General features: G+C 41.8%; 1 long non-coding RNA gene across 1 annotated transcript; it reads left to right on the top strand.

Annotated features, from left to right (window-relative positions):
• The first annotated feature begins 17,439 nt into the window (after positions 1-17,439).
• On the top strand, positions 17,440-57,757 carry LOC122565102 (uncharacterized). The gene is made up of 4 exons (XR_015751900.1): positions 17,440-17,551; positions 22,009-22,131; positions 40,470-40,543; positions 57,378-57,757. It is a non-coding gene; the product is annotated as an uncharacterized LOC122565102 (long non-coding RNA).
• The last annotated feature ends 14,332 nt before the right edge of the window (positions 57,758-72,089 follow it).

The raw sequence follows: 72,089 nt of genomic DNA, 5'->3' as shown, positions 1-72,089 counted from the left end.
ACAAGAGTGTAGAAGTGACAATATTCTCATGTACCTGCTGCCCTCATCCTCAATTCCAGGTGGTAGAGACTGGGGGTTTGGAAGTTGTTGTTGAAGAAGCCTGGGTGAGTTGATACAGTCATGTCGCTGGAGAAGGAGGTAAATATTGGAGGTGGTGGATGGGTAACAGACTGGGAAGCTATTAAGTGACATATTTATATTGCAATTCTTAAGTTCTCCTTACTTGGTCTTTTCATCCAGACTCCTTTGAGATGGCACCAGATACAGTGCAGCCAGAACTGACTGTTAGTTTTCCAGGGAAAGCAGAAATCTCTGGCAAGATTTTCATTGATCCTTAGCCATCCTTGAATGAGTCCTTTGAATGAGTAAACCAAAGATCCTGTAGTCTCCCTGGTGATTCATGCATCTTTACATCCTAGAAAATAAAAATCTCAAGGTGCTCCTGTCCAGCTATTACAATCAAATGGTGAAATACCTTATCTGTCCTTCACTGATGTACTTTCACCTTTCAATAGTTTTTCATTATCAGATTGTCTCTTCACTAGATGATATCCTGAAAGTAACTGGCGTCAAGTGAGAATGGTACCTTCCTGATGAGCATCTGCCTGTCTTCATCCTGAAGCAGCAGCCCACTGACTACCAACCCTTTCAGCGCTGTCCCCTGCGGGATATTGTTACTAATCTTATTCTTTTTGCTGCAGCTCCCCAAAGTGCAGTCACAGTTCAGCCTTCCTGTCATTGTCCTCCTGCACCATTTTGAATGACCATGTCAGAGACAATTGTTAGATCTTCCCAGCATTTGAATCTGTGAAAAATGGACTTTGAATGGAGATGGTGGAGTTGAAAACATGTCTACTCTTAATGAGAATGTCTTTAGTTAAATGATACAAATAATAATGTTAAGAAAATACTTCTGATTGGAAAGTGGAAAAGTACTTATAGGGAAATATAGCAATACGATTTGGTGATTACATAAATGGGCCTCTGTGGTGTCACAAGGCCCCCAGTGGCTGTGTGTTAAAAGTTCCCTTAAATAAGTTGGATCTTGTACAGCTTGGAATTTACTGCCCCTAAACCTGAAAATCATGCACAGTGTAACAATAAAAATACATTGATAGAGACAATGAAGTCTGGCCTGACCTTGTATCAATATCTGATGAACGCACATGGGAACACTCAGCATTAATTGAATAGCAAGCACCATCACTGAATTATCTGGTCGTTCATCTATCTTGTTAATATGACCTTGCTATGTGTAAATAAGTTCCCTAAACTACAATGAAAACTCTACTACAAAAATGACTCTATTAACTGTAAAGTATATTAACACATCCTGAGATGGAGAAAGGCTTTGTCAATTATTACTAATCAATATTTCATGGAATTGCACACAATAAGTTAGGACCAAGGATCATTTTCAGATGAGGGAGAGTATAAGTGAATCTGGAGGCTTGAAATAATTCTGATATGATTTTAAATACAGTTTGCTCTTAGTGATTTAGGATAATTCTTATGCCAATTTGTGAATTGAAGAAGTTGATTGCAGTTTCTTCAACATTGTCAGTTTCAATTGCTCCAATATGCGTAGTTGTGCCTTCAACTGCATAGGCACTAATTCTTTCTCTCCACCTTTCCACTTCTCTATCTCACTATGTTCCTTTCAGGCACTCCTTAAAACCTCTGTTCATGAAGACTTTGGTCATTTGCCTGAACATCATCTTTTAAGGCTCAGTTTTATACTTTCTATTAAAGCGCCTATGTGAAACACCTTGCTCTCTCATATTAAGTTAAAAAATGCGAAATCAATACAAGTCATTTTTCTTAAATCTTTCTAACTGTGGGTGTAAAATTGGCCTAACAGATTTCTCTGAATTTCCATATGTAGCATAATGAGACAACAGCAGAGTACACAAAATGATGACATATAACGACATGATGATGATGTTCATGTCACATCATTACAGCAAACTTTGTTTTAACCAGCCACTTATGAACTGGCACACCCAATAAACTGACAACAATTATATACGTCAAATATCATGAAATTTACTGTTTATTCTATTCAATTATTATAATTTTAAATTTACTTACCTCAATGTACATATTTGTTGTTCAATTGAATGACCACAGGGAATATCAACAGTTGATTCAATTTTGAGTCAATTTCTCCTCAAATACTGCTATCTACCATGTTGTTTGAGGAGCCAGTTGAGCCAATGAGAAGATTCTCTGCTCATAAGTTTCATTTAAGACAGAGTTGCATTATTATTTAGGTGAGTTATTCTCTAAATAAAGTATAACAATGATGTAGATATCCCTTGCATTATATTTCTATTACTTAGTGTGTGTTTTTACATTGATTATGCAAACCTCTTCATTATCTGGAATATTTCATCAACTAGCAAGTTCCTGGTCCCATGAGTGCTGGTTGATAAAAAATTTGTTGTATATATAGAGACTGGGACAAAACAGAAGCTCTAACAGAGTTTGAGAGAATGGGTCTATCGACTAAGATATCAATGCCGAGTTCTTACAGAAAGTACCATGGACTCAAGGAGCAGTACATTGAAACTAATTAGAGTTAAACCTCTTCTTATTTTAAAATACAAGCTTCTGTTAATATAAGTTCCACTCTGTTCACCTGGCTTCAGAATGTTTATTCCTTTTAGGATTTTTGCAGAGTTGGCATATACAAACTGCAGTCAGGAGAATTTCAAAGCAATATTTCAGCAAAATAAAGGGATAAAGGTGCAAGTTCACACCTACACAAGTTGATCATTGAATTTCCAGTTACATTAATTATATTTGACAAAATAAGTCTAAAATCAACTTGATTTCACCATTAATCCCAGATTGTTCCTGGTCTGGCATTGGGTTCTATTCAGAGTTTGGCACACATCATCACTACATTGATAGCTGAAGATTGGACGTTTTGGATCCAGCCTGGTCCCTGGTATGAACACTGATTTAAAGAAACACATTTGAGATTGTGGTTTTACTTCATCTGGCAGCACATAGATTAACATGTTCATCAGGGGCGGCATGGTGGCTTAGTGGTTAGCACTACTGCCTCACAGGGCCAGGGATCTGGGTTTGATTCCAGCATGTGGAGTTTGCACGTTCTCCTATTGTCTGTGTGGGTTTGCTCCGGTTTCCTCCCACAGTCCAAAGATGTGCAGGTTAGGTGAATTGGCCAAGTTAAATTGCCCATAATGTTCAGGAATGTGTAGGCTAGGTGCATTAGTCAGGGGAAAATAAAGGTAATGGGTCTGGGTGGGATACTCTTCAGAGGGTCAGTGTGGACTTGTTGGGCTGAAGGGCCTGTTTCCACACAGTAGGGATTCTAATGTAAAGTGATCATATACACAGTTTGATTCGTCATGAAATTGTTTTTCAAATAATTACACTGAAATAACATACTAAATTTAAACAAGCATATTAACAAATGTCCGACAAATGAACATTAACCTCATGGAGGACCTGAATGCAGGGCATAATATCAACTATTCACACAGTAAATCTATAGCCTAGGACCTCAGTTATGAGTAAGCCCTGATAGCGAGAGTCAGCTTGGGGTCTGCTTGAGTTGAGTTGAGCTTGAGGCTGTCCTCATCCAAAATGCATGCAGATATTTAATCATTCTGACAGAGTTAACATTGAAGCCAATAACATAACAAAGTCATTGGGTGGAGATGAGATAGCCTCAAATGAAGCCTTAATGGAAACACATCTGTTATTTCTGGCTCCTCAGTCTTTTTAGTGATTCCTAACTACCCCATGTAGCTATGACCAATTACCATTGTGCAATAAATTACATCTGGTTGTGTAAGCCACATGCATCTACTCTTTAAGATTTATTGGAGGTTTGTTTTCTACCCCTTGCTAATTTGATAGACCCTTAGACTCGGCAGAGAGAGGAGGATTGTGGCAACAGTCTATCCCAAACACATGCCACCAGTGGTTGGTATCATTTATATCCTTTTGGGAAAGAAGCAATCTACTATGAAGTCCCAATGGAAATAACTGTATCACCTCTGGCATCCTTACATGGTCTAGCCTTCATGTGACTCCAGATCCACAGAATTAATGGTTGACTCTTAACTGTCCTCTGAAATGGTCTAGAAAACTAAGCATTTCAAGTGCAGTTAGGAATGGGTAACAAATGCTGGCTTTGCCAGTGATGCCCAGATCTCATGTAAGAATTTAAAAAACCAATTCCAAGCCATGTTATTGGATCAGCGATTGGGCCCATGGCTGACAGCATGGCTGTCCAAATCAAGAAATGTTTGAGAGACCTAACTGCAACCTCAGATGAAGTCAGTTAATTCAATCCAATACTTATTTTACAAACCAGCCACATGGGACGATTGGAGGCATATATTTGCATCTATCCTACTTTATGCAGATTTGTCAAAAGTGTCGATCATTTCAAAACCTTAAAAACATTTCATACAGCCACATAAACAGGCCATTCAGTCCATCACATCTGTTCTATCTTTCTGAAAGAACTGGGCAATTTAATCTTACACCTGCTGCTTTCCTCTTTATTCTGCAACTTAGTTCTCTTTGACAAGATGTCCAATTCCCCTTAAACATTTCCTGTACAATCTGATTCCACCTTCCTTACAGATTCCATTCAGATCTTAACAGTTTGCTTCATCAAAAGCTTGCCCTTAATTTGCCCTCTAGTTCAGTTTGCCAAATTTTGGCCAGTATGCATCATTGAGTCATACAGCATAGATGAGTCTCTTCAGCCCATTGAGTATATACTGACCTATTTATACTAATATCCAGCATTTGGCCCATAGCCTCAAATGCTCCTCCACATGCTTTTTAAAGTTTGTCAAGTTTCCCGCCTTACTGCTCTCCCAAGGCAGTGCATTCCATATTGCCACGACCTTCTGGGTGAGAAATGTTTTCCTCAAATTCTGCCTAAATCTCCAGCCTTCACCTTAAAATTATGCTTCCTCGTTATTCAATACTACATTTAAAGTGCTGCTTATCCATCATGTCTGTGTCACTCAAAATATCACACACCTTAATCAGGTCTCCCCTCAGCCTTCTCTGCTATAAAGAAAACACTCTGAGCTTATCATCCTCTCTTCTTAGCTAAAATGCTCCATCCCAGGGCCAACTTCCTTGTAAATCTCCTCTGCACCCCCTCCAGTGTAATCACGTTCTTCCTGTAGTGTGGCTACTAGAACTACACACAATGGCCTAACCAAAGTTTTGTTTGTTCACATATGTGTGATGGGATGTGATGGGAATTTTCACACAGAGATCCTGACTCTGCAATATAAAGAATTCAGAATCCTATTAGCAGATTCCAAAAGACACAGATGTTCTATCATCTAAAGTTCTGTGTCCAGGGGCCTGAGATATACCATTATGATATAATTTTCCATCAAGCAGGCTACCAGTAGAATGGAATGCCACACCAAGCTGAAATCCAGAGAAATATATGAAAATTGTTTCCCCATGAAGGCTAAATTTGTGTAGATGCTACAAATATGGACATGAAGGTTTGGTTGGCAAAAAATTCTCCACATGTTTACTTAGATACAATTTCAAGGGGAGAGGGACCAGCAGGAGGTTGTTGTACAGATTGTAACTAATGACATATGAAGAGAAAAGAAAGAGATTCTGAGGAGAGAATATAGGAAGTGAGGCAGGAATTTAAAAAGGGGGTCCTCAAGAGTAATAATATCTGGATTACTCCTAGTGCCATGCGCTCTTGAGGGTAGGAATGGGGGATAGAGCTGATGAATGTGTGGCTGAGGAGCTGGTGCAGGGGAGAAGGAGTCACATTTTTGGATCATTAGAATCTCTTCTGGAGTAGAGATAACTTGTATAAAAAAAATGGATTGCACCTGAATTGGAAGGGGACTAATATACTGGCAGAGACATTTGCTAGAGCTGCTCGAGACGATTTAAACTATTAGGGGAGTGGGGACATGGGAGCCAAAGAGCTAGTAAGGAAAGAGATCAATCTGAGACTGGTACAGTTGGGAAAAGGGGTGAGTCAAACAGTCAGGGCAGGCAGGAACAAGACAAAAAACGAGTAGGACTGATAAATTAAACTGCATTTATTTCAATGCTAGAGGCTTAACATGGAAGGCGGATGAACTCAGGACATGGTTAGGAACCTGGGACTGGGATATCATAGCAATTACAGAAACATGACTCAGGGATAGACAGGACTGGCAGCTTAATGTTCCAGGATACAGGAAGGATGGAGCGGGGTGGGGCGCAAGAGAGGAAGTGGAGTGGCCTTTTTTGATTAGGGACAACATTACAGCTGTACTTAGGGAGATATTCCTCGGAATATGTCCAGGGAAGTTATTTGGGTGGAATTGAGAAATAAGACAGGGTTGATCACCTTATTGGGATTGTGTGATAGACCCTCCCAAGAGCCAGCAGGAAATTGAGAAACAAATTTGTAAGGAGATCTCAATAACCTGTGAGAAAAATAGGGTGGCTATGGCAGGGGATTTTAGTTTTCCAAGACATAGACTGGGATTGCCATAGTATTAAGGGCCTGAATGCAGAGGAATTTGTTAAGTGTACACAAGAAAATTTTCAGATTCAGTACGTGGATGTACTTACTAGAGAAGGTGCAAAACTTGGGCAGGTGACTGAGTGTCAGTGGTGGAGCACTTTGGGACCAGTGACCATAATTCTATTAGCTTTAATGTAGTGATGGGAAAGGATAGACTGGATCTAAAAGTTAAAGTTCTAAATTGGAAGAAAACCAATTTTGACAGTATTAGGCAAGAACTTTCAAAAGTTGATTGGGGGCAGATGTTTGCAGGTCGAGGGATGGCAGGAAAATGGGAAGCCTTCAAAAATAAGATGATGAGAGTCCAGATATTCCTGTTTGGGTAAAGGGCAAGGCTAGGAGGTGTGAGGAATGCTGGATGACAAGAGAAATTGAGATTTTGGTCAAGAACAAAAAGGAATCATATGTAAGATATAGACAGCAGAGATGGAGTGAATCTTTAGAAGGTAAAAAGACAGTTTGAGTATACATAAGAGGGAAATCAGCAAGGTAAAAAGGGGACATGAAATAGCTTTGACAGATAGCATTAAGGAGAATCCAAAGGGATTCTACAAATTCATTAAAGACAGAAGGGTAACTAGGGAGAGACTAGGGTCCCTCAAAGATCAGCAAGGCAGCCTTTGTGTGGAACCGTAGGAAAGGGGGAGATACTAAGTGAGTGTGTTGCATTAGTGTTTACTGTGGAGATGGATAAAGAAACTAGAGAACATGGGGAAATAAGTAGCAGTATCTTGAAAAATGTCCTTATTACAGAAGACGTGGTGTTGGATGTCTTAAAAAGGTGGATAAATCCTCAGGATCTGATCAGGATCTGATCTGATCTGACCCTCGAAATCTGTTGGAAGCTAGGGAAGTGATTGCTAGGCCCCTTGTTGAGATATTTGTATCATCAATAGCTACAGGTGAGCTGCTAGCAAACTGGAGGCTGGCTAACGTGGTGCCACTATTTAAGAAAGATGGTAAGGAAAAGCTGGGAATATAGACCAGTGAGCCTGACATTGGTGATGGGCAAATTGTTGGAGAGAATCCTGAGGGATAGGATTTACATGAATTTGGAAAGGCAAGGGGCTATTTTCCCTAGAGCATCTGAGGCTGAGGGGTGACCTTATAGAAGTGCATAAAATTGAGGGGCATAGATAGGGTAAATGGACAAGGTCTTTTTCCTGCATTAGGGGAGTCCAGAACTAGAGGGCATACGTTTAGGGTGAGAGGGGAAAGAAATAAAAGGGACATAAGGGGTAACATTTTCATGCAAAGGGTAGTGCATATATGGAATGAGCTGCCAGAGGAAGTGGTGGAGGCTGATACAATTACAATATTTAAAAGCCGTCTGGATGGATACATGAATAGGAAAGGTTTAGAGGGATATGGGCCAAGTGCTGGCAAATGGGATTAGATTAATTTAGGATATCTGGTCATCATGGACTAGTTGGACCAAAGGATCTGTTTCCATGCTGTACATCTCTATGACTCCATGACCGATTAGGGATAGTCAACATGGCATTGTGTGGGAAATCATGTCTCACTAACTCTATGAGTCATAGAGTCATAGAGATGTACAGCATGGTAACAGACCATGTTTTGAAGAAGTAATGAAGAGGATTGATGAAGGCAGAGCAGTGGATGTGATCTATATGGAGTTCAGCAAGGCCTCATGTGTCAACATTAGATCACATGGAATACAGGAAGAACTAACTATTTGGATACAGAACTTGCTCAAAGGTAGAAGATAGAGGGTGGTGGTGGAAGGTTGCTTTTCAGACTAGCCCCTGTCACCAACAGTGTGCCACAAGGATCAGTACTGGGTCCACTGCTTTTCATCATTTATATAAATGATTTGAATGTACTCATAGAAGGTACGGTTAGTAAGTTTGCAGATGACACCAAAATTGGAGGTGTATGGACAGCGAAGAAGGTTACCTCAGAGTGCAATGGGATCTTGATCAGATGGGCCAATGGGCCAAGGAGTGGCAGATGGAGTTTAATTTAGAAAAATGTGAAGTGCTGTATTTTGGAAAGTAAAATCAGAGCAGGATTTATACACTTAATGGTAAGGTCCTGGGCAGTGTTGCCGAAAAAGAGACCTTGGAGTGCAGCTTCATAGTTCTTTGAAAGTGGAGTCACTGATAACTGGATAGTGAAGAAGGCATTTGGTATGCTTGCCTTTATTGATCAGTATATTGAGTGTAAAAGTTGGGAGGTCATGTAGCGGCTGTATAGAACATTGATTAGGCCACTTTTGGAGTATTGTGCACAATTCTGGTCTCCCTGCTATAGGAAGTATGTTGTGAAACTTGAAAGGGTTCAGAAATGATTAACAAAGATGTTGCCAGGGTTGGAGCTATAGGGAGAGGTTAAATAGACTGGGAGCTGTTTTCCCTGGAGCGTCAGAAGCTGAGGGGTGACCTTACAGAGAGTTTATAAAATCATGAGAGGCTTGGATAGGGTAAATAGTCAAGGTCTGTTCCCTGGGTTGGGGGAGTCTCAAAACTAAAGGGCGGAGGTTTAAGGTGAGAGGGAAAAGATATAAAAGGGACATAAGGGACAACCTTTTCATGCAGAGAGTGGTGTGTGGATGGAATGAGCTGTCAGAGGAAGTGTAGGGGCTGGTACAATTACAACATTTAAAAGGCATCTGGATGAGTATATGAATAGGACGGGCTTAGAGGGATATGGGCCACATGCTGTCAAATGGGACTAGATTTATATCGGATATCGAATCAGACCAAAGGGTCGGTTTCCATGCTGTATATTTCTATGAGGAGAAAGTGAGGATTGCAGATGCTGGAGATCAGAGTTGAGAGTGTGTTGCTGGGAAAGCACAGCAGGTCAGGCAGCATCCGAGGAGCAGGAGAATAGACGTTTCGGGCATATGCCCTTCATCGGGAATGAAGGATTTCGATACTTCTATGACTCTAAACAGAGACAAAATTCCTCATTGTGGCATGTTGCACATAATACCCTCAGGACAGAAATAAGGAGCAGCTTTTACTCTCTTTGATTTAAAATGGCTAACGCAATTATTGTTACCAAAAATTCTTCTGCATTTTAAAATCAATTTCTCGCTGAGCCAGCACTTATTGGCCATCCCTATTGGCAATGGAGGAGTTGGTGGTGAGTTGCTGTTTTGAAGAACTTTCTTGCAGTTACACACACCAGGTGTTAGGGAGGGAGTCCCAGGATCTTAACTCAGCAACAGTAAGGAATGGAGATAGCGATCCTCGTCAGGATGCTGTGCAGCTTGAGAGGGGAGTTTGCAGACGTAGGTGTCCCAATGCATCCATTACCCCTCTCCAGATGGTCGAGATTGCAGTTTTGGAAGGTGTTGTCAAAGCAGCCTTGTTGAGTTGCTGCACTGCACCGTCTGGATGGTACGCACTCCTGCCATTGTATGTCCGTGGTGGAGGTGGTGAATGTTGTAGGTGGAGAATGGGTGCCAGTCACGAGGTTTCCTTGTCCCAGACTGTATTGAGCTTCTCAACTGTTATTGGAACTGCACCTATCTAAGCAACAGTAGATTGAGTGTGACATAGATTACTCTCCCCTATTCGCTGCCCTAATTGATGTGAGGTTGAATATGACTTCACACAGTCTCCTGGATCAAACCTAATATGATGAAGGGACACTGGTATCTATTTCAATATGTAAAAGAATATCTTGCATTTATGTCACACTTTTTTACAAACTTAGATGTCCCAAATATGTTTACAGCCAGTTCAACACTTATGAAGTGCAATCACTTTTGTAGAGTGGCAATCTTGGTACCCAATTTTTATGTAGCAAACTTTCACAAATAGCACTGTGATAATTACCAGTCAGGCTGATTTTGTGGATGTCATGCACCCTTTATGATGGAGCCGTATTCCCTTAGACCCACACTGCAGTGTTAGATTTGACATCAAGATTCTGGAGTGTGAGTTTTTGCTTCAAGGGCAATGAACTGCCACTGAGCAACGGCAGGCAAAACATCAGGGACTTACTGTCCTGTATTTAATAGTACCTTGAGATATAGATCATCTCCCCAAACACCTCGTGAGCAAATATATCAGCTGATGTATCAGCTAGCTTCCATTGCCAGTCTGGACTGAGGTAACAGAGTGGGGTGATGTTGCAATGTTTATGAAAGCGACGGATGTCATGGTGCCAATTGGATAACAAGTGAGGGACTTGTCATACATCCTTTGGGCAAGTCCCACCAAATTCACAAGTTCAGGCCCCAGGAGCCAGGCGCCCCATCCACTGAGAGTTGTCACCCAATCAGAGGCCAGCAGCCATTTTGTCCAGCAGGGCAGTGGATGAATGGTGACTAATTTAAGAATGGTATTCTCAGGAGCCTGGAATCGTGGAAGGGCAGAGGCCAGTGGTGCGATGGCAGGAAAGGTTTCACAGAGTGGGGGCAGTGAGGACAAATGGCACGACTGGCTACGGGGCACGCACTTCTCAATCAGCCAGTGAGTTTCTTTGTTTGGTATGCCTTCCTTTATTGGTCAGAGTATTGAGTACAGGAGTTGGGAGGTCATGGTACAGCTGTACAGGACATTGGTCAGGCCACTGTTGGAATATTGTGTGCAATTCTGATCTCCTTCCTATCGGAAGGATGTTGTGAAACTTGAAAGGTTCAGAAAAGATTTACAAGGATGTTGCCAAGGTTGGAGGATTTGATCTATAGGGAGAGATTGAATAGACTAGGGCTGTTTTCCCTGGAGCATCGGAGGCTGAGGGGTGACCTTATTGAGGTTTATAAAATCGTGAAGGACATGGATAGGATAAATAGACAAAGTCTCTTCCCTGGGTGGGGGAAACCAGAACTAGAGGTGAGAGGGGAAAGATATAAAAGAGACCTAAGGGGTAACCTTTTCACGCAGAGGTGGTACGTAAATAGATGAGCTTCCAGAGGAAGTGGTGGAGGCTGGTACAATTGCAACATTTAAAATGTATCTGGATGGGTATATGAATAGGAAGGGTTTGGAGGGATATGGGCCAGGTGCTGGCAGTTGGGATTAGATTGGGTTGGGATATCTGGTCGGCATGGACGGGTTGGACTGAAGGAGCTGTTTCCGTGCTGTACATCTCTATGACACTATGACTCTAAGAATAAGGAATCCTTTTCCTACCTTGGTCCCTGGTTTGTGATATTAGGGATTTGTGACAGGCCCATCAGTGGTTATTATTAATTGACTACTTAAGGTTCTCAGTTGGTGATACTACTTGGTGAGTGTTGTGATGTCTCCAAATGAAGAAGGAAATAAAATCAGCATTCTCCTCAATGTGTGAACATTAGGCATGATGGTCTCCAAAATGTCTATACTGCCCAAAAACATTCAGCCTAATAACCGGGTGATGCTTTGGATTCATACATGAAGGGAATCCCAAAGAGATAAAAACATTAAGAACCAGTAATACAAGGAAATTAATTTACTAGCCATACTAAAGCTCCATTTTGAAGTCCATAAGTTGAATTGGACAGGCATGTCTCATTCACCAGTTTTACTGGTTTTTCCTTCTGGGCCAGTACAGGAAAGCTGTTGGCACCTTTCTCCCAGGGAGAGTTGCACCTTCACAAAAGAAGGGGAAGATGAGGAGGTTCAACAGAAAGCAAACTTGCCATAGTCCTACTCTCTCAGTAGAGAGAGATGATTGGTCATGGTTTAACCCAAAGGTCACCATGTCTCAAGTGAGGGGGGAAGTTGAGAAACAATGCCCTTCCTGATAACCACAGCCAGTGCAGGAATTGAATCCATGTTGTTGATGTTAATCTCCATTGAAAACCAGCTGTCCAGCCAACGAAGCTAACCAACCCTCTACTAAAGCACACACATTAGATTACTTACAGTGTGGAAACAGGCCCTTCGGCCCAACAAGTCCACACTGACCCGCCGAAGCGCAACCCACCCATTCCCCTACACCTAACACTACGGGCAATTTAGCACGGCCAATTCACCTGACTTGCACATCTTTGGACTGTGGGAGGAAACCGGAGCACCCGGAGGAAACCCACGCAGACACGGGGAGAATGTGCAAACTCCACACAGTCAGTCGTCTGAGGCGGGAATTGAACCCGGGTCTCTGGCGCTGTGAGGCAGCAGTGCTAACCACTGTGCCACCGTGCCACCCAACATCCTGAAACAACTTTTGATGGAGCTTTTTACTGTCTCTGTCCCAGACAAGAACAGGTTAAACATCCAGACCTGCAGAATGTAGCTGTGTTTAACATATTCATTTCTTTAAAAGGGCACTGCAGTCCCACTGGGGAACCAGAGTGATTGTTTTAAATGCTTACAATGGCCTAAGCAGTTACCAATAGCAATAGCACTGCTAGTATTCGCTGTGTGCATCCATTGGGATCTCCCCAACAAAGCACTGGTTTAAACAACCTGATATTTAAACAATGCAAAGATTGAACTTTTCAAAACAATTCATAAATGGAATCTTTGAAAGGTTCCAAAAGGTTCAATTGCAAGTGCTGCCATCTTGATATTGCTGCAAATAGATATTTTGTTTGCCTGCAATTAATTCTTATCCACGTTGAAAATCCTGGAACTCACTAACTAACGGTATTGTGCGAGTCTGTTCATCACACAGCCTACAGGGGGTCAAGAAGAAGGTTTAACAAACAGGGGGCCTGTGCAATAGGATGGCCAGGGACCAGGGACCCTGAAGGTCTGTGTTCTATATGGTATATGGCTCTATGTCTAATGTTCTTTAAACCCTTAAAATCTGTGAATCTGGAATCAGAGGCTGTCCTGGACTTACCGCACTGGGATTCGCTGACCGGATGGTGTTCAGTGAGGATTAATCCCCTACAACAATGAGACATGACTAACTTTTTACTGCACTCTGTGTAGAATTGACGTAGCACACTGCCATACAGCAAGGTTTATTTCCCAGTTACTGAGGACTGCTGACCAGCAAGACAAGCCGATTGTGTGGTTACACTACTTGGTGAGGCATGCACAGAACCAGGTAGATGCCACATGAACAAACATGAAAAGAGCAAGTGGGCAGCATTGGAATATTGTGTGCAATTCTGGTCTCCCTCCTATAGGAAGGATGTTGTGAAACATAAAAGTGTTCAGAAAAGATTTACAAGGATGTTGTCAGGGTTGGAGAGTTTGAGCTATAGGAAGAGGCTGAATAGGCTGGAGAGTCGGACACTGAGGGGTGACATTATAGAGGTTTATAAAATCATGAGGGGCATAGGTAGGATAAATAGACAAGGTCTTTTCCCTGGGTTGGGGAGTCCCAAACTAGAGGGCACAGGTTTAGGGTGAGAGGGGAAAGATTTAAAAAGGACCTAAGAGGTAACTTTTTCACACGAGGGTGATGCATGTATGGAATGAGCTGCCAGAGGAATTGGTGGAGGCTGGTACAATTACAGCATTTAAAAGGCATCTGCATGGGTATATGAATAGGAAGGGTTTAGAGGGATATGGGCCAGGTTCTGGTAAATGGGACTAGATTAGGTTAGGATATCTGGTCAGCATGGACGTGTTGGACTGAAGGGTCTGTTTCTGTGCTGTACATCTCTATGACTCTAAGGTTCTATGTAGTCTGGTTCAATCTGTGAGCTGGGTGCCTGTCTGTCCATTCAATACTGGTAGCTGATGCCCCCTGCAATGCAAGTCTATCTTTCCAATGCACCTTGACAATGTATCACAGAGGTGATGAGGGCTTGGCAAATGCTGGCTGCCAATGTCTGTGGACAAGGTGGGTACATGCAATTAGTGCAAATGGATCATGCCCTGAGATGCTGTTTGGTTGTACACAGCACAGAGGTCCTTCAGAGCAACCAGTTAGCTGAATCCGCTAGGTTACTCACTCTGGTCTCCGTGCTGACGTTTCTCAATGTCCAACTGGTTTGGCACATTTGGCAAGATAGATGAAGTTTAATAAGGAGATTTGGGCCATTAGCAAAATATTTAAAAAAGCAACAATCATCCTTCATTGGCAACTCACCCGGGCCTTGTGAGAAACTCAACCATACCACTTGTGAAAAGCATCAAGTATGCAGAGAGATGCTGCTGGCATCAAGCTAGGCCTTGCTGGACTTTGCATCCAATCCTGCCACAAATTTTACCAAAGTCCACACCACTCAGATCCCTATGTGACCCATTCGTGTGGCTCTGTAAGAGCGCTCTGTAAGGGATTAGTTTTCTCGAGCTGGCTTTGGCCTGCGGAAGGTTAGCAGACAGTCACCCTTCGACGTTGCCGGGAGACACTGCTAGGACCAGAATGCATGTGGACATCACATGAAGCTGTGATCAAACTCAATTGCAAAGTCACCCTTGCTGTGAAAACTCACCAACAACCTTCCCATGAGATATTTTTAAGATGTTATGTTGAGGCAAAAAAAACCCAAAAGTTCAACACCAATATAAATTTTGGTTTCAAGGACAACAGGTGACATAACTGACCAGATAAGCTGTTTTCTATGATGCTGGTTGAGGGGTAAGTGTTAGCCAGGAGACACATATTCTCTGAAAGTCTTTGAATGGTATCAGAGGCTCCTTCCTGTCACCTGAGTGGCCCTCAGTTTTCAGAAAGATGACTGTAGGTTAACAGGGAAACAATATAATTTGGGCACATTTCAGGTGACCTACAGCTGCAATCCACAACAGAGCAGCACATCAGCTTCTACTTAAAATATGGGAGTAGTTTTAAAAATCTACTGGAAGTCATAAAGGTATCCTCTAAATATTTACTGATATTTTGTGTACCGATATACTGTTTACTGAGTGGCACGGTAGCTCAGTGGTTATCACTGCTGCCTCACAGTACCAAGGATCTGGTTTTGATTCCGATCTCGGTAACTGGCTGCATGGAGTTTGCATGTTCTCCCCGTGTCTGCGTGGGTTCCCTCCCAGAATCCAAGGATGTGCAGGTCGAATGGGTTAGGCAGACATGGGTACTCCAGATGCTGGAGATTAGAGTCAAGATCAGAGTGGTGCTGGAAAAGCACAGCAGGTCAGGCAGCATCTGAGGAGCAGGAAAATCAACATTTCGGGCAAAAAGCCCTTCATCAGGAAGGTCCAGGGATGTGCAGGCTACGTGGATTAGTCATGGGAAATCAGAGTGATGGGGTAAGGAGGTGGGTTTGTGTGGGATGCCCTTCAGAGGATCTGCAGGGCCAAATGGCTTGCTTCCACACGGTATCATCCAGAGGGAAAGACTTATTAAATAAACATTAATATTGGAAATGAACATCCTCTTTAACGTATGTAAGTCTGACCATAATGTTTCAGTCACCAGTTTTATTTTTTTTCCTTCTGGGTAGTGCTTTAGGAGTACCTGCTGGGTTGGGGTGAATCCACAACACTGACTTTTAATACAGAGAAATAGACGCAAGGCCTGAGACTGGCCATGTCAATTGGAGAAAGTGAGGACTGCAGATGCTGGCCAGTCAGAGTCCAAAAGGGTGGCGCTAGAAAAGCACAGCAGGCCGAGCAGCATCCGAGGAGCTGGAGAGTCGACGTTTCACGCATCTATGTTTTTTTCCAGCGCCTCCTTTTTCGACTCTGACCGTGTGAATACGCTGCTCTGACTGCACTGGCACATTCAGAACTGGTCGAACCAGTTCTGCTTCTCCTCTGTGCGGCGTGAACACCAAGTGACGAGAGAGATGAGAGGAACCAGCGACGCAAATAGAAATATAGGTCAATGTCAGTAGGAGTGCAGCGTCTTTAGGCTCAGCACAGAGTTGGACTGCCAGAGAAGAAGCGTCAGTGCTATCGGAATTAAGTTGTGCGTTTCGATCAAATATCTATCCCTTCCAATTAATTCAAGGATAGTCCAGCCAAAATATTACAGTCCATTTCTAATATTCAAGGCTTCATTCTCTTTTAATGTTGTCAAGTATATGATTGAAAATACATATTTATGAGCTGAAAATGTGACAATCATGTTCTCAAAAAATTCAAATTGTTTTTGTCCCGAAATGAGTAACATGGTATATTTCCTGTGAAACGCTGAGGATTATCTAGTTGGTAGAATTCCCATTAAATTACTGTTTTTTTTTATCTGGGAATCTAATGCATGCTGCACCATTGGGTTATGTAGTTCTGTACAAATACACATGTCTGCAAGCCTCTGACTCTCACTCTTGTCCCTGACTCCACACCCACGTAAGCCACTTTATTAAATGGACAACAATCCTATAGCTCTGCAGCAAATGCATTGCACTGGAAATGTACAGTTCACCCTTTTCAAAATGGTTCTATTTACTTCTCTTTCCGAAGCAGGAAGACGAATGACTTCCAGTAAGTTGGGGAATAATGTCTGTGGAAATGTTCACCCTGCTCACGTTTCACTTTGTTACACAGTTCCTCTGTTGCATGGATCACACCGACACTTATAGCGAGGCAGCAGTGACCCCTGCAGTTCAGAAGGAGTGGGTGCGAATGTGAAATTGGTTTGCACGGAATAGAGTTGGGCAAATGCGCCACAAACTGTAACGTGGGAGGGTATTTAGTCCATTCAAACTATCATGTGTTAACCGGGCTAATAACATTTGCATTTATATGACGCCTGATGACACCAGAATGTGCTAAAGCACTGCTCACAGCGATATTTCAACCAAGCTGAAGGAAAAACTGGTAAAACCTGCGAATTATACAAACTGGTCTGATTTATATACCTCAAAATAGTGCTCCGGTACCAGCCGTACGTTCATTTCCAAGTGTTGAACTAGTTTAAGGCCGAATAAATTGACTTCTGGTTGCTTTTCTGTCGTCCTAGAGTCTGCATGATTGGTAGGGGAAGGTGACTCAGCTTTAGCCTAAAGCTTTGAATGGGCGTATGGGCTTGCTGATTCCAAGTTTAGATTTGCCCGTGAACAATGAGCAAACTATGAAGAACATAATTTTCCCGTGAGAGTTGGAAACTTCAGCAGAAGAGGAGACAAAAGGTCCAACTGTATCCTCCTAACGGAACATTTTGATGCAAGCTAACAAAGTCTGCACCTTTCCCTTCCTCCCAGAAGGAACCTTCAGCGGGGTAACCAGTGTATTTAATGTGTTGCTACTCTTGTACAGGAAACAGAACACCATGTTTATTTATAAAGCACTTCTGTCCTTAGGAACCCTGTACCTTTTCGACAGGTTTCTAAAAGGGGTTACTAAAAGGAGGTAATCAGTCCTGCTTATTAATTCCTGATAGAAGGGCTTTTGCCCGAAACATCGATTCTCCTGTTCCTCGAATGCTGCCTGACCTGCTGTGCTTTTCCAGCACCACACTCTAGAGATAATCGGTCCTGCCAGGATTAGTTGAGGATAAAATTTTTGGTCAGAGCTCCAGGACAGACCATCCTGGTCTTCCTTCAACTAACCAGAGCATGATGGAGCTCTTTGCCAAACTGCATAATGGAGGTCTTCCCCCATTTGAACAGGCTGTGGAGTCTTACAGTTTAATGTGTCATTCAAAAGGCAGCATCTCCAACTACACAGTACTTCCTGAGTATTGCACTGAAATATCCGGCCAGGTTAGACCGACGGACCCATGGTGGAGCTACAAAAAATCAACTTTCCAACCCAAGGGTGAGAATTTTCCGAACTGCACCACACAAAATTAGAAAGCTTTGCAGGCATCAGAAAATATTCTATCGAGCATGTAAATAAGTGGTTTTAAACTTAGGTAGTTTGTAATCTACTATTTCTGTACCACTGAAAATGAATATTTATTTAGGTCAGCATCAGTTTGCAAAGGCATTGCATTATCTGATAAACATCCCCACAGATAGTAAGGTAAACATTGAGAAAACGTTTTGAAGCTTTTGTAATAATGGTGCAAACACAAATTGGTGCATTTACTCATTGGTGAGTTATTCTGTTTCCACTGTAGTATTAGCATGTTGATATTGTTATATGTTCCCAGGTAATTTTCTCCATTGGGTCTCTCTTCAAGTCATTGGTCAGCTTTCAGGCACCAACATTTGGTCCAACTGATCTTGAGGGAACGGTGTGTTTTCACTTACTATTGAGATGGCCATACACAGAAATCCTGGCTGATCATATTGAAGGTGGACTCACCAAGCTCGGCCACACAAAGGACATCGTCAAGATACACTTCATGATGCTTCGAGGCATCGTGATCGAGACAACAATACCCCTCAGTTTCTTTGTCCTGAGCAGGGAACTTACTGTCAGTAGCAGCATAGGCATAGGCCTTACTGGTGTTCTGTGGCCCTTTCCATTGATCATTGAATGCCTCAGTCGAATGAGGAGTCATAAATCATCAAGTCATAGCATGGAAACAGACCCTTGAGTCAAACTGATCTATGTTGGCCAGATATCCAAAATTAATGTAGTCCCATTTGCCAGCCCTTGGCCCATATCCCTCTAAACCCTTCCTATTCATATACTTATCCAGGTGCATTTTAAAGGTTATAATTGTAGGGGCCACATTTCCCTCATTTGTGTTCAATGAACATAAATCTGACACATCTTCTTGCAATCCCTAGGGTTCAAGGATTATCCACTTGCATTCAGGAACCAGAGAAGAAAGTGCTGGTGAAACTCAGCAGGTCTGGCAGCATCTCTGGAGAGAGAAGCAGAGTTAACGTTTCAAGTCTGATATGACTCCTACTTGGAGCAGTGGTGCTTCCCGTGCGTTTTGGTGGGTTTTGAAATGGTTGTTAACTGCAAAGCGAGATTTGCAGGTGTGTGGGTCAGGTGATGCTTGAAGAGTTGGACATGCGGCTAGTTTGGAGATTTCTCACTCTGTCTGACTTCACCTCGGAACATGCCCAACATCTGTCCAGTGCCTTCCAGTATGAGCTTTCTCCAGTTGGGTCAGTCACAAGCCTGGGTCTCCCATGACTCAGCAGCTATAGCTGACCTCTTCACAGAGGACATCCCTGGCACATTCCTCCTGAGAGTCTCCTGTCACAACCGAATTCTGTGGAGAGTGAGTGCCTTTGGAATGTCTGGTGTAAGGCCCGTGAGAAACCCACTAGAGCCGAGCTGATCAGTAACGATAGGCGAGTCAGGCCTGCCCTGACAAGGAGCTACACAGAGCTGTGGATGTGGCTGCTTGCCAAACAAACAATCTAGCTACCTGCACCCATCTCAAATCCAGGATGGGCAGATATATGTTGAATTTGAATTTAGCTTTTTTTGTCACATACACTCAAATGAGTGCAGTGAAAAGTTTGCAATGTCACCACTTATGGCGCCAACTTAGGTACAAGATACCTAGGTACAGATACTTAAGTATTTGATACAAAATTGAATGTATGTTCACATCGCAGCTCAGAGTCTCTTGATAAGGATCAGGGTTGGGACAGAGGCCCCAATTGATAGCTAACGATTTAGGAAGATGAACTGAGTCACATCTCTATTCTAACTGTGATGAGTTCTCTCGGACTAACCCTAGGAACCACCTAGTCAGCATAATTTAACAGCTTCCAGGGTTCAATTGCAGATTCTGGAGAGTTAACATAGATCCACATTGAAGACAGTCCAGTCTCATTTCCTTTATCTTCTCCTTTATCACTTTTAGGATTTCCAGTTAAAATGACAGATTACCTCCCATCAGAAGAATGTACAACCAGCCTCCAGCCTGCTGATGTGATGCAAGAGGCAAATAAAAAACTGCAGATGCTAGAATCCAAGGTAGACAAGCAGGAGGCTGGAAGAACACAGCAAGCCAGGCCACATCAGGAGGTGGAGCAGTCAAGGTTCAGATCACAATTTGGAGATGCCGGTGTTGGACTGTGGTGTACAAAGTTAAAAATCACACAACACCAGGTTGTAGTCCAACAGATTTATTTGGAAGCACTAGCTTTTGGAGCGCTGCTTCTTCATCAGATGTAACCTATCTTCAGGACTGCAAGTATCTTTTTTCCTTAAGTTGTTCCTGTGGTGGTGTCCTATCTCTGATCCAGGATTCAAGTCCCACCTGGTCCAGAAGTGTGCAATAATATCTCTAAATAGTTGGTTAAAACATAACTATACCTTGCATCCTGTGGTGAGATGCTCCACCTAGTGGTGTAACTGAGAACTGTCTGAGCTCACTGTGAGCTGTAACATCTGGCAATATTGTTAAGGTGCAACAGGGAATCAGCAGCTGATAATGCATCTCCCCTGAGCATTTTTTTGAAGGATATATAGTTGATGTAACAAGAGAGCCAATTGATGTGGCTTTTGCTTCTCCTGCCCACACAACTTCTCTATTTTACCTTCAGTTCAGGATGGTCTCAGTTTTCATCCTTGATTGATGCTGACCTCTGTGCAGCAGTCCGTGGAAAACTGACTTCAGCTCCTTTAGGATAGTGTCGGGGGAGGGGGGAGAGTTGTGTGGAAAGAGTGCTTGGGTCCTGATTATCATCCAGTGACTATTCCCTGGAAGCTGTTTTTGTATGGGGAAATGGGATAAAATAGTTTCAAGCTTGATTTGAAAAGCAAGTCTCTCATGATGGTTATAATTGCCACTTGAGTGGGGTTGCCATGGTAAGTCCACCACAAGTATACCAAAACAAAATGGCATTACTGGGAGACAAGTTGGGAAAAGCACAAGTGTTACCTTCATTCAAATGGGCTCTGTTTATCTCACCCCTCAGCTCATATCAACATATAGGAGCGTTGATATCTGTCAGTTCACTTTGTAAGTCTATATTGATCACAGCAGCTTCTACCATTTGATGCATTTGCTCATGCATTGGTTGTCACCACCCCTTTAATTTGCAGTTCCACTTTTAAGGACAGCATCCCCCCCCCCCGACCCCTGATGGTACAAGCCTCTATTGCCCCCTCCCACACTCACATTCCCACCCTGCCATCAGAGCCAACAGTTCTGTCAGCTGCAGTCTTCCAGGCACCTGTGATGCCAGATGCACAAAGGAACAGGGAATTAAGTAACAGGTTTATGATCGCTGTGAGCAATTGCTCATTATAACACATGGCTTTTGTTCAGATTAATTATATTATTCTTAGAGTCACAGTTATACAGCACAGAAACAGAGCCATTGGTCCAACCGGTCCATGCTGGTCAGAATTCCAAACTAAACTAGTCCCACCTGCCTGCGCATGGCTCAAACATTTGCTATTCATGTATTATCTAAATGTCTTTTAAACATTACAGCAGTATCTACATCCACACTTCCACTGGAACTTCGTTCCACACAAGAACCAATTCCTCAGTTAACTTGTTTTCAATGGCATAACAGAAAAGTCATACTGGACTTGAAACGTTAACTCTGTTTCTCTCTTCACAGATGCTGCTGAGTTTCTCCAGTACACTCTGTGCTTGTATCAGAATTCCAGCATCTGTAGTATTTTGCTCCTCATGAGTTTCTGATCTCAGCCAGAGGTTAAGACCTGGAGGACGCGGACAACCTGTTTGCTCGGTTGGGAGAGAAACGGTGCCAGATATAGGTCAACTTAAAACTGAAGAGAGCAGAACTTGTTCTGATGTTACAAAGGCTGACACTCGCCTCTTTTCCTGATGTCTTGCAGCCACCTTTGACAACATTTGAGCACCGAGACCCAAAAGCCAGCCCCTGACCAGAAATGATGCAGAAAAGATGGTGTTGGCCTTTCTCATCTGCATTCGTCCTACATGCATCTATCCACTGACAGGTGGGAGATCTTTGATCTGAGTATCTAATGCGCAGGCAGGAGGATATGACAAATTTTGAAGCCATACTTTTGAAAATGGACACAAAAACTAGTAAGGTGATGGCAGTATATCGCATGACTTTGGAGGTCCTATCAAAAGGATGTTGTGAAACTTGAAACGGTTCCGAAAAGATTTAAAAGGATGTTGCCAGGGTTGGAGGGTTTGAGCTCAGGGAGAAGCTTAATAGGCTGGAGCTGTTTTCCCTGGAGCATCAGAGGCTGAGGGGTGACCTTATAGAGGTTTATAAAATCATCAAGGGCATGATTAGAGTAAATAGACAAGGTATTTTCCCTGGAGTGGGAAGGTCCAGAACTACGGGGCATAGGTTTAGGACGAGAGGGGAAAAATTTAAAAGGGACCTAAGGGGCAACTTTTTCACACAGAGGGTCGTGCATATATGGAATGAGCTGCCAGAGGAAGTAGTGGAGGCTGAGACAATTACAGCATTTAAAAGGCATCTGGATGTGTACATGAAATAGATGGTGACATCTTGCAAAATGTCCAGATTACAGAGGAGGAAGTGCTGGATGTCTTGAAACGGTTAAAGGTGGATAAATCCCCAGGACCTGATCGGGTGTACCCGAGAACTCTGTGGGAAGCTAGATAAGTGATTGCTGGGACTCTTGCTGAGATATTTGTGTCATCGATAGTCACAGGTGAGGTGCCGGAAGACTGGAGGTTGGCAAACGTGGTGCCACTGTTTAAGAAGGGTGGTAAAGACAAGCCAGATAACTATAGACCAATGAGCCTGACCTCGGTGGTGGGAAAGTTGTTGGAGGGAATCCTGAGGGACAGGATGTACATGCATTTGGAAAGGCAAAGACTGATTAGGGATAGTCAACATGGCTTTGTGCGTGAGAAATCATGTCTCACAAACTTGATTGAGTTTTTTGAAGAAGTAACAAAGAGGATTGATGAGGGCAGAGCAGTAGATGTGATCTATATGGACTTCAGTAAGGCGTTCGACAAGGTTCCCCATGGGAGCTGGTTAGCAAGATTAGATCTCATGGAATACAGGGAGAACTAGTCATTTGGATACAGAACTGGCTCAAAGGTAGAAAACAGAGGGTGGTGGTGGAGGGTTGTTTTCCAGACTGGAGGCCTGTGACCAGTGGAGTGCCACAAGAATCGGCACTGGGCCCTCTACTTTTTGTCATTTACATAAATGATTTGGATGCGAGCATAAGAGGTACAATTAGTAAGTTTGCAGATAACACCAAAATTGGAGGTGTAGTGGACAGCGAAGAGGGTTACCTCAGATTACAACAGGATCTGGACCAGATGGGCCAATGGGCTGAGAAGTGGCAGATGGTGTTTAATTTAGATAAATGTGAGGTGCGGCATTTTGGGAAAGCAAATCTTAGCAGGACTTATACACTTAATGGTAAGGTCCTAGGGAGTGTTGCTGAACAAAGAGACCTTGGAGTGCAGGTTCATAGCTCCTTGAAAGTGGAATCGCAGGTTGATAGGATAGTGAAGAAAGCATTTGGTATGCTTTCTTTTATTGGTCAGAGTATTGAGTAGAGAAGTTGGGAGGTCATGTTGCGGCTGTACAGGACATTGGTTAGGCCACTGTTGGAATATTGCGTGCAATTCTGGTCTCCTTCCTATCGGAAAGATGTTGTGAAACTTGAAAGGGTTCAGAAAAGATTTACAAGGATGTTGCCAGGGTTGGAAGATCTGAGCTACAGGGAAAGGCTGAACAGGCTGGGGCTGTTTTCACTGGAGCATTGGGGGCTGAGGGGTAACCTTATAGAGGTTTACAAAATTATGAGGGGCATGGATAGGATAAATAGGCAAAGTCTTTTCCCTGGGGCTGGGGAGTCCAGAACTAGAGGGCATAGGTTTAGGGTGAGAGGGGAAAGATATAAAAGAGACCTAAGGGGCAACTTTTTCATGCAGAGGGTGGTACGTGTATGGAATGAGCTGCCAGAGGATGTGGTGGAGGCTGGTACAATTGCAACATTTAAGAGGCATTTGGATGGGTATATGAATTGAAAGGGTTTGGAGGTATATGGGCTGGGCGCTGGCAGGTGGGACTAGATTGGGTTGGGATATCTGGTCGGCATGGATGGGTTGGACCGAAGGGTCTGTTTCCATGCTGTACATCTCTATGACTCTATGACCAGGAAGGGTTTAGAGGGATATGGGCCAAGTGCTGGCAAATGGGACGAGATTAGGTTAGGATATCTGGTTGGCATGGATGAATAGGACCAAAGGGTCTGTTTCTGTGCTGTACATCTCTCTGACTCTAAGTATTCAGCTTCAGACAGTTCTGAAATTCAGGAAATCACGAATTTGCAGAAGGGGTGTTCCCATGCATCTGCTGCCCTTGTCCTGGGCAGTAGAGGGAATTGGAAATGTAGGCATACTGAGCCATCCTTACCAGCCAAACATTCTTACATCCCTATTCTGTGCTGTATTACCTTATCTTAGCCTGGAGCAATGGGAGAGGATCCTATAATTAATCTTGCATTCCCTATGTTAGAGAGTAGGAAATTGGCTCAGTGGCTTAAGCCCAATTCCATGGCTTTAGCCATAACCGTGATCATGAAATTAAATACCTGACGTTGTAATACTGAGGGAGTGCCATTGTGTCTTTGATAAGGTCTTGTGATGTGATATGTTTGAGGGACAGGTATTGGCCAGTACCTTCCCTTGGTCAAAATAGTGTCATGAGATCTTTTATATCGACATGAGCAAACAGAAAGAGCCTTGGTTTAGCATCTCAGCTGAAGGATGGGTCTCTCGGCATTGCACGACTGCACTCAAGCATCAGTTTAATTTTTGTACTCATTCCTTAAGTGGAACTCGAACCTAAAATTTTGTGACTCACTGATGCATGTACCATTGGCAGAACATAGATATTACTACACAGTTTTGCAACATAATTGTAAAAAATATTGTCAAGGTGAGCAGACTACAGTATTACAGACACTTTTACTTCCAAAGGAATGTTCTTTTTAAAATTGTCATTCTTGATTCCAGTCCCTTCCATAGTACAGTCCCTCCCAATCTCAGGAATTTACTTCATCCTACTGCACTATCTGTACTGCTCGAGGCGCCAATATTTTGGATTTCCAATCCCGGTCTGTTTCTTCTCCTTTCAAATATTTTGAAAGCTTATCTCTTTGACCATAGCATTTTGGTAATCCATCCTACTATCTCCTTATGTAACTCTATGACAGATTTTGTGCAATAATACTCCTATTAAATGCCTTCACTATGTACGACACATAAGTTGACATGGTGTATTAGTAATGTCATTGGACTAATAATCCAGAAACCTAAACTAATATGCTATGTTCAAATCCTACCATGGCAGATGGTGTTATTTGAATTCAATAAAAATCTGCAATGGTGACCATGTGACTACTATTGGCTGTCATTAAAAACTGATTTGGTTTGCTAATGTCTTTAGGGAAGGAAATTTATTGTGCTTGTTTGGTCTGCATGGGGGGTGTCCAGACCCACAACAATATGATTGACTCCTAATTCCCTTTTGAAATGGCTGAACAAGTGACTCATTCAGGGATGGCCAATAAATCTTGGCCTCACTCGCAATGCCCACATCTGATGAACAAATAAGATAGATATTTGAAAATGTATCTGAAACTATGATGCTGTGCAGCAAGACTGAACTGCAATTACATTTCAACAATTCAAATGCCTCCAGTGGCTGTACCCTTTTCCTTTGTCACTTGAAAGGTTTAATTTCAGTACTTATACTGTTTAAGCAGCATCATCATTAATGATCACCGAATGTAATTAGAAATAAGACTGGCTTAGCACAATAGAATGGAATCCTTTATCAAGTACTGTGTGATTGATGACAGTGCTATGTTCCCCAATACTGCCCAAGAATAGTCTCATTCCCAAGCACATAAAAACTGAATCTGCAATAACCAATCGATTAATCAGCTAGCTACAATTTACATTCAGTCTATTGAAAAGACTCTTGTCAATTAATCATTGTTGTTATTTTGCTTTAGTTAAAACTGGAGTGAATTCACCATATTCAAAGAATGTTCTGAATGCTAACTCACGGGAAATTATTCAACCAGTGATAAATTGACCAGGGGCTGAAATGTCAAATTAGACAGTTTTGTTTGTAGTGATAAGAAAAAGAAAAACTTGCATTTATATGGAACCTTTCAAAATCACAGGATATCCCAAATTGTTTAATAAACATTGATTATTTTTGAAGTGTGGGAAGCACAGAATCTAATAAGGGTCTCAGTGACATGGGCTACTGTGAGTTTGTGTCAAGAGTCAGATGAGGAGTCCAATGAGGTCTATCTTGACATCAACAGCATCTCGTTGCATCTTCTACATATTTGTCAAGCAGCAAGTTGAGTTTTGCACTAGGCAATGGAGAGTTGGTAACTGAAAGGGCTTCTGGCTTGTTAAATGCCTTTTTAATGGCACATTTCACCTCGTTAATATCACAGCTTACTGAACATGCCAAATAAGCTAGCTGTTGAGAATTCCTGAGATGGAGGCCAGACAGGGTACCTAGCGACTTCAGCTCACTGCTGGCTGCGACCAGCCTCCATGTTGCTCAGCGCCAGACACCATCTCGGCATGATCCATGGGCAGCAGCCACATGCACCCCTCTCAGCATCTGACGTTCGCTTGCCACCACCTCTGCCCCACCTCAAGACAGTGACCGGTGTCATCTGGATAAGACCACATTGGTTCATTTCATCGAATTTAGTGCTACAGCCCAGGCAGTCTGATTCAGAAGCATAGCCAGCTTCCCATAGGTACAGCCACAACTGGGACTGAAAAGACTGCATCACAAAGCTGCAGAATTCGTTAGTAGGAAGGAGTTCCATCCAGTTAATGGTCAAGTGATCTCTGATCCCTGGAGTGTGTGCCTACTACCCTGGCAGCAACTCCCACACCCTGGAACACTCTCGTGTTGCCAGGACTGGGGGATTTGAGTTATAAGGAAAAGCTGGGACATTTTTCACTGGAGCCTGGGAGGTTGAGGGGTGACCTTAAAGAATTTTAGTTGGGCCGGGGGGGGGAGGAGCAAAGCTAGAGGGCATATTTTTAAGGTGAGATGAGTAAGATTTAAAAGGGACCTGAGGGGCAACCTTTTCACACAAAGGGGGCTTTGTATGTGGCATGAACTGCCTGAGGAGGTGGTAGATGCAGGTACAGTTACAACATTTAGAAAACATTTGGACAGGTACATGAATGGGGAAAAAGTTCAAGGGATATGAGCCAAACACAGGCAAATGGGATTAGTTTAGTTTGGGAAACCTGGTCAGCATGGATGAGTTGGATGGAAGGGTCTGTTTCCGTGCTTTATGATGCAATGTGTTGTGAGTTCAGGAGGCTTAATTTGGTTTGATTTAGCATTATCACATTACCTAGGTACAGTGAAAAGTTTTGTTTTGCATCTAGTACAGACAGATCATGTACCATTAAAAGTACATAGGGTAATAGAACAGAGCGAGGAATACGATGTTACAGAGCAAGTGTGAGATCGGTATTCAATTTAAAATTCGAAATGTCCATTCAAAGGTCTAACAAAAGCTGCTTTCTGGAGGACAGGGGCTACACACTTCAACCATAACTAAATACACCATTGCATAACCCCCGACAGATGCAGAGCACAGATATGATGTCACTCAGGCTTTGAGGATGAAGATGCAATTTCACTGCTTGGACCAGTCTGAAGGTGTCCTCCAGTGCAGTCTGAATGGTATAATCCTACTGGGTTGTGCTGTGCACAATTGGTGTAGATAGGTGCTGAGGAGCTGGGAGAATGGGAGCAGTCAGCCAAGAAGGATAATAAGGACACTGGTGAGAGCAGCACGCTCAATATGTTCCCACAAATAGCAATGTTTTTGTGAAAAGTAGGAAAAGTATCAGCCAAAACACCAGAGGAAATTCACTTGGTCTTCTTCAAAGTAATACCATTCAATTAATTTTTACATCAATCTGGAGGGGTAAGTTGTACCTCTGTCTAACATTTTGTTGAAAAAAAACTCAAGTGGTTTGCACTTGACTTTTCACAGTCAGATTCTGAATCAGCATTTGATCATGTGATTTACTGAGATACAAGTAAGAGAGCTGTACATTAAAGCACAGTTGACAGAAAAAGTAGACATTGACTATTGCTAAAAAGACTAACAAGCTTTTCACCTTACACTTATCAGGATAAGTGCAAGAACACTAAACCCCAAATGATCATAGGGTGGCACGATTAGGACAACTCTGTCACAGTGCAAGGGAGCCAGTGTCCATTCCATCCTCTGGCAGATGTCTGTGTGGAGTTTACTCCCACAATCCAAAGATGTGCAGGTTAGGTGGATTGGCCATGCTAAATTGCCCACAGTGTCCAGGGGTGTACAGGTTAGATGGATTAGCCATAGGAATTGCATGGATTGGTTAGGGTAAGGGGGGGGGTGTCTGGGTGGGATGCTCTTCGGAAGGTCTGTGTGGGCTGGAGGGCCTGCTTCGACACTGCATGGATTCTATGATTAAATTATTTACACTACAGTATTACTACCATGTAAGTACTCTTGTATGCTGTTTCTTTATGGGCGGCACGGTGGCACAGTGGTTAGCACTGCTGCCTCACAGCGCCAGAGACCCGGGTTCATTTCCCGCCTCAGGCAACTCTCTGTGTGGAGTTTGCACATTCTCCCCGTGTCTGTGTGGGTTTCCTCCCACAGTCCAAAAATGTGCAGGTTAGGTGAATTGGCCATGCTAAATTGCCCGTAGTGTTAGGTGAAGGGGATAAATGTAGGAGTCTGGGTGGTATACGGGTTGGTGTGGACTTGTTGGGCCAAAGGGCCTGTTTCCACACCGTAAGCAATCTAATCTTTGGCAGATAAACACGAGGCTATTCATTAATCGCAACTAATTATGACCAGACTTGCTTGAAAATTAGAGATTTTAGAAACTCTGATACTACTGCAATATTTGGAACAACTCACATTATACATATTAAGTGTAGAAATTTATGTTATCTCATGTCACAACAAATGGTTATCGTCAATTCAAGCACTTGAACCCTTGGGATAGTTGGACAGTCAGATTTTGTTTGATAGTTGTGTTATAAATGAAAGAAATTCCAGGAAACCTAATTCAGTGAAAACTTAGCTGTCTTATTTTAGACTCTCCTAAATTTGTTGTTGAGTAAATTAGTCCAGCAGAAGAGAAATATTAGAGACCCGCCAGTCGACATCTGTGAGGGAGAAACAGTATTTCTAGTCCAAAATAATCTCATTTCTAAAGAAGTGTCATATTCAATTTGAAACATTAATTCTGTTTCTCACTCTTCACATTATACCAGACCTGCTGAGAATTTCCAGCATTTTTGGATTTTATTTCTGACTTACAAAATTGGCAGGATTTTGTTTTAATTACAGTTGAAAAAGTGAGCTTGGAACAGAAATATTTTGATGCCTCTCTGCAATTCTGTAGATCTGACTTGTTCCCCCATTAAGAATTCTCCCCCATTGCATCGCATTACTAAATAAGGGCACCATTCCTACTGGGTTATTTAGTTTCACCCAAAATCTGTTAAAAATTCAATTGGAATCCAGTGGTTCCTGAAAGGCTATTTTAATTACCACAGCACATACTTGAAGCAAATATCAAAAGGCTACCAGTAGGTGCAAAAAACTCAGAGAGTTAAGTTAAATTGTACTGCAAATTTCAATTTGATACTACACAGCTTCGTACTTCACTGTGATGTTAAGGCCAGAGTGAGGACTTGGTTTTAACATTGAGGAAAGCAAATTGAAACTTAAAGATCGAGCAGTCACAGACTGTTTGGGTTTGACACTATGTAATATGAAAGCAGTGGAGTGTCAAACCAAATTTAAGAGCTGCTCGGGGGTGGCGGGGGAGAGGAAGGGTCTTTTTGCAACTCCTACGCATTTTTTTAAACTTACTGAATTGATTTAAATGTTTAGACAGTGTGGGCACTTCCACCCACGCTCAAAATGGTTATATTTTAACAGCTGGGGCGAGAGATCTGCACATGTCTGTGAGCGCACAGAATTCTAATAGATGCCAGACAGTATAAACAAGGCTGGCTACAGCTAGTGCTGGAATTACAGCTCTCAACAATTTGTTGCTCGTAACTGTATATTGTGAAAAAGTATAATTATTGCAGCTTCACAAAAAGCTTATTTACTTATCTAAGCTAAGTGTGTTCTAAAGCATGAAGCAATTTTTCATAGTTTTTCTCTTTCAAATCTTCAGTGCTTTGACCATTGTGCAGAATCAAAGCAGCCACCTTTGATATATATTTACACTCGTGGAACAGATCTAGAAAATCTACAGATTTGTGTTTACGCCAAAGCCCATCGCTGAGTCAAGTGCCCCAGGTATAATTAAACTCCACATCCCGTCTAGGTGTTAAGTTGTTTCACCACTGTCCTTCCTGAGTTAGTACATTAAAGAACATCAAAGACTGATTTGGTTGTACAGACAAGTTGCAACCAGGTTTGTAGCAGAAGAGGAAACATAAAAAGGGTTCAAGAGAAATACCAAGTACATTCCAAAAACTGGAGCAGTGGGGAAATAACCTCTGTCAGAAAAGAACATTTGGGAGGGAACAAGGGCCCCTTATTTCCCTTGGCTCACTAAATTTTGGAAGAAACCACACCGGACTCAGCTTTCTGTCAGCTGCAGGTTAGTTATTTAGTAAAATTATTCTTGCCCCAAGATACACAGTGCAATCTGGAAAGCACAGAGAGAAGGGTTGTTAAAGCACTAAAATGCCATTTTTATGAAGAAATAAAGGCTGGAAGAGATAAATTAAGCAGCAATTTTAATTGGATATTGTTTTAGATTTAGATTTAGATTAGATTCCCTACAGTGTGGAAACAGGCCCTTCAGCCCACCCACCCAGACCCATTTCCCTCTGACTGATGCACCTAACACTACAGGCAACTTAGCATAGCCAATTCAGCTGACCTGCACATTTTTGGACTATGAGAGGAAACCGGAGCACACCCACGCAGACACTGGACAAATGTGCAAACTCCACACACACAGTTGCCCAAGGCTGGAATTGAACTTAGGACCCTGGTGCTGTGAGGCAGCAATGCTAACCACTGAGCCATCGTGCCGCCTATTGTCTATGTTAAAAGAATAAACGTGATAGTGCGTAGAAAAGAATATGCGTGAAGTAAATATAGCAACAAGGAAAATAGAATAATAGGAAAACACTGTAATTCTAACGCTAACCATGAGTAGGCCATTTGGTCCTTCAAGCTTGGTCTGCTATTCAATATGCTCATGGCTGACCATCCTACTCTGTACCATGTTCCGCTTTTGTCCCATACCCTTTCGTCTCTTTATTCCTAAGAACTGTATCTTCTGTGGCAGAGAATTCAGAAGTGTTACTACTCTCTCAGTTAAGAAATATCCATTTATCTCAGTCCTAAATGGATTATCCTGAATCTTTAGATTGTGAGCCCTGGTTCTGGGCTCCCTAGTTATCAGGAACACCTTTCCTGCATTTACCTTCTCTATAATTCTGTTAGAACCTTGTTGGTTTCTATTGAAATCCCCTGTCATTCTACTAACTCCAGTGAATATAGTCCTAACTAATCCAAACTCCTTTCACATCCTGCCATACCAGGAATCAGTCTGTAAACTTACATTGCACTACCTACATAGCCAGAATAAGGAAACCAAAGATAAGGAGACCAAAAGTGCACATAATACTATAGATGGGTGGCACGTGTATGGAAAGAGCTGCCAGAGGAAGTGGTAGAGGCTAGTACAATTGCAACATTTAAGAGGCATTTGGATGGGTATATGAATAGGAAGGGTTTGGAGGGATACGGGCCGGGTGCTGGCAGGTGGAAATAGATTGGGTTGGGATATCATGGACGGGTTGGACCGAAGGGACTGTTTCCATGCTGTACATCTCTATGACTCCATGTGGTCTCACCAAGCCCCTGTACAATTGCAGCAAGACATCCCTGCTTCTGTACTCAAATCCTGTCAGTATGAAGGCCAATTACCATTTGCTTTCTTCACCGCCTGCTGTACCTGCATGCTTACTTTCAATGACTGGTGTATAAGGGCACCCGGGTCTTGTTGCAGCTGCCCCTTTTCCCAAACTATCTTTATTCAGCTAATTACCAGTCTTCCTGCTTTTTGACCAAAATGGATAACCTCACATTTATCCACATTATACTTCATCTGTCATGTATTTATTCACTTATGTCATTTGGCTAAATCACATTGAAGCGCCTCTGCATCCTCTTCACACTTCACCCTCCCACCCAGCTTTGCGTCATCTGCAAACCTGGAGTTGTTACATCTATTTCCCTCATCAAAATCATTCATATATATTGTGAATACTGGGATCCAAGCACTGGTCCCTGTGATACCCCACTGGTCATTGGCTGCCACTCAGAAAGTGACCCACAGAGAAATGTTTTCACAAAATCTTTTTCGCTTAGAATTTAAATGCACACTTTTCCAGTAATAGTAATGTTGGAAGGTGTTGAACAGTATCTACTAGGATTTAAATTCAATCAATTACATTTGGAATTGAAAGCTAATTTTAGTAATGATGACCACAAAATTGTCATCAATTGTTGCAAAAACCCATCTGGTTAACTAATATTCTTTAGGGCAGGTAATACATCATCCTTACCGGATCTGGCTTATGAGAAACACCAAACACATAATAATGTGATTAACTCTTAAGGACTCTTAGAATGGATAGGTAAGCCTCATAGTTCAAGGACAATTTGGGATTGGGAATAAACACTGGCCATGCCAGTAATATCCACATCCCATGAGCAAAATCAAATAAATTTGCTCCCAAAATTTTCTGAATAGTTCAACATCAGCAGACATTTTGCAACATTTTATCTTGATTGGTGCAAGCCACATTTAAACTGTAACTTTACTGAAGTTAGGTCTTACACTATACCCTCAGATACAGCATGCCGATATAAAATGGATCTGTGACTGGTGAACTTGGTTCAACCCTTTTGACTTTTATCTTTGCCTGCTGGACACACTTTCCTCATTCCTGAAGAAGGGCTTATGCCCGAAACGTCGATTCTCCTGTTCCCTGGATGCTGCCTGACCTGCTGCGCTTTTCCAGCAACACATTTTCAGCTCTGATCTCCAGCATCTGCAGCCCTCACTTTCTCCTCAATCCTTTTGGTTGATTTTGTGGTACTGCATGTATTAGCCTTGCCTGAAACTGCAATAGGAACAGAAAAATGAGGGAAATACTCAGCAAGTCAGGCAGCATCTATGGAGAGAAGAGTTGAGAATGTGTTACTGGAAAAGCACAGCAGGTCAGGCAGCATCCGAGGGGCAGGAAAATCAACGTTTCAGGCCAGAGCCCTTCATCAGGAATGATCAGGATTCCTGATGAAGGGCTTCGGCCAGAAATGTCGATTCTCCTGCTCCTCGGATGTTGCCTGACCTGCTGTGCTTTTCCAGCAACACACTCTCAACTCTGATCTCCAGCATCTGCAGACCTCAATGTCTCCTCTATGGAGAGAAGAGCAGAATTAATATTTTAGGTATCTGGCCAAGGATATGAACAATATCACAAGGTTAGGCTTGAGATATGGAGTGGGAGGTGGTAGGGTTTTGTGGTGGGCATGTGGCCTTTTCTTCATTGAAGGGAGATAGTGCCATACGCCAAATGTTCCAATTCGGAGAGCCATTTACCCCATACCCACCCCACAAGCCTGGAGAGAGGCTACAGTTTTATTTAACTGGATAGCCTCCTCACCTGAAATATTAACAATGGTGGGATGAAGCCCTTAGCTGGGCATTAGTTGGCTACCTAGGAGTCTCAATTGTCTCTGGCTGGAACAGACACCTCTAAGCTCTATGCTGCTGACTCACTCAGGGTGGAGTTGAGAAAGTCACAGGCATTCCAGCTCCCCCTTCATTGCTGATTGTCAAGCCAACTTCTAACTACCTCCCCACCCGGTCTTTGACCCTATTCCTTGAGGCCGGAGAAGGGTGAGTTAAATTATGCAACTTGACTCTAAAGGTTAAATCGCAAGGATGGATTGGACCAAAAGAGTTGAACTTGTCAGAAATTAAAGTAACTATTACCATTGGTTGGGAGACGAGGACTAAAAGAAAAATTAGAGTCAGACTTTTCAGGAATGAAGTTAGAAAATTGTAATATTTAAAACCAACTCAGTTTTTAGTTGTCCAAAGGTATTAAGGATTTGTAGCAAAGGAATATATGGATGTATGTCACAGAATAACCATGATTTGATTTAATAGTCGGAAAGCCTCAACAGACTAAATAACCAATCATACTCCCATATTCCTATATCTATCAGATCCTTGTTTGAATGTGCTATTATGCAGTGCTGCTACATGTGTTCTGCTTATATTATTCTCTCTCCAATCCTCCAATGGATTGCATATTACAGTGTCCAACCTTCACCACTCCGCTCTTGTTAGTCAGAGACTATCAATCAAGCAATGCAATGCCACTCTAGGGTGTAGCTATCCAAATATTTTTCAAATGACAGTACCTTAACTCTTCTCCATCCCAAAAGCTCATATCCCAAATCATGCCACCAGTGCTTCAACGAAGGCTCACTGATGATATTACCTAGTACGGTGACAAAATATCTGAAAACAAACCTTCCAGCTCAGTGAATAAACTTACATCCAGAACCTCAACCTGAGCTACAAATCTTCTCAAAACTCACCAGCTCATTTGATATTACTCACTAACAATGATGGAATGATTAGATTAATCATTTTAATTATCAAACTATTTTCAAGCTTTTAAAAACATATTTTGAAATCAGAAACAAATATACAAATATATTCCTTCTCCCAGTAAAGACATATGACCCCATGTTCTAGAAAACCAGAGAGTTCAAAATTCAGGGGTTGTCGATTCAAGTTAAGTAGCAGAATGATTAGAGGGGACATAAGGAAAAATGTTTTTACACAGAGGCTGGTGGGCACCTGGAATTCACTGCCTGAGTTGGAGGCACAGACCATAAACATTTTTAAAAAGTACCTGTGTCTGAATTGTAAACTGCAGGACAATAGGCATTGTACAGGAAGATGGGACTAGAAAGGGCATCTGGGTGTCTTTGGGTTGGCATGAATGAGCTGGGTTAAATGCACCCCCCCCCCCCCCCCCCCCCCCCCCGCCCTCCCGCCCTCCCGCCCTCCCCTTCTGTACTGTATCATTTCTATGGTTCTAAATCACAGTTTATAACACTGAAAATATATGGCTCTGCATGCTGGACATTCAGCACTATGAGAGCATTGTAATATAAAACAAAACCTTTGAAAACTATAGTTTGAATATTATCTTGGAGAAAGTAAAAAAAAATCTGTGCCAATAAAGTGCATCCATTAATATCAGCTCATACAACAATGGCAAATAATCAATCTGAGGGTTCTCTGGTCAATATGTGCAAAGTATCTTGGTAGCTGTTGTACTCAAAAAGGACCATGGGGAGATGCCTCTATTTTCCAGGTGAGAATCTGCACTCAGGCAAGATTCCAATCAGCCATATGGCCCTCACACTTACCTTGGATGATCGCCTGCGCCAGGAAGCTCACCTTAGGTGTCAGTGGAAATCACTGGTGTAGGCCTTGGGAGTCTGGCCCAATCAGGCAGGGTTGGCTTTGAATGAACACCTAACAAGGAAACACTTAGGCATCTAACATTTTGCACATCATCAGTGTCTTAAATCTGTGATTGATCACAGACCTTTCAAGTTTAACTCTCTTCTTTCCCACCATAGCAACACCAGATTTCCAGCATGACTATGGTGTCAAAAACAGTAAATATATGACATTATGTCATCCTGCATTAATGCTCAATTAAATGCAGATGAATGAAGTCAATAGAAAATTCTAAAAGTGGCAGCAGCAATCAAGGAGCAGCACAGTAGTCAATTTCCCATCAAAATTCGCTAAGTTTTTTCCAAGAACATCCTTTTTTCTAAAGGTGTGATGCATAAAGCCAACATACATGGTCAGAGTTAGAGATGCACATGGTGCCGATTGTTATTTTATTGTCAGGTAGGTGCTCATAGTATAGAAATGAGCTTGTAATATATGATAGTTAAATGTTTGGCATAATAAAGAAGCAGTTATTGGCTCTAGGGTCTTCAGGGAACATCAGACTGTCGCACCGAAGCATTGGTGCATCCTCTAAGATAAAACAAAGAGACACATGATGACTTTCCAAACTCGGAATTAAAGATCCTTGCAGCACAGATGCCTGACTAGTTGGGTGGACATATACATTTTAATCTGCAAAACGTGTGATAGGGAAGACCATTGCCCGTAGTGTTAGGTAAGGGGTAAATGTAGGGGTATGGGTGGGTTACGCTTCGGCGGGTCGGTGTGGACTTGTTGGGCCGAAGGGCCTGTTTCCACACTGTAAGTAATCTAATCTAAAAAAAACCATATCAAGTAACTGAGTGGGCCTTTTTTGTCACCATCTTCAAAGTGTTGCTTAAAGCTTTCCTTTCTGGATAATCATTTTATCTCCTGTCTTAATGTCCCCTTTGGTTTGGTGTCACCTTTGGTCTGATTGACTCAGTCATGATCCCAAATGACCATAGGTAGCTGTATCCATGGAGAAACGCAATTTGACTAAGCCAAGCTGGCAGGGCACAATTCCACAAGTGTGGAGAAGATGAAGAAGTATGTCTCCTATGCATGACCATAGCAGGAATGGATGCTGTTAGCATCATTCAGTAGCTCAGTCTAGCCATCCAACCAACTGAGCCTGTTGGTCATCTCTTCATAAAATGGCTAGAACTTAGCAGAAAGCGTGCATGAGATTTTCCTTCATTCCAATCAATAGGAAAAAAAGCAGACAGAACTTTTTTTAATGTGCTCTTCAACCCAGCCGATTTTCTGCTTTTGTTGCAACCAGTTGCCAGGCTAATGGCCAATTTATTGTTCTGCATTAATGTTCCTTTTTCTAAAGAAAATGTTTCTGGTCAGTAATTTAGTGAATAGTAAGAAAGCAACCTGGTCTCTAAGATGTTATCTGACCAACTATTGTCTTGATTAATTGCTCAGAATAGTGATACTCTTGCATGTCCAACATACCCTTTAACAACACCACTTCATCTTTGCTGCTGACCCAATTGCAATTTTATTTCCACCATTACAAGTAATGTTAGAAAGAGATATTTTATTAAGATTGTTTATAAGCTGATTACTTGCATTAATGCTATGTGTGGGTCATTAATACCCTTCATCGAACTGGAAACAAGTTTCATCAGTGGAACTGTTGCTGCCTGCTTTGAGTTTACAACTTGACTATGTTTTCCCTATAATAAAGAATTACCTTTTTCAAATGAGTGATAAAGTAAGACCATGAAACTGCTTTGCAAAGGGTTAAATATGGATTTTCCTATCCAATTACAATTGTTTACTGGAAATTACAGACGTAGTCACTCCCCAGGTGTGAACAGGTGAAATTCTGGAGTCATAGTCAGAGAGTCATACAGGACAGAAAGAGATCCTTCAGTTCAATCAGTCGATGCCGACCATAATCCATAATTAAACTAGTCCCACTGTCTGCGCTTGGCCCCTATCCCTCCAAACATTTCTTATTCATGTACATATCTAAATGCCATTTAAATGTTGTGACTATACCTGCATCCATCATTTCCTCTGGAAATTCATTCCACACATGAACCACTCTCTGTGTAAAGAAAATTGCCCCTCAGGTCTTTTTAAATCTTTCTCCTTTCTCTTTAAAAATATGCTTCCTAGTCTTGAAATCCCTCATCCAAGGGAAAAGACACCTACCATTCACATTATCTATAACCCCTCATTATTTTATAAACTTCTATATGGCCACATCTCAATCTCCTACACTCCAGTGAAAAAAGTCCCAGCCTCTCCTGATAACTCAAACCCTCCATTCCTGACAAAATCTTGGTAAATCTCTTCTGAACCCTCTCCAGCAGAAGAATATCTTTCCTACACCAGGGAGACCAGAACTGGACACAGTACTCCAGAAAATGACTCACCAATGTCTTATAAAAGCTCAACATAATGTCCCAACTCCTATATTCAATGGTCTGAGCAAGAAAGGCAATCATGCTAAGTGCTTTCTTAACCATCCTATCAATGTGTGATGCAAACTTCAAAGAATTATGCATATGTGCCTCTAGCTCTCTGTTTTACAACACTACCCAAGGACCTACGTTTCATTGTGTAAGTCTTGTCTTTGTTTGTTTTACCAATGCAATACCTCACATTTATCCAAAATAAATTTAAGTCCATTTGCAAGATTAGATTAGATTAGATTAGATTCCCTATAGTGTGGAAACAGACCCTTCGGCCCAACCAGTCCACACCGACCCTCCGAAGAGTAACCCACCCAGACCTATTTCCCTCTGACTGATGCACCTAACACTATGGGCAATTTAGCATGGCCAATTTACCTGACCTGCACATTTTTGGACTGTGGGAGGAAACTGGAGCACCCAGAGGAAACCCACGCAGACACGGGAAGAATGTGCAAACTCCCCACAGACAGTCGCCTGAGGCTGGAATCGAACTGGGATCCTGGTGCTGTGAGGCAGCAGTGCTAACCAAGATGAAAAGTTGGAACACTGTCCAAGGCAATGGAAAGCAGCTGTTTATAAGTACAGGAAATGATTGTATACCAGGCCTGTAAACCATGTAGGCAATTGCATTCATAAGTATGAGCGTTCATGAGTCAGACGTATGTAAATTGAGATCCCTTGCATAGGGAACAGCAAAGTGTTAGAAGGTTTTGTAAATAAGCATTCTAGTATTAAAATTGAGACATTGTTTAACTGGGAGTCAATGTAAATCAGTGAGAACAGGGAATTGGTGAGTACAGCATAGTTTTGAATGGCCTCAACATTTTGATCAGTTTTCAGCCCCTTCTCCACTCAGATTTGACAACATTTTGTATTTACATGGAGTATTTGTCATAAGAAGCTTTTCAGGAACATTACATGGCATCAAACAATATAAGGTGATGTTAGAGCAGATTACTAAAAGTTTACCAAGAGGTAGACAATAGGAATTACCAGAAAGGAGGAAGAAAAGGTAAAGAGGCAGAAAGGTTTAGGGAGGGTTTCTTATTCCTGGCAGAAACAGCCTCCAAATGTGGAGCTTTAAAATCAAAAATGTTTAAGAGCTTAGAAATAGAGGAATACAGATACATCAAAGGGTTGTGAATCTGGAGGAGATCACAGATATTGGGAAGGACAAAGCTTTTGCAGGGCTTGAAAACAAGTATATCACTTTTAAAACTGTGACATTGTTCAACTGGGAATCAATATATATCAGTGTGATAACAGGGAGACCAGAATAGAACGCATTGGATTCATGGATCTAGAGGTAGCAAGGCATGGATTGGGGTTTCAACAACACATGGGCTGAGGCAGGGATGTGAGTTCCACCCGATTACATGAGCAGCGAGCTCAAATGGGTATCCTTCATTTGCGAACCTGGACAATGAATACTTGCAGGCTACCCAACTGTAGGAGGTTTAACCAAACTGAACGTGCTCCAACTGCCACCCAGTTTCCAGAAAGGGGTCACAGAGCACTTTCTTCCACATTCTGTAAAGTTATACCCTCCAATATGGTGTTAATTCACATGTTTTTATACATCCCCCAGCACTGAACTGCTCTTAATACAATACTTTCCAGACATTCTTGCTGAGAATGCATTTAAATGGAAGCTAGTTTCTCAGCACATTCATGCTTTTCACTAAACATCATAGATAAACAAAATTCCAGTCACTATTCCTCTTGTTTTAAGGCATTACTTAATATAGTGAATGACAGAATCTCCCGGGAGAGATTCTTCCAGAATTCCAGCAGATACCATTCCTATTGTGAATAGCTCACATTTGTAAGAACATCTTCTCATTTTCACAGGACAATGCCCAACTTGGTTCTGCCGATACCTCGAGTAGATACATTCACACTCATGATTCATACCGCCATGTTTCCAGATCTCAGCTTCAGTTCACTTCAAAGCCAAAAGGCAACATGAATCATGGCAATAGAACATCTGTTTTGCTTTGGGGAAGGGAAACCTGGCTCAGTGCATGTGTGTTAACCTGTAAAAACAAGTCAAGTGTGACTGTCTTATGTACCAAATTTTGTGGAAGACAAGAACTTACTCATTTGCTCTCTTCCATAACAGCAGCTATGTGGCAATGGTAGCCAGGGGTGGGGTATGCAAAATACTGAGGAAAAATATAAACCAGAGAGAAATCACTTTTCACAACCTAATCTAACTATAGCATTGTACTGTTTTTAATTAGGATCAAATCACTTTGGACCAAGGCAGATTTGAGCATCCCGCAACATGAGTCAAAGGTTGTGCCTGAATTATATGGTAATAATTTCACCATAATTATATTGCTTAGGTTGCAATAGTCTTGTGGCAAAGAGAAAAATATGCAGAACATATTACTTGTCACGTCAGGCTGGAAGTGAAGGAGGAAAGCAATCATGCGACAAGAAGGTTTAGACAAGTTGAGGAAAGTTATAATTTTATTCTTGCTGTGATTTGCTTTACAACTGGCCTACGTATTTTGTGCATAATTTGCAGAAAACAGCAAACATCATCTGCAATTGATAGCATCTCCAAACCACCCACACTGCAACATGAAAGTGTTATGTACTCAGTCTTTTCAAGCTGGTTCAATCGAGTTGATTTATCCAAAATCTATGATTGCTGGCTCGAGCATCTGTGCTTCTGTTTGTCCTATCTATCATCCCAAATCATTAAATCTCCTTTATGTCTCATTGGCAAATGCTCGCTATTGATGAATTTCTAAAGTGGAGAGAGAAAGAGAGCATGCAGCAATTCTACATTTATTGGGCATCAGAATGCATGGAGTGATGTGTAGGTGTTACATATATGACCAAAGTTGCTGTAAGAACTTGTACTATTTTAAGCAAAAGCTATCTATCACATGCATTTTAAAGCCACGCATACAGGTAAAGGATGCAAATTCTATTTAGAAAGTCAAATGCATGGGCAGAGACTGGCTGTTGCCTTTTAACACTTCATAGCTGAAAGGAAAAATAATTAAATTCATTACAGGATTAATATGTATTCCGTTGACAACATCTGTGCTCTAGCTGCTTAGTTTAGCATTTACATGTACATGCTAAAACTCGAAATTCTCTTGAATGGTAAAAGAACGAACAACTCTGCATTAATACATGGGATGTGATCTTCAGGGGAAAACTGAAAATCAAAATAAGCAAATTTACTGAATGACCTCCAAATGAAGAAATTATGTCACTTTTGTTTTCACAGAACTATTAACCATTGCGCATAAATAACAGAAGAATTAATTGGAAAATGATATTTAAATAAAAAGATACATTTCACTTAAATAGTTATTACAGAAAAATGCTCATCTTTTTCAAACATCAGTCAAGTTGTCATAGTCTTACCAGACCATAAGGCTGCTCTGTCATTACATAAGCTCCAAATCACTCGAGATGCAAATATAGCATCATGTGCATTAAATCAACTCGGTCCCTGATGCTAAGCTCTCCTTCCCACTCAATTGAATCAGGCCCTAAGTTACATTCACCAGCCAATATATTTCATCTGAGGACCCCAGATATGGTTCTCAATTAGAAGGCACATGACTATGAAACCTCCCTCACTCAGGTCACATCAGTCCTGATGATACAGCTTTACAGAATTCCTTTTATCCTAATATCTGTTTGCATTAAGGACCTCTGTTACAAATTTTCAGCTCTTTCATGTGCTGCACTATTCATATTGCTTTTGGGATCAAGTCCCTTTGAGTTTGTAGATCTTTTCTCCAAGCACTTCTGGAATTCCATTTTTCTTCATACCATCAAACAGAAAACCAATCTTTTTGTGGAGAGCTTGGCTTGTTCCTAAACACAACAGGAGGTTGATAACCATATCTTGCTGTAACATTTTCTTATGTCTGTGTGTTGATCACTTTCTACCCCCTGCTCTCCTTTGTGCCTGTTAGTCATTTGGATTCTGTGATTAATTTGTTTGTGGCACTTTCAGGTTAAGACTTGTCATGTCAGCTGTATTTCTTACTATTGAAATAAATTACATTTAGTGCAAACTCTTAAAAAGTACCTTTAAACATTCTTAAAAAATGTTATATATTTTAAAGTAATTAAAATATTTCCTTACTCTACTGCTTTTAGGTCAAATGTCATCACAATGACCAAATTTCAACAGTGTTTCATTAGTTCCAAAGCATGTTGGGACATCCTGAAACATAAGGGGGCATATATAAAAGCAAATCTTACTTTCTTTCATGTGGAAACATAACCCTACATTTCAGATGTCATTTATAGTAGCTGTTGTTTTAACATGAGGATTCTTTATTCTTACACAAATCAGTTAACACTTTCTTAATGATGATGGAATGCCAAATCAGCATGCTCAGCATTCGTCCATTATTTCTCAGCTATTTTGTTTGAAATAAACACAGGACCCGGCACTAAGGACAATTATTCATCCCCTTTCTTTATCAGTGTAACCAACTTTGGATATAGAAATTGCGTAAATGTATTTATTCTCTGTGAACACAGTTCAGACAACACATGACGCTGTCTAGAAGTGAGACAGACCTGTGCTATCACACACAGAAATATAAGAACATAGAGATCCATTTGTTAGATTGAAATATTCTACCATCTGCTTTTTAGGAGGCCTTTCCAGTACTTCACAAGGAACTTTCCATTTCTCACGCTGACCCTGGCCATTAACAATCCATTCAACCACAGCAGGAGAGCATCACAACCAAGGCTGGACTTCCCCACAAATGGAAATGCAATTTCCAGAACAAAACTCACTAAATACTAGCCTAAAGCATTGATAATAGATGTTTTTTCTCTCCTACTGTAAATCACTGTGCTACCATCACTTAAATCAGCCGAGATTTGACAAGTCAGCATAGAATGACGATTTAATCTGTTCCTTTAGTGGTTTGTACAGCTCATAAATACACCATCAGGGGAGATTCATGGAGTCACTTATAATAGCGGTAAACTACAATGCAAAGCTTAACCTTTATGTTGGTGTGATTCTATGATGTTGGGTGTGAGCTCATGCCTAAGATTCATCACATAATAGTTCCCAGATTTAGTCATGCCACTTGAGAAATACTTTCAATTGAGTGGAGTCTGAAATATTGTTCCCACCTTCTGAAGACACTTGCTAGGTATAGTATCAAAGGCTGAAGTCAAAAGCTCATCCAAGTAGCTCTTCGAATGTTTGAACCAATCCATTAAGTTTGTTTAGACTATCCAATGAAAAGCCTGACATACAGGTTTAATCCTCACCTTGTTTGACACCCACACACAAAAGGAATCTCTTTATAAAAGATCAAACCTTGATGCTTTTTGATTTTTCCCCTCCTTAACTCAAAAGCACTGAGCCCAAATATAAAACATCAAAGGCATCCCCACTTCACAACAAATAAGTTAATACAGAGGATCAGGTGTCCACCTGAATGAGAAACAACATAGATAGCTTATTTGCAAATTGAGCCATCTGGTTGTTGCTGCTGTAGCTAGGATGTTGTATCTCTTCTGAGCCTGTTATTTTCCAATAAGGTTGGAGTAGGAAAACACCTATGCACTGTTTTTCTAATAGCAGGTGATTGACCATGCTACTGGTACTGACTTGGAAAAGTTAAGTCTGTGATGCAAGCATATAATGTCTAAATTCCTTTGGCATTCTTAACTACTGTCATTCTATTTTGCTGTGTGGACTGATCTGTGGCCTGTTATGAACATGGAGACTTGAGGGGGAACTGAGGTGCCTATTAGTGACAGGGAAACACAAATTTCCCTCTCACAGCTGATCAGGTAGATATGCATGGCAAGATTTCAGTAAAGAGGTGGGGAGTGTGAATTGGGAGGCTGGCCATTTTGTGTGTAGATTCAGAAGATTGGATGCGAAGGAGCTTGGATCTTCTCAAGTGGGAGTTTGCAGAGAGAGAGAGATATTGGTAGCTTTGGTTTGGGAGTTCCAGAGAGAATTGCATTTGAAGAGAGATTGGTTTGCTTAGGACTGGATTCATTGACGTTTAGATGAATTTGGGGGAATCTCATAGACACCTAAAAAATTCTAACAGGACTGGAATAAATGCAGGAAGATGTTCATGATGACTGGGGAGGCACAGTATATAGATATAGGATAGGCCATTTAAGGCAGAACTAAGCAGAAATTTATGTACTCACAAAGTGGTGAGGCTGTATAATTCACTGCTACAGAAAGTGGCAGAGGCCAAAACATTGAATATTTTCAAGAATGGTTAGATATAGTTCTTAGGGCTTATAGAATCAAAGAGCATTGGAGAAAGTGGGAAGAGAGTCCTGAATTTGATGATCAGCCATGATCATATTGAATGGCAGAGCTGGCTCAACGGGTCAAATGGTCTACTCTTGCTCCCATTTTCTCTTTGTTTCTGTTTTATTTTAACTCATCTGTTCAGAGATGTTGTTTAGGACTTGTACCTGGGCTTCCTGGCTCTGAGGTAGGACACTACCACTCCACCATAAAAACCCCTGTTTACTACTTTTTTCTCTCTATGTTTCACAGGAAAAGCCTGAGCTCCAGCAATTGACCCACAAGCAGCAGCTAAAAAGCTGTTACCTTCTGGATCTGGTGATTATTGCATCTCTTTATTCCCCCTCTTTATTTCCCAGATTTCTCCAAGACCTGAGAAATGTGTGCTGGAGGGATTAAACCCAAAATTCATTGACTAAAACTGAGGCAGGGAGTTTCATTCAAGTAATCTAATTACCAATTCATTTCTCAAGTGATTACTCAGCCAACCTTCAACTCCATCCATTTAAATCAGACCAAGTGCATTCACAGATTGTTGGGATCAGGTTTGCAATTACTAACAAACTAATCCTTTTACCCATTGGTGGGTTAAAACATTTATCTCTGGCTCAGTTAATGACCCCAATTTAATAAGAGTCAAGTCAAGCATTACTATTTTGATAGGTTTAGTCAGGAAATTGTGTGTTTGAAATCACACCATGTGATTTAATTTGAAGTCTGCTTGTTCTTGCATGAAACATTTTGAAAACAAAATGCCACAAAGAAGGGAATTTAATCTCTTGAGGACTGTAACTTGCCTATTCTTTAAATCACACTTTGACCTGCAACACTTGAGCTGTTACAAGGGTTCAGACTTGAACAGAATAAACAATAACACTAGAAAAGATTATGAAATACCCAAACTAAAGTTGCAAATTCATCAAGGATATGAAAAGTACACTGCGAGCTGATGAATGGGGAAAGAACATCATGTGAGATCAACCAATGAAAAAGAAATGTACAAACTGATTTCTTCCAAATTATTTGTGTCCTCAATTTATGTATATCCAACTGCAGCGGAATTCTCCCAATTCAGTTAATGTTTTAGTATAAAACAAAGAAGTATGGATGCTGATGATCTGAAACAAATTCAGAAATTGCTGGAGAAACTCAGCAGGTCTGGCAGCATCTGTGCGGAGAAAGCAGAGTTAACTTTTCAAGTCATTGTCATAGAGATATGTAGCACGGAAACAGACCCTTTGGTCCAACTCATGTATGCTGACTAGATACCCTAAATAAATCTAGTCTCATTTGTCAGCATTTGGCCCATGTCCCTCTAAACCTTTCCTATTCATATACCTATCCAGTTGCCTTTTAATTGTACCAGGCTCCACCATTTCCTCTGGCAGCTCATTCCATACCCTTACCACCCACTGTGTGAAAAAGTTGCCCCTTAAGTCTCTTTTATATCTTTCCCCTCTCACCCTAAACCTATGCCCTCTAGTTTTAGACTCCCCCACCCCAGAGAAAAAAACTTTGTCTATTCACCTTATCCAGGCCCCTCATGATTTTATAAACCTATTTGAAGTCACCCCTCAGTCTCTGATGCTCCAGTGAAAACAGCCCCAGCCTATTCAGCCTCTCCCTATAGCTCAAACCCTCCAACCCTGGCAACATCCTTGTAAATCTTTTCTGAAGCCTTTCAAGTTTCACAACATCCTTCCTATAGCAAGGAGACCAGAACTGCACACGATATTCCAACAGTAGCCTAACCAATTTTCTTTCACAGCCACAACATGACGTCTCAACTCCTGTACCCAATGCACTGACCAATAAAGGCAAGCATACCAAACGCCTTCTTCACTATACTATCTACCTGTGACTCACTTTCAAGGAACCATGAACCTGCATTCCAAGGTCTCTTGTTCAGCAACACTCTCCAGAACCTTACCATTAAGTGTATAAATCCTGACCTATTTTGCATTTCCAATATGCAGCAGGTCACATTTATCTAAACTGAACTCCAACTGCCACTCCTCGGCCCATTGGCCCATCTGATCAAGACCCCTTTATACGCTGAGGTAACCTTCTTCGCTGTTCACCACACTTCCAATTTTGCACAGTGACTCTTCGTCAGAGCTCCAGTTAATGTTTTGCCGTTTTCATTCAGCTCAGAATCTTATCTCAACAATAAAATCAAACATTTATACATCCAGTTTTTTGATAATACCCACAAAGTTGATCTTTCACACATATTATTATCTTGGATCACTTATGGACATAACAAACTCTAACTATAATGTAATTTTTTCATTTTCAAGGGAGAACTACAAAGGTCGACATCAAGTGTGAATTCAATGGCTGCTTGGACAGAGGGAAACTCTGGGAGGTCATATCTAATGAGATCTTAAAGAAGTTTCAAAGGGGGAATACGCAGTACAAACTGAACTTATAAAGTGGAATCTTATAGGGGTATAAGTGATGTAGCCTATGGCAAGAATTGTGGCAGAATCAGAGGAGATTTCCCTTGATGTCAGGAGCATCTTGAACCACCTTTTATGCTTTTGACAAGCATTGTGTTGGCTTTCTTACTATTATCAAACTCACCAAACAAACCAGACAATGAGAAAACCTGATATGGAAACCAGAGCAGGTACCTGACGGATTCAGCTTACTGCTTGTTCCAATCGACCTCCATGTTACATTACATTATTACATTACATTACATTACAGTGTGGAAACAGGCCCTTCGGCCCAACAAGTCCACACCGACCCGCCGAAGCGCAACCCACCCACACCCCTACATTTACCCATTACCTAACACTACGGGCAATTTAGCATGGCCAATTCACCTGACCTGCACATCTTTGGATTGTGGGAGGAAACCGGAGCACCCGGAGGAAACCCACGCAGACACGGGGAGAATGTGCAAACTCCACACAGTCAGTCGCCTGAGGCGGGAATTGAACCCGGGTCTCAGGCGCTGTGAGGCAGCAGTGCTAACCACTGTGCCACCGTGCCGCCCCCACCAGAACACCAACTTCTCAGGGCACACGCCACAGATTTCAGCCGCAATCACCCCACATCCACGGTCACTGGCACTCATTATGCGCCAGCTCCTAAGAACCCTCTTAGCACACCTTGACCCACTTACAGCACACTTCTGTACTTCAGTGCTGTACTTCTGTACTCTCATTGTAAAGCTGCTGCAAGTACACTGTGTGATCATAGACTGGACTAGACTGCATCCCCAGGCTCTTGGTTTGCTCTTTTGCTGCTCACTCACTCTGGGCTCTCCAGAATGCTCGCAGCATTTGTTCTTTACAATTTCCTACCTTGCCTCTTTGCAATTTTGCCCTTTAGCCAGACATACCAGGCTCATATTACTTTCATCTTGTCTTTAGCAGAGACTCAAAGGAAGGAAGCTTATGATTGTCAGCAGGCTTTAGTCAGGCCTAGGGGATAGTCTTCACTCAGAGATCATGGGCACAGTAAGTCAAACGCAGCCTCCAATAGTAGTCCAGAGGCTTAAAGAATGGTCGGTCAGCCACTCGGGACAATTAGAGTCAGGATGGTCTCCACATAAGAAATGAGGAGCCAAATATTGGGCAGCTCACCACTTGTCTTCAGTTTTTCCACCCTAATGGGAGCTGTTTTCCTCCTGGAATGCGAGAGTAGTAGTACTGAGAGAGATGAACGTGCGTGGTGCAGTTGTTACATTTAGAGGAGTGGAGGGATGTCGTGAGTGATGAAGCAGCATTAGTGCTGTTGGGATTGAGACAGGTGACAATGATTGAGAGGAAGTGTTGCTTGCAATAGTGAGAGTGGTAGAACATGAGTTTTAGTGGGAGGTAGATGCAATAACAACAGTAGAGTAAGTGAGAGCTATCAGTCAGAAGCGGTGGCACTTAAGTTGGCAGAGTGCAAAACGTCATTGACTTCCTTCCTATATCGCAGTGCATTCTTTCAGATACCTGAGACTGCTTCAACCCAAGTGGCAACTTTGGAACAGACTGAATTGGTTTGGTTGTTGTGGTCTATCTCCACCTATCATTCACTCCTTACCCCTCCCCACCCTCACCCTATTTTCTGCATAAAAAACAACTTTTTCCTAGCTACCATCAGTTCTGAGGAAGGGTCACTGGAACCGAAATGTCAACTTCCATATCTCTCCACAGATCCTGCCAGACCTGCTGAGATTTTCCAGTGATTTCTGGTTTTGTGATGTGGTGTGGTGTTGTTTTGGTCCTGGTGAAAGGGGAAGTCTTGCCTTGGCACCATCCCATCCAGCAGCACTTCCAGGTCCCTGTCATGCACAGTATCACATCAACTTACCCCATCTGCCATTCTAGGTAAATGGCAGGGTGTGTACTGAGCGGCTCCGGACTGGCAGTACTTGTCTGGGTGTACAACAGACTTTTAAAGATCACACAAGCACAAGAGGTTCCAATGAATTATGAGATATCTGCCGAGTAACAAGATATTCTGGGAATAGCACGCGATAAGATGCGGCAAAAATTTGATGTGAGGGAAGCTCTAAGGGTGGGTTAGATAGTTAATATGGTGAGCTTGGTAAGATACAACAAGAAACATCAATCATGAGTTAAGAAGTTAGTCTTAAATTAGTATCATTCCCTGAATGATGCTTTCAATACGCACCCCATTCAGTTGTAATCCCTGTTCACACCTAGAACTCGGATCAGATACCAATCAGAAAAGATGTAACTTCTGCCATGTTAGCATACATCCTGTTGTGTAGCAAGTAACAAAGTAGGCAGCTCAGGAAATGCGGCATGTCCATAAGGACCCTCACCAAATTCTACAGACGTACCACAGAAAGCACACTGTCCAGGTGCATAACTGCTCTGTCCAGGATCATAGGAAACCACAGAAGTGGTGTACACAGCCCAGGCCATCACAGAGCCAACCTTCCATCCATGGGCTCCATTTACACAGCTTGCTGTTGCTGAAAGGCTGCCAACATCATCAAAGACCCTTCATACCCCAGTAATGGTGTCCTATGATCTCTTCGATCAGGTAGAAGGTACAGAAACCTGAACACACGCACCAGTAGTTTTTTGGACAGCTTCTTCCCAGCCATTATTAGACAATTGAATGGACTCTCTAGCCTCAAATAATGCCGGCCTTGCTAACGTTGATCTCTCTTGTACGCCCTGTGCAATGTCACCTGTATGCCTCCGTCCAAATCTTTTGTTCTGTACATTGTTGCTTACTATGATCTGCCTGTGCTGCCCATAAACAATGCTTTTCACTGTACCTTGCTACAAGGGACAATAAATAAATCAATCAATAATAAAATCTGTGGTAATCAGAAATTGGTTACTCCCCACATGGTCAGGTCTGTGAGAGGTCAAATGTGATGTTAGTCCTCATGGACTGTGAGCTATTCCAAAATGCACTTTGTGACTGTTACAAGAGTCCAAGCCATCCCATTTGTTGAAAAGGATTATATATGCTGTCTCCACCCTGACCATAATGGAATCAGACGAAGTTTCAAGATTTCCATATTGAGAATCTTTCTGTTATTCAAGCCCTGTTACCTTTGAAATTTCTGAAATGAAAACCTGACAGGTTCTTGGTCATTTTATTGCCTATATCCAACTTCTAGAACTTTGTTTCTGTGCAAATGCTTGCCTGCCAAGTTGAATTAATCATACTATTTTTCACTTCCCACAAAGATTAAGGTAAAATATTCAACAATGGCCAATTCAGCTTAGCATACAATTCTTCAAGTACAATCTCAAAGCATAACAGGTGTAATTACCATCATAATATGCAGCTGAAAATTAATAATTTGCATCATCATTTAAAATATTTGTATTATAATTTCTTCATTAAACCTTTATAAATGTGAGATCAATGAAGCAACCAATTCCACTAGCAATGTGTTGGAAAAATTTTTGAAGTTGGAAAAAAACTTCAAACTCATGTCAAAGACAGGAAGTGAGTGCTGATAGTGAATTTTCTTTGAAGTCTTTTCATTCTAATCAAGCAGCTCTTCTTAAAGCAAAATTAAAACATATTGACCAATGAATAACTTGTTCGTGGTAGTCACTTTGAGGAGCCAAAAAAGCATTAAAGTAATTTTAATTATTGCTGAATTCAGTCTGTGCTTATGTAATCGAAAAATAATTTATATAAGGCCATGAGGCAAAAGGTAGCACCAGTGATAAGAGCAAGGAAATCAAGTGACCGGATCCACAATTTAACCTTTTTAAATAAGTAGCAATGAGAAAATTAGTTCAATTTCTTCTCTAAAAAAATCACAAATGAATTTCAAAACTGTCTACAATCCTGTTATTATGGGAGTTGCTGGCCTCACCTCAATAATAATGGACCTAACGATTCTTTGATAATGATTTTGTTGTAGGAAGACATTGGTCAAAGTAGTTTATAATACTCTAGAGGAGTGGGAGAGGGAACATTAAGTGTTTGTTGTGCATGATTAGTGAGAACCAGAGGGACAAGTGTGTAGAGGTAACACTAAGACAAATATTAATTTTTTTTTGTTTTACTTCAAATGTGAAATTTATTGTTTTCTCTTCTTTAAAAAGGGGCACCATTGTTAATTTGATTTTTGACTGTTGACACCCAAGTCATCCTAATTGGCATTTTGAAAGATGTAACGTTTTACTTACATGCTCAGTTTCCACAGCAATGGGTTCTACATAGCTCTTTACAACATCTAGTGTTGAACTCCAGGTATTGCAGTACAGGTATTGAAGGAGAATGAATGTGACCCCTCTTTATCTGATTTCATTTTGCCTCTGGCAAGACCTGCACCTACATTACTTGAAGAATATCTTTAATCACTCTTTTTTTCTCCAGCACAGATGTTATTATGAGGTTTCACACAAATTTTGTGTAGATAGATGAGCATGCCAACCTTTGTGACATCCCATGAACTGAATATTCCCTCCATGAGGGGGAAACAGAGATTTGGATTCTGGTCTTGAGTCCACCAAAGCGAGTAGCAAGGATTTGGAGTGATTTTCCCCAAAGCAGCCAACTAATGACCAGGAAACAGAGCTCTCATCTCAATAAGGATGATCTCTAAAAGCTCAAGGGCCTCTCAGAAGCTTTCCCACTTATAAGCAGCAAGTTATAATGGATGCTATGTGAGAGAGGGTGCTTCAAGATGGAGATGCTCTTGGGGGAGGGGGGGAACTGTAAGTCCACCTATAATGCTAGCCCCTTCTTGTTTGTCATGTCCATTTCCAGGCACCTAAACTGACCCCTTCTACCTATAGGAACCTGGAGGCCAGCCGGTTTTGTTTACGTAGTCTTAATAAGACCTTTAAAGAACCTAATAGGTCATCAGTTGCAAAAAGGGCCTGGTTTGGTCTGATGGAGACGAGGAACTGACACATTGGCTGAAGAGATACGTTTAGTTCCCACCCAACCTTGGAGAGACAGCCACATTCATCCCAAGAGCAAGCAATTAGTGAACACAAAGTAATCATTAATTTCATAAAAATTGCAAGTAAAATAGAAGTACATGGCTAGGTATTGCAGACAATACATATTGATGAAGTTGATCGGGTCAGGTAAACCATATTAGTTAACTTAGAAAGCATATTTCAGAATGAAAGGTATTTGTATTGAATCAAACAAAACTCATAGATGACTAGAATTGGCAGATGCTGAGAGGCTGTTTAAATTTAAGAGTCATCAAACCATATCTTTCTCTGGACTTAAGGAAAATCCAACCTTTGCACTTTCACAGCTCACAAACTATGTTGTCAGCCCATCTGTGATTTCACAGACTATTTTTGCCTTTTCTCATGGGGGTCTGTTTCACATTCATTCTATAAGAGAAGTGCATGAGAAGTGTGAGTGCAGAAGCAGACAGGTTAGAAGGTCCATCTCTGTTCTCCAATACAGCAACCAAGCTCCCAACGCTGTTTAAAGGTTTCCCTAAACCTTACCCTTAACCTCTGAAGTACAGAGGAAAATCAGATTTCTTGCAGTGAATGTAAAGTGTGGCCCATTCAACCAGAAAACAAACTTTTGGCCTATTTTCTCAAAAGAAGAGGGGACAGCCATTTAGGATTCAAATTAGTTGAAGTGTCTTCACTCAGAGGGTTGTGAATCTTTGGAACACTCTACCCCAAAAAACTGGGAGTCCTCAGTCATTGAGTGTATTTAAGACTAAAATTGTTTTTGGATATTTATGAAATCAAAGGAAATTAGAAACTATTCTGTCTGGACCTAGAGCTCTGGAACTCCTGCCTCGTTACCTGTCTCTCCTTGTTAAGATGCTTTTTAAACCTTCCTTTTAGACAAGGCTTTTGGATGACCAGTCTTAATATCTCCTTACAAAACAAGAACAAAAGTTGCTGGAAAAGCTCAGCAGGTGTGGCAGCATGTGTGAAGGGCAATCAGAGTTAACATTTTGGGTCCGGTGACAGACCTGCTGAGCTTTTCCAGCAACTTGTTCCTGTTTCTGATTTACAGCATCTGCAGTTCTTTTGGGTTAGATTTAATATCTCCTTATGTGGCTCAGTTGCAAATTTGTCGAATCAGCATTCCCATGAAGAAGCCTGGAACATTTTATGCAATGATGTGATTCTTTACGTTCATCCTTGAGATGTGGATGTCACTGGATGAGCCAACATTTATTGCACATCCCTAATTGCCATTGAGAAGGTGGTGGAGAGCTGACTTCTTCAACAGATGTCGTCTATTTGAAGCAGGTAGGCCCACAATGCTGTTAAGAAGTGAGCTTCTGTATTTTGACATAACAACACTGAAGGAAAGATATATATTTCCGGTCAGGGTGGTGGTTGGCTTGGAGGAGAGCTTGGAGGTGGTGTTCCTATATATCTGCTGCTCTTTTCCTTCTAGAGTGAAGTGGTCATGGTTTAGAAAATGCATCCTAAGGATCCTTGATGAATTTCTATAGTATGTCTTTTCAATGGTTTACACTGCTACTATTGAGTATCGGTGCTGGAGGGAGATGGTGATTGCAAATGTGATGCCAATCAAGCAGGCTGCTTTGTCCTGGATAGTTTTGTTGGAGCTGAATTCATCCAAGAAAGTGATGTGTATTCCATCACACTCCTGACTTCTGCTATGGGGGCAGTGGATAGGCTTTGGGGAGACAGGAGGCAGGATTCTTAGATTCTGACCTACTCTTACAGTTACAGTATTTATACAGTTAGTCCATTTCAATTTCAGGTCAGTATGCCACCCAGGACGTTGATAGTAGGGTACATTGATGGTGATCTCATTGAATGTCAAGGTGTGATGGTTAGATTCTCTCTTGTTAGAGATGGGCATTGCACTCTTGTGGCGTGAATGCTACCTGTCACTTGTTAGCCTGATGTTTCTTGTTGAAACATGATACAATAGAACAGAAAGTATGAGATTCTGCATGGATTGCAAAACGGGGTTACCATCTTGCACATATTTAGTGAGCCCTGTACCTGCAACAAAGAAAAACAATGTAGGATTCTGGAAATATGAAATAAAAGCAGCTAGACTCGAAAAATTCAACAGTCCTTTGGAAAGAGAAACAGAATATAATGTCTCAAGTCAATGACTTTTTGTCATCACTGGGAAGTGTTCAAACTGTAGCTGGATGTTTAGCAAGTGAATGGTGAGGCTAATAGGAAGAACAAAAAGGCAGTTCTGTGTTAGGTCAGAATAATTGAGAAAAGAAGCATCAAGGCTAGAGGGAAGGGAAACAGGACAAGTAACAATACAAAAGCTGTGTCTAAAAGCAATGTGAATTGCAGAGTGATAAACATATGCCCTCCAAAAACAAAAACTAATGAGAGCTAAACCAAAACCTGAAATGAAACAGAGACAAAATGGGGACAGAGATTACAACCTAAAAATGCTGAATGAAATTTGAGGGCAATATAGTTTTGGTTGAAATTTCAACCCCATTGCTTAACAAATGAGAAAAATCAATCCAGGCGAAGATTATTTTATTTTGATGCAGTGTTTGAGATGACCTGGCTCCACCCTTAGTGCTGATTAGTTCACAAACATTTTCTCTGCTCAATATCAAGTCATTAAACTATCCCTGGGGTCCACCTGGACTAAAATCATCTTAGAATCATAGAATCTCTACAGTGTGGAAACAGGACCTTCGGCCCAACAAGTCCACACCCACCCTCCGAAGAGTAACCCACCTACAGCCATTCCCCTACCCTGTTACTCTACATTTACACTGACTAATGCACCTGACCTACATATCCCTGAACAGTATGGGCAATTTAGCTTGGCCAATTCACCTAACTTGTACATTTTTGGACTGTGAGAGGAAACTGGAGCACTTGGAGGAAACCCATGCAGACATGGGGAGAATATGCAAATTCCATATAGTTGCCCGAGGCTGGAATCGAACCTGGATCCCTGCGCTGTGAAGCAGCACTGCTAACCACTGATCCACCGTGCCACTTCCCCACCTCCCCCAGCCCCCAACCACTGAGCCACCATGCCATATTTACAGACAAGAGGTAGTCCCATTGCCAGGACTGAAAGCTGGATCCAAGTCCCTGCACAAGGATGTGATGAGACACCAGTGGTGGCATTTTACCACAGCAACCAATTAAATAGGGCACTTCTCAGGGTACCATCCAATTAAGGTGGTGACCCACCTCCCAAAGTCCCCAACCCAACTAGACCACCTATGGCATGGCTGTGCCAACAATTGCAGTGTGAGTCGCTGAGGTGTGGCAAAATGAAAAGGCAAAGCTAGAGTCTACCTGGTGGTAGCCCTTCTCAAAGTCAGAAAAGCACCAGTGAGGGGTGGCATGTGGTCCTTTGCTGGTCACTTAATTGGCTTGATTGGCTGCCCACATCCAGTCAGCCCCATCTCTGAAATCCCTAAAATCCTACGGTGGGTGACAAGACATAAGACTCCCTTCCTAATGCCTTCTGCCAACATTTCACGACAAAGCCTCCTGCCTCCCAGGCCTTTAATTTTTTTTTCAAGATTTTAAAACACATCTTTGGCAACTTTTAAAGCTAGCTTTTTAATAGTTGCCAAAATGATTTGCTCAAAATGTTTTGAAACAAGTTCTTCCAATCAATTATAATACTGACTGAAACATTGTTAACGTTGCTGTCAAGTCTGATACGCTGTTTTGCTTCAGTCACTGCCTGAATTAAAGAAGCCACAGTCATTAGGAAAGGTCAAGTGAATCATTTGCAGTCATTAAGAACTTTAATTTGCATTATTATCTCAAACATTCTATTGGTTTTTTGGCTGATACTTATCAATTGTCGCCTGTGGAAGGCATGTTTTGCCAGACTCAGCTTGTTCACCAGAGATAGAGAAAGCAATCCAATCCGAGACTAGTTAAATGGGGATGTCAATGGAGAGAGCAAGACCTGATGCTGATAACATTCAAAACAGAAGTAGGCTATTAATTTATTTGTTGGGTTGCTGCATCTTAGATAAGATGTATTTAAACAAAAGTTTGTTTTTTTGAGCATTATTGTGGAGCACCAATTTTTTTTCATGGCATGCAGGTGTCTTTGACTAAGCCAGTATTTATTGCACATCCCTAGTTGCTCTTAAACTGAGTGGTTTGCTCAGACCATTTTGGAGGGTTATTAAGAGTCCAATACGTTGCTATAGGCCTGGAGTCATGTGCAGATCAGACTGAGTAAGAATCGCAGATTTCCTTCCCTAATGGACATTACTTAACTAGATGGGTATTAACAAAAATCAAAGGTGGTTATATGGTTTCCATTAGACTAGCTTTTAATTCCACATTTTTACTGAATTTAAAGTTTGAGCCCATATCTCCAGCACATTCGGCTGGAACTCTGAATTACCATATTACCAGTGTGTCATTACCTCTCCATAAATATTCACTCTCATCTATTTGTGATTCTAAAATGTACTAATAAAGTCATTTTTTTACAATGTAGTGAACTTGAGAACAGAAGAACTAATTGAGTTTCTATATCCATGTGCACAGCTCGCAGTGTTTTTTAATGCACCATAAACCAAGGAGAAAGAATCTCTGACAGTGTTGGGTACTCCCTCAGTACTGCAATTAAGTATCAGCAAGGTTTACGTGTTAGGACTTCAGCCTACAACAATCAAAGAGTGCTACCACTGGTCTGTTGGAGTATTTTGATCATCACTACTGGCACTTCATGGTATTTGCCACCTCTGCCAGAAAGTGGTTCAGAGAAAGGGTTGTTTGAGATAGTTCACTACCACAAATCCTCCTTTGTCTAAGGCCTCGTGCTGAAAGGTAGACAATGCACCATCATAGAGTCTTTATGAAAGACACTCTTCCTAGAAAAGAATATACTTTATTATATGATAACAGTTAGTACAACTGTATTCTAAAGCAGGGATGGTGATGAGGACATTTGGGATGTGTTTAAAATACATTTACTCGTTACAAGGTCTAGTATAGAATTCCCATCTCCACCCAAAGACGGCATGTGACATTGTCAGATTAGATGGAGCTAATGCAACATCAACATTAACTCTTTTAGAAACATACAAGGCCAATAGTTTGATTTCTTCTTTAAAACAAACTAGCTGAGTATCTATTTAATGGAAATCTAGTATCTCAGCATGAAAAGCTTGAGGTTGTTTATCAATCGAACAGTTGATGTCATATGGCATAGTGCTTTTGCATCAGCTACTTTTATGTTGCCTTACACCTACAAAATATTGTATCATTGTGAGCTGACTCAAACTATCAGCAGTTCTTGCAGCTTACCGCCTACACACTGTTTGACTGAATGACCCCAGGGCTGTAAGACAATGACAGCAAATTCATTTTCATCTCCCTCCTTTTATATTTGTTATATAAAATTTTGGAAATAAATAGTCATTATATTTTATGCAAGTTACTTTTGCTTTCTACCCATCCAGAAAAACCAGCTCATGATGTGCATTTCGCTAACTGAATTGATGGGGGAAATCAGGATTTGAGGTTCCAGCATTCATTTAACATAATCTTCTCGTTGAGCCTGATATGGAAAATTGCAATCTTCAATAAATGCTGTTCACATTTTCTAGCCAAGATATAATGGATTTGTGAAATTTTAATTGATAGTTGTCACATCTTTCATGCAATCAAGAAATGTTCTAATTTATGCTAAGTTTGCGTATCACATGCTAATACATGCAAACATATGCTAATGGCGTCCCCAAGCTCCAAAGGTATTGTAGATGAATTGCATATAAATCCTTTGTCTATCTGTCATGGGAGAAAGAAGATAAGAGATGTTATTTAAACTTTGAAAATGAGAAAATAATCAATGTATAAGTTACAGTGAGCAGAACAATTGACATAGGTTTGAAAAGGCAATAAAATGGCTAATGGTTTTCCTGACTCTTCCATGCCATTGCAAAACACAGTCAACCTCAAAACCTTGGGCTAAATAAATTATATCGTTTCCAATATCTTCATTATCCTTCATGCACAATTACTGGGGAAAAGAACATAGAGATCAATATTATAAGAAGGGACTAGACAACCAGGAACAGGCATGTTTGGGTCATCAGGTTGAAAGAGGAACAGTCAGCTCCTCTGTGTTTGCTCTGAATGCGGTGACAGGAATAGCACCCAGTTAGAGGAGTCAGAGGGGGGCTGGCAAAAAAGTGGTCTTAAGGCCACAATCAGAGGAGACGCTGGTACAATGGTAATGCCACTGTGCTAATATTCAGAGGTCTACGTGAATGGTCTAGGGAACATCACAGCTGGTGAGATCTGAAGTAACTTAATAAATCAGGAACTCAGAGTTAGCCTCAGTAATGGTAAATATGATATCTATTGACTCAAAAACTTGTCTGGTTCACTAATGTCCTTTAGGGAAGGAAATCTGTTGTCCTTGTCTGTTCTGTCCCACAAGTGATTCCAGACTAAATATATTGTGATTGATTCTTAACTGACTTGGTAGGACACTCAGTTTAAAGGGAAATAGAAAGGGAAACAAATGCTGGTCTAGCCAGCAAAGCTCAAATTCCATAGAATTATCAAATTTAACAGCTATGATCTTATTAAAGGATGAAGCAGGTTTGAAGGATCAATTGGCCTCCCCTGCATGTTTTTTTGTAAGTTCTTCCTAGTTCCATATTCAAGTAAAAAAAACCTTCAAGAGACCTCGTAGTAGGCAACATAGAGTCATGGAATCATAGTAATACAACATGGAAACAGACCCTTTGGTCCAACTCATCCAAACCAACCAGATATCTTCAATGGATCCAGTCCCATTTGCCAGCATTTGGCCCATATCCCTCTAAACACTTCCTATTCATTTACCCATCCAGATGCCTTTTAAAAGGTGTAATTGTACCAGCCTCCACCACTTCCTCTGGCAGCTTGTTCCATATACACATAACCCTCTGCATGAAAAAGTTGTCCCTTTAAAATCTTTTTTCCCCCTCACCTTAAACCTATGCCCTCTAGTTTTGAACACTCCCACCCTGGGAAGAAGATCTTGGCTATTTACCCTTTCCATGCCCCTCATGATTTTATAAACCTCTACAAGGTTACCCCTCAGCCTCCAACACTCCAGGGAAAATAGCCCCAGCCTATTCAACCTCTCCATATAGCTCAAGCCCCCAACCCTGGCAACATCCTTGTAGATATTTTTCTGAACACTTTCAAGTTTAACAATATTCTTCCTATAGCAGGGAGACCAGGAAATATATTATCTTAATAATAATTCTCCTTCCTCCCACCACCTCAGGTATTTTCCTCAGACCTGCTGCCATCTCCTGTCAGGCAAGATCCCGATGGAAGCGCATTTTAATTATTCAGATGAGGCCCAGAGTCCAATTTCTATTGAAGGCCCTAGACTAATTCCTATCCTGATGTGTTTTCATTAAAATTTTAATAGCCCTCCATCAAATACTCTGAGCTGTGCTCTATATTTGAAAGTTATGGAAAGTATGCCTCACAGTCATTGAAAGGTTGGATGGCTTTTTTTTTAAGAAGTCTAAATATCAAAGACATTAAGAAGATCATTGTAAAAGGAACTTTGTGGGTTTGTGTGCATAACTGAAAAAGATTGATTAATTTGATAAGTGGCAATCAGGCAGTAAAAAAGGTTAAAAACAATAATCATATACATAGCAATACGACTGGCAGTAAGTTAATGGTAGCAACATTACACAGCAATTAGGTGACACTTTTAAAGTGCAGCTGTTGAATAAAGCTGAATGTTGATTGTGGTCAAGGCATTAAACTTCTCCACTCAAGCATGAAGAAGTAGCTGTGGCACCATAATTGAAGGGAATATTTAGGCATCTGTGTTATTCTCCATGGAATGGATGAGTTTTCAAGAATTAAATTGCTTAAGAGCCAAAATGATTCCACACCTACAGCCATCTTGCAGCGGCCTACTTGCTGCCCGTTGGGTATTGCTGTCTCACATGAGATCTGCCTGCTTCACTGCAGTGTGTTGGCGTTTGTGAAGGTGGACAAGGGAATCAGCATTTGTCAGCTTGACAAGAGATGAAGTGATGTGGGTGAGAGATAGATTGTAAACAGCGGGGTATACACGTCCTCAGTGGAGGAGCATTCCTCAGCCAGAATCTTTGTTCGGAGCTATGGAAAAAGTGGGCGCCTGGCTTTGTTATGATCATTGCTGACGTCTTTTTAAAGTGCCCACGTTGAGTTCTGCTTCCTTGCTGAAGTTTTGTTTTGCACATTATAGATCTTGCAAGTAATGTTGTTTCAGATTTCTAGCTTTCTATTTGTAAGTATTCATAACACTGTTATTATGTTAATTATTGATGTGTACAGTTGTAATGAAATAGTCGAATTCTAGTATATGCAAAAGTCTGAATAAAGTAATTAAATACAATCAGATATGCATGAAATAAACTGACTTTAGATCTGGAAAGGAAGACAAAACTTGCTACAAATGCAATGTGCTCCTCAAAAATCTACCTTCAGAGAATAGGCTGTTGGGTTAAGTAAGGCTTTCAATTATTAATAAGGAACAAAGAGTTCTGAAGTGTCCTGGCTAATACTTATCCATTTACCAACAGTGCTGAGGCAGCTAATCTGGTCAGCATCTCATTGTGTTTTGTGGGACCTTGCTGTGCACAAATTGCCAGTTCTGCTTCCTGCATTATAACAGCAATAGAGTCATAGAGTCATAGAGATGTACAGCATGGAAACAGACCCTTCGGTCCAATCTGACCATGCCAACCAGATATCCCAACCCAATCTAGTCCCACCTGCCAGCACCCGACCCATATTCCTCCAAACCCTTCCTATTCATATACCCATCCAAATGCCTTTTAAATGTACCAGCCTCCACCACTTCCTCTGGCAGCTTATTCCATACACGTACCACCCTCTGCATGACAAAGTTGTCCCTTAGGTCCCTTTTATATCTTTCCCCTCTCACCCTAAACCTATGCCCTCTAGTTCTGGTCACCCCATCCCAGGGAAAAGACTTTGTCTATTTACCCTATCCATGCCCCTCATGATTTTATAAACCTCTATAAGGTCACACCTCAGCATCTCTCACTCCAGGGAAAACAGCCCCAGTCTGTTCAGCCTCTCTCTGTAGCTCAAATCCTCCAACCCTGGCAACATCCTTGTAAATCTTTTCTGAACCCTTTCAAGTTTCACAACATCTTTCATAGTACTTCAAATATACTTCCTCAACTATAAAGTGTTTTTAAAAGCCTTGGGGTCATGAAGGAGTTATACAAATGGAGGGTTTTTTTTCTTTTACAAAGAATACTCGACTAATGCTTACCAGTTACTGATCAGTTTGACAAGCCAAGCTCTCCAACAGGTGTCAGACTGCTGCCATTGGAAAATTGGTAGATGCACTCCCCCTCCTCTCTTGCCTCCCTTTCTATCCTTCCTGTAGCATTTGTATCCGGGAACATTAAGCTGCCAGTCCTGCCCATCCCTGAGCCATGTTTCTGTAATTGCTATGATATCCCAGTCCCATGTTCCTAACCATGCCCTGAGTTCATCTGCCTTCCCTGTTAGGCCCCTTGCATTGAAATAAATGCAGTTTAATTTATTAGTCCTATCTTGTCCCTGCCTGCAAGGGAGGATATTCCCAGAAATACATCCAGGGAAGTTATTTGGGTGGAATTGAGAAATAAGAAAGGGATGATCACCTTATTGGGATTGTGTTATAGACCTCCTAATAGTCAGTGGGAAATTGAGAAACACACTTGTAAGGAGATGTCAGCTATCTGTGAGAATATTAGGGTGGTTATGGTAGGGGATTATAACTTTCCAAATATAGACTGGAACTGCCATAGTGTTAAGGGTTTAGATGGAGAGGAATTTCTTGAATGCGTACAAGACAATTTTCTGATTCAGTATTTGGATGTACCTACTAGAGAAGGTGCAAAACCTGACCTACTCCTGGGAAATAAGGCAGGGCAGGTGACTGAGATGTCAGTGGGAGAGCACTTTGGGGCCAGTGACCATAATTCTATTTGTTTTTAAATCATGATGGAAAAGGATAGACCAGATGTAAAAGTTGAAGTTCTAAATTGGAGAAAGGCCAATTTTGACGGTATTAGGCAAGAACTTTCGAAAGTTGATTGGAGGCAGATGTTCGCAGGTAAAGGGACAGCTGGAAAATGGGAAGCCTTCAGAAATGAGATAACAAGAATCCAGAGAAAGTATATTCCTGTCAGGGTGAAAGGAAAGGTTGGTAGGTATAGGGAATGCTGGATGACTAAAGAAATTGAGGGTTTGGTTAAGAAAAAAAAGGGAGCATATGTCAGGTATAGACAGGATAGATTGAGTGAATCCCCAGAAGAGTAGAAAGGAAGTAGGAGTATACTTAAGAGGGAAATCAGGAGGGCAAAAAGGGGACATGAGATAGCATTGGCAAATAGAATTAAGGAGAATCCAAACGGTTTTTACAAATATATTAAGGACAAAAGGGTAACTAGGGAGAGAATAGGGCCCCTCAAAGATCAGCAAGGCTGAGTGTGGAGCCACAGAAAATGGGGGAGATACTAAATGAATATTTTGCATTAGTATTTATTGTGGAAAAGGATATGGAAGATATAGACTGTAGGGAAATAGATGGTGACAGAGGAGGAAGTGCTGGATGTCTTGAAAGAGTAAGGGGGATAAATCCTCAGGACCTGATCAGGTGTACCCAAGAACTCTGTGGGAAGCTCGAGAAGTGATTGCTGGGCCTCTTGCTGAGATATTTGTATCATCGATAGTCACAGGTGAGGGGCCGGGAGACTGGAGGTTGGCAAATGTGGTGCCACTGTTTAAGAAGAGCGGTAAAGACAAGCCAGGGAACTATAGACCAGTGAGCCTGACCTCAGTGGTGGGCAAGTTGTTGGAAGGAATCCTGAGGGACAAGATGTACATTGTATTTGGAAAGGCAAGGACTGATTAGGGATAGTCAACATGGCTTTGTGCATGGGAAATCATGTCCCTCAAACTTGATTGAGTTTTTTGAAGAAGTAACAAAGAAGATTGATGAGGGCAGAGCAGTAGATGTGATCTATATGTACTTCAGTAAGGCGTTCGACAAGGTTCCTCATGGGAGACTGATTAGCAAGGTTAGATCTCATGGAACACAGGGAGAACTAGCCATTTGGATACAGAACTGGCTCAAAGGTAGAAGACAGAGGGTGGTGGTAGAGGGTTGTTTTTCAGACTGGAGGCCTGTGACCAGTGGAGTGCCACAAGGATCGGTGCTGGATCCTGTACTTTTTGCCATTTACATAAATGATTTGGATGCGAGCATAAGAGGTATAGTTAGTAAGTTTGCAGATGACACCAAAATTGGAGGTGTAGTGGACAGCGAAAGGGTTACCTCAGATTACAATAGGATCTGGACCAGATGGGCAAATGGGCTGAGAAGTAGCAGATGGAGCTTAATTTAGATAAATGTGAGGTGCTGCATTTTGGGAAAGCAAATCTTAGCAGGACTTATGCACTTAATGGTGAGGTCCTAGGAAGTGTTGCTAAACAAAGAGACCTTGGAGTGCAGGTTCATGGCTCCTTGAAAGTGGAGTTGCAGGTAGATTGGATAGTGAAGAAGGCATTTGGTATGCTTTCATTTATTGGTCAGAGCATTGAGTAGAGGAGTTGGGAGGTCATGTTGCAGCTGTACAGGACATTGGTTAGGCCACCGTTGGAATATTGCATGCAATTCTGGTCTCCTCCCTATCAGAAAGATGTTGTGAAACTTGAAAGGGTTCAGAAAAGATTTACAAGGATGTTGCCAGGGTTGGAGGATTTGAGCTATAGGGAGAGGCTGAACAGGCTGGGGCTGTTTTCCCTGGAGCGTCAGAGGCTGAGGGGTGACCTTATAGAAGTTTAAAAAATCATGAGGGGCATGGATAGGATAAATAGACAAAGTATTTTCCCTGGTATCGGGGAGTCCAGAACTAGAGGGCATAGGTTTAGGATGAGAGGGGAAAGATATGAAAGAGACCGAAGGGGCAAGCTTTTCATGCAGAGGGTGGTACATGTATGGAATGAGCTGAAAGTGGTGGAAGCTGTACAATTGCAACATTTAAGAGGCATTTGGATGGGTATATGAATAGGAAGGGTTTGGAGGGATATGGGCCGGGTGCTGGCAGGTGGGACTAGATTGGGTTGGGATATCTGGTCGGCATGGACAGGTTGGACCGAAGGGTCTGTTTCCATGCTGTACATCTCTATGACTCTATGACCATCTGTTTCCAGGGTTCATCATAGCACCTCATTGGGGTGAGGGGTTGGCGGTGTGGAGGGAAAAGGGGAATGTAATTGAGGTTGAATCCAGCTAAATAGCCTTTCAAGACTGGGGACACAGGAGTCTTCCACAGTTTTCCTTGGAGAGCCAACTCCCATTTGAGTTTCCCGGCTGAATTTCCCCACACCCGGAAATCTCTGCAGCACCCATCAATTTCAAAGCAGTCTCCCATCTAATTAAATAGAGCTCAATATAAACATGTCAATAAACCTCACACCTTTCTAGTTTGACACTCCAATATCTTCAGGTGTAAAAATAGCAGATGAACTTTTTAATCAACTCCCATCCCAACATTCTCCCACCCAGGTGATGTGGGAGAAATGGTAATATTGAGACCCTTGGTCACACAGGCATTTAAATGAAAATAAAGCTGGGCAGCTATATATAATTGCACTAGAGGATGGCATGTAAGATGCTTAAGAGCATCCTGAGGTAGTAAAAGGGACTATATGAATGCAAATCTTTCTTTATTGGCGTTTGAAACTGATAATGTCGAGAGTTTGCTGCTGGAAAAGCACAGCTGGTCAGGCAGCATCCGAGAAGCAGGACAATCGACGTTTTGAGCATAAGCCCCTCATCAGGAACCTGTACCCCAAGGTCTCTTTGTTTGGCAATACTCCCCAGGACCCTACCATTAACTGTATAAGTCCTGCCCTGATTTGCCTTACCAAAATGTAACACCTCACATTTGTCTACGTTAAACTCCATCTGCCATCCCTCGACCCATCAGCCCATCTGGTCAAGGTTCCTTTTACTTTGAGATAACCTTACCTGATGTCCACTCCATCACTAACTTCTGTGTCATCTGCAAACATACTAACCATTCCTCCTATATTCACATCCAAATCATTTATATTAATGGCAAAGAACAATGGACCCAGCACCAATCCTCTTGGCACACTACTGGTCATAGGCCTCCTGGATGAAAATCAACCCTATACCCCACCCTCTTTCTCCTATCTTCAAGGCAATTTTGGATCCAAATGCCTAGGTCTCCCCAGTCTACCACATGGAACCTTGTCGAATGCCTTGCAGAAGTCCCTATAGACAACATTTACCATTCTGCCTTCACCAATCTTCTTCGTCACTTCTTCAAAAAATGCAATCAAATTAGTGAGACATAATTGCACATGCACAAAGCCATGTTGACTATCTCTGATCAGTCCTTGCCTTTCCAAATGCATGTAAATCCTGTCCCTCAGAATCCCCTTGAACAACCTACCCACCACCAAAGTCAGGCTCACCATCTGTGATTCCCTGGGTCTTCTTAAATACCACCTTTCTTAAATAATGGCACCACGTTAGCCACCCTCCAGTCTTCTGGTACCTTACCCATGCCTATTGATGATACAATATCTCAGCAAGGGGCCCAACAATCACTTCCCTAGCTTCCCACAAAATTCTAGGATACACCTGATCAGGTTCCAGGGATTTACCCACCTTAATGCTTTTTAAGACATCCAACCCATCCTCCTCTGTAATATGGACATTTTTCACAATATCACTATTTATTTCTCCAAGGTCTCTAGCTTCCATATTCTTCTCTACAGTAAATATTGGAGCAAAATGCTCATTCAGTTTCTCACCCATCTCCTGCACTTCCACATTTAGATGGCCTTGTTGATCTTTAAGGGGCCCTATTCTTTCCTTGGTTATTCTTTTGCCCTTCATTTACTTGTACAGTCTCTTTGGATTCTCCTTAACCCTATTGATGAAAACTGTCTCATGTCCCACTTTTGCCCTCCTAATTTCCGTCTTGAGTATACTTCTACCGCCGTTATACTCCTTAAGGGATTCACTTAATCCCGGCTGTCTATATCTACCATATACCTCCTTTTTCTTGACCAGAACCTCGATTTTCTTTGAGTTATCCAGCTCTATTACCTACACCAACCAGCCTTGCCCCTCACACTAACAGGAAGGCCTCCACTTTTCAAACATCCCTTTACCTGCGAATAGCCTCTCCTACCGTTGGGCAGCACGGTAGCACAGTGGTTAGCACTGCTGCCTCACAGCGCCAGAGACCCAGGTTCAATTCCCGCCTCAGGCGACTGACTGTGTGGAGTTTGCACGTTCTCCCCGTGTCTGCATGGGTTTCCTCCGGGTGCTCCAGTTTCCTCCCACAGTCCAAAGATGTGCAGGTCAGATAAATTGGCCATGCTAAATTGCCCGTAGTGTTAGGTAAGGGGGTAAATGCAGGGGTATGGGTGGGTTGCGCTTCGGCGGGGCGGTGTGGACTTGTTGGGCCGAAGGGCCTGTTTCCACACTGTAAGTAATCTAATCTAATCACCTTTTGAAATCTCTTGCCTAATACAATCAAAATTGGCATACTCAAATTTAGAACTTTAATTTTTAGATAAGGTCTATCCTTTTCCATAACCATTTTAAAACTAATAGAACTATGATCACTGGCCCTAAAGTGACACTTCAGTCACTTTGCCTAACTTACATCCCAAGAAGTCATGTTTTGCTCCTTTTCTAGCAGGTACATCCACAGACTGAATAAGAACATTTTCTTGTACACACTTAACAAATTCCTCTCTTATCAAAGCCCTTAACACTATGGCAGTCCCAGGAAGCGGAGGGGTAACTTTATAGAGATTTATAAAATCATGAGGGTGTTAGCGCGGATGAATTGATATCAGTCCGAGCCCAGAGTGCGGTTCAACAATCGGTAACGTTTATTGATACAGTAACACCGGCGGAGACCAACCGAGGTCCGAATCTCAGCTGTTCTGCTGTTCCCGCATGCTGCTACACATTATATACCTTTCTTTGTCAGGATGTGAGGATTTTGAGTATGAATGGGATGATAGTTCCCCATCATCGCTGGTGTAGGTGCAAATGGTGGGTTTCCTGCCGTCCCAGGAGAGTTGCAGTATACACACAATAGGGTGCTAATTGGATTATGTAAACGAGTCCGGGTACTATCTGCTTGTCTCTCTCTGTGAGGAGCGCAGCAGATCAGGCAGCATCCAGGGAACAGGAGAATCGACGTTTCGGGCATAAGCCCTTCTTCATATGGGTGTGCTTATGCCCGAAACGTCGATTCTCCTGTTCCCTGGATGCTGCCTGACCTGCTGCGCTTCTCCAGCAACACATTTTCAGCTCTGATCTCCAGCATCTGCAGACCTCACTTTCTCCTTGTCTCTGTGAGGGCTGGGGGCTAGCACCCCCCTTTGTTCCCTTGGGGTGCTGGTGTGTATTAGTCTGTTCGTTCCTGTCTGGTGGATGCCTGTCCTTTGTGTCAGGATGGTTCTGTATTGATGAATATGGGTGTGTTTCAGTCAGTCTCTTGATTTGATTAGGAGATGGGTTTCCATATTAATTAGCTCCGGAGTTTCGGTCTATGAGTCATGGTTAGTGTCTGGCCTAGTGTGGATTTGATCTGTCCTCTGGCTCCCATCTCCTGGTCACGTGGGCGGACCGGCAGCTGCTGAGTTCTGTGGGTTTAAGCTGCAGCTGCCGTTTAAAACACAAAATGAATTCCTATAGTTTTACCGATGTAGGCATAGTCCCGTGGCAAATGCGGGGCGGCTCTGATGCCCGCTTGCAGGTGCATGGATAGAGTGAATAGCCAACCTCTTTTTCCCAGAGTATGGAAGTTCAAAACCCAAGGAAGTAGGTTTAAGGTGAGAGGAAAAAGATTTAAAAGGGACCTAAGGGGCAATGTTTTCACACAAAGGATGGTGCATGTATGGAATGAACTGCCATATGAAGTGGTGAAGCTTGGTATAATTACAACATTTAAAAGGCATTTGGATGGGTATATGAATAGAACGAGTTAGAGGGATATGGGCCAAATGCTGGCAAATGGGCCTACATTAATTTAGGATATCTGGTTGGCATGGACAAATTAGATTGAAGGGTCTGTTTCCATGCGGTTCATCTCTATGATTCTATGACTCTCCATTTTATTAGAAACCTATCATGCACATGTGGTCTGTGTACTGAGCACTATACTTCCCATGGTACTGAAAATGTATGAAGTTTGAACTATCTATGTTATGCAACCTTAATAGAATGTTAGCTGCTGACGTTCTCCAAAAGGGGGTCTCCTTGCTCATGTTTCATAGCAGCAATTCCTGAGAGAGACAAAGATGTCACTGGCTGCAGCCCTTGAACTGCCTTTTGCCTTCCTCCTTTCTTCAGAGCAATGCAAGTAGGAGGCGGCAGCAGACTTGTGCAGATAAAGAGAGAAAAAGCACCATCCTCTGTGCATATTTCTGACACAATTATGATTGAAGGAACTGTAGCTGCTAACCTACAGAAAACAAAGTTAATGGCTCCAGTGACTTCAGTGAAGCTTATGGGTCAACTTCCACCTGAGAGATTTAAATGCAAAAAAGCTAGGCAGCTATATATAATTCCACCAGGTTGACAATGTAAGATGCTTCAGAGCATCCTGAGGTTGTGAAAGGGTCTGTATAAAATGCAAGTCTTTCTTATTGGCACTTGTAACCGGTGTCCAAACCAAAACAATGGGACGCTTCTCCAATCTGGCATTCCTCAGCCTCTATGTCACTAACTTAAGCTACAGATGGAAGCTGTTCCTAGAGCTGATACACTGAATGTTTGACTAAAGATTTCCCTGAATATAGTATACATGTTGCCTCCTTCACTCAGCCACCTCATTGTGTCTGGCAATGTTTGAGGTCTTTTAGTGATGGGTGGGAATGGCTTGTGTGACTCTGGTGAAGATATCTGTGAGTATGAGAATGTGCTTAGTCGATAAGACCATAAAACTATAAGATATAGGAGCAAAACTGGGCCATTTGAACCTTCGAGTCTGCTATGCCATTCAATCATGGCTAATATGTCTCTCAAACCCATCCTCATGCCTTCTCCCTATAAGCCTTGATCTCATTCTAATCAAGAACCTACTTATCTCTTTCTTAAAGACACTTGAATGACTTGGCCTCCATAGCCGTCTGCGCCAATGAGTTCCATAGATTAAGCATGAGAGAAATTTCTCCTTTTCTCAATTCTAAAGGACATCCTTTCATTCTGAGGCTCTGCCTTCAGGTCTTAGTTTCTCCTATTGGTGGAAACATCTCCTCCACATCCACTTAATCCAGATCTCTCAGTATTCTGTAAGTTTCAGTGAGATCCTCCTTATCCTTTTAAACTCCATCGAGTACAGACCCAGAGTCCTCAACCGTTCCACATATGACAAGCTCTTCATTCTCAAGAATAACTCCCCTCTGAACCCCCTCCAAGACTAGCACATCTTTCGGTCCAAAACTGCTCACAATATTTCAAATGCTGAGTATTTTCCAGGACTTGCTGTTTTTAAGCTCATTTAATAGATATATTCCTGGAGTTTAAAAGAACAGTGGCAATTTTTTTCAAACTTTTTATGATTAGCATTGAAACTGGTAAGTACGATAGAGATGAATTGGTTCCACTGTTGGGGGATCCAGAACGAGGAGCTAAAAATGAGAGCCAGAGCTTCCAGGGGTGAGTGTGGAAACACTTCTTCGGGTACTAAAAAACAGTAATTGCTGGGAAAACTCAGCAGGTCTAGCAGCATCTGTGGAGAGAAAGCAGAGTTAACATTTCGGGTCCAGTGACCTTTCTTCAGAACTGTGTCAGTTAAATTTGGTATAATATTGGAATTCTGACATTGATAGAGCTTTGTTAGCATAAGGGGTTAAGAGACAACTAGCAAAGGGTCACAGATCAGCCATGCTGGGGACACTCAGCAGGTTGGGAAGCTTCCGTTGAAACAGAAACTAGGTTAACATTTCAGCTCTGTGAGCAGTGGAAACTGGAAAATGAAGAAAGGGGAACTGTCTTTGATAGGATGGAGGTCAGGAGGGGTTAGCTGGAGGAAGGTTTCACATTGCAAGGTCAAAGGGAGTGGTAATGTGACAGCTAAAAACACAATGTGCCTGGATGAGATATGAATAGGAGAAACACAACTGTAAATGTTAAGTAAAGAAAATCATAAAGAATTAAGGGGACAATAACAAAGGAGCACACTTTCAAGGTGGAAGGCAGGAGGCTTCGCAGGGGTTTGAGGAAAACGATTTTTACCCAGAGGGTGGTGAGGGTCTTAAATGCACTGCCTCAGATGGTATTTCTAATGGGTAACCTCACAACCTTTCAAAAGTACTTGGATGAGTACCATTCAAGAGTATTGGCCTTGTGGTTGAAAGTGGGACTAGTGCAGATTTAGTGTAGTTGTGGCAGTACAGTCTCAATGGGCCAAAAGGCCTCTTCCATATTGTGTAATTCTATATTTCTATACATAATGTAAACTGTAGTTGTGACAATGGACTGAAATGTGTTAATGCCTGGAAAATCTGATACCCTGCAAAATTTGCATTCAAGTAATAGAATTAGATTAGATTACTTACAGTGTGGAAACAGGCCCTTCGGCCCAACAAGTCCACACCGACCCGCAACCCACCCAGACCCATACCCTTACATTTACCCCTTCACCTAACACTACAGGCAATTTAGCATGGCCAATTCACATAACCTGCACATTTTTGGACTATGGGAGGAAACCGAAGCATTCGGAGGAAACCCACGCAGACACGGGGAGAATGTGCAAACTCCACACAGTCACCTGAGGCGGGAATTGAACCAGGTCTCTGGCACTGTGAGGCAGCAGTGCTAACCACTGTGCCACTGTGCCGCCCATTCATGTCCAAAAATGTCCAAAACCAAGCTTTCCATTACGGGGTCAAGGACCAAAAAAATTGAAAAGACCTCTAGACATCTCTTGGAGACCAGGATCCCATGCTCAGGTGAAGTTGTTTCACCTACAACTACAACAATGTTCATCAAATCACATCTATCCTGAGCTAGTAACATTGTTTTCTGATCAGACTAGTTACTTTTTCGGTCACTTGGTGCTCTCTTGATCATGAACTGCGACCAGCAATAACTTCATCATTGTCTCATATTATTGGAGGAAAATAGAATTTATTCTTAGAAGTGTCAAAATGGGGTTGATTTTTCAGCTTTAAGGGTTATTTATTTCAGAAAAAAATTGTGCACATAATACAGGATCAAACCTTCTTACAAGAACAGCAATAGAATCTTCCTCAATTCAACTAACCATTTGCAAGAATACACATAGTTTTACCCTCACCTTAAATTAATCTCCCTCTGTGAAAATGACATGTATTTGGTCAGATTGTGTTTGAAAAGATTTTTGTTTCCTGAAAACATTTTCTCTATACAATTAGAGTAATTCTGATGGCTCAGTTACCCTTATGCATTCTCAATGAAATTATGATCAGCATGAACTGGTTGAACCAAAGGATATGTTTCCATGCTGTATGACTCTGTGCATTTATGACTCCTATTTTTGGTACCCCAACAGTAGAAACACCTACTTATGAAATCCTTACAGAATTTTAAAAACTCAATCAGGTCATTCCTCATCCTTAAGATCCCAGCCTTCTCAATCTTTCACCTTCCTTCATTAAACAGACTCACTGTAGTGATAGACAGCCATTTCTTGACAGTCAGAGTGTTTCTTTATTTCCTTCCATTACTAGAATTCTCAAAATGTTTGTCCAGTTTCATTGTGAAAGGGGATCTGAAAAGGCAGTCGACAAATGTGATTGTTATTCACATTTTGGTCACGAGAGGGCAGTGCAGTAAATCATTCCCTTTCATCAATGCCATTTTATAAATATTTTTTCAAAAAGTTTGAAAGTGCATGTTATTATCACAATTTCAGGTTCAGATTTATTCATTGGGTATTCCTTGCTATTTGCATTTTGTTTCCTGTTATTTATCACTAAGTGCACTTGTTTTATTGTGCACTTGTCCAGTTGAGTGCCAAAGCACTCAATACTCATCTGACATTGCAAGACACTTGACACAGAATTGCTACCGTATAGAATTAGGCCCATTA

This window comes from Chiloscyllium plagiosum, unplaced genomic scaffold, assembly GCF_037043375.1.
Source record: "Chiloscyllium plagiosum isolate Xiang-an unplaced genomic scaffold, Cpla_swu_hap1 HiC_scaffold_28, whole genome shotgun sequence".
Taxonomy (NCBI): domain Eukaryota; kingdom Metazoa; phylum Chordata; class Chondrichthyes; order Orectolobiformes; family Hemiscylliidae; genus Chiloscyllium; species Chiloscyllium plagiosum.
The sequence above is the reverse complement of the archived record's forward strand: the minus strand, read 5'-3'. Positions and strand labels throughout refer to the sequence as shown.